Below are 72089 nucleotides of genomic sequence, written 5' to 3'. Positions count from 1 at the left end.
AGTGTTCCTCCCTCTGCTATATTTTGGAAGAGTTTGAGAAGGATAGGGGTTAGCTCTTCTCTAAATGTTTGATAGAATTCACCTGTGAAGCCATCTGGTCCTGGGCTTTTGTTTGTTGGGAGATTTTAGATTACAGTTTCAATTTCAGTGCTTGTGATCGGTCTGTTTATATTTTCTATTTCTTCCTGGTTCAGTCTCAGAAGGTTGTGCTTTTCTAAGAATTTGTCCATTTCTTCCAGGTTGTCTGTTTTATTGGCAAATAGATGCTTGTAGTAATCTCTCATGATCCTTTGTATTTCTGCAGTGTCAGTTATTACTTCTCCTTTTTCATTTCTAATTCTATTGATTTGAGTCTTCTCCCTTGTTTTCTTGATGAGGCTGGCTAATGGTTTATCGATTTTGTTTATCTTCTCAAGGAACCAGCTTTTAGTTTTATTGATGTTTGCTATCATTTCCTTCATCTATTTTTCATTTATTTCTGATCTGATCTTTATGATTTCTTTCTCTCTGCTAACTTTGGGGGTTTTTTGCTCTTCTATCTCTAATTGCTTTAGATGTAAGGTTAAGTTGTTTGAGATATTTCTTGTTTCTTGAGGTAGGATTGTATTGCTATAAACTTCCCTCTTAGAACTGCTTTTGCTGCATCCCATAGGTTTTGGGTCGTCGTGTTTTCATTGTCATTTGTTTCTAGGTATTTTTTGATTTCCTCTTTGATTTCTTCAGTGATCTCTTGGTTATTTAGTAGTGTATTGTTTAGCTTCCATGTTTTTGTATTTTCTACAGATTTTTTCCTGTAATTGATATCTAGTCTCATAGCATTGTGGCCAGAAAAGATACTTGATATGATTTCAATTTTCTTAAATTTACCAAGGCTTGATGTGTGACCCAAGATATGATCTATCCTGGAGAATGTTCCATGAGCACTTGAGAAGAAAGTGTATTCTGTTGTTTTAGTATGGAATGTCCTATAAATATCAATTAAGTCCATCTTGTTTAATGTATCATTTAACGCTTGTGTTTCCTTATTTATTTTCATTCTGGATGATCTGTCCATTGGTGAAAGTGGGGTGCTAAAGTCCCCTAGTGTGATTGTGTTACTGTCAATTTCCCCTTTTATGGCTGTTAGCATTTGCCTTATGTATTGAGGTGCTCCTTTGTTGGGTGCATAAATATTTACAATTGTTTTATCTTCTTCTTGGGTTGATCCCTTAATCATTCTGTAGTGTCCTTCTTTCCCTCTTAAAATAGTCTTTATTTTAAAGTCTATTTTGTCTGATATGGGAATTGCTACTCCAGCTTTCATTTGATTTCCATTTGCATGGAATATCTTTTTCTTCCCCTCACTTTCAATCTGTATGTGTCCCTAGCTCTGAAGTGGGTCTCTTGTAGACAGCATATATATGGGTCTTTGGATTTGTTATTGTAAGTCTTTTCCTTCTCTTGTGTTTCCTGCCTAAAGAAGTTCCTTTAGCATTTGTTGTAGAGCTGGTTTGGTGGTGCTGAATTCTCTTAGCTTTTGCTTGTCTGTAAACGTTTTAATTTCTCCGTTGAATCTGAATGAATCCTTGTTGGGTAGAGTAACCTTGGTTGTAGGTTTTTCCCTTTCATCACTTTAAATATATCCTGCCACTCCCTTCTGGCTTGCAGAGTTTCTGCTGAAAGATCAGGTATTAACCTTATGGGGATTCCCTTGTAGGTTATCTGTTGCTTTTCCCTTGCTGCTTTTAATATTATTTCTTTGTATTTTAATTTTTGATAGTTTGATTAATATGTGTCTTGGCATGTTTCTCCTTGGATTTATCCTGTATGGGACTCTCTGTGCTTCCTGAACTTGATTGACTATTTCCTTAACCATATTTGGGAAGTTTTCAACTATAATCTCTTCAAATATTTTCTCAGTCCCTTTTTTTTCTCTTCTTCTTCTGGGACCCCGATAATTTGAATGCTGGTGTGCTTAATGTTGTCCCAGAGTTCTCTGAGATGGTATTCAGTTCTTTTCATTCTTTTTTTTTATTCTGCTCTGTGGTAGTTATTTCCACTATTTTATCTTCCAGGTCACTTATCCATTCTTCTGCCTCAGTTATTCTGCCATTGATTTCTTCTAGAGAATTTTTAATTTCATTTATTGTGTTGTTCATCATTGTTTGTTTGCTCTTTAGTTCTAGGTCCTTGTTAAACGTTTCTTATAGTTTCTCCATTCTATTTCCAAGATTTTGGACCATCTTTACTATCATTATTCTGAATTCTTTTTCAGGTAGACTGCCTATTTCCTCTTCATTTGTTTGGTTTGGTGGGTTTTTACCTTGCTCCTTCATCTGCTGTGTATTTCTCTGTCTTCTCATTTTACTTAACTTACTGTGTTTGGCGTCTCCATTTCGCACGCTTCAGGTTCATAGTTCCTGGTGTTTTTGGTGTCTGCCCCCAGTGGCTAAGTTTGGTTCAGTGGGTTGTGTAGTCTTCCTGGTGGAGGGGACTGGTGCCTGTGTTCTGGTGGATGAGGATGGATCTTTTCTTTCTGGTGGGCAGGGCCACGTCCAGTGGTGTGTTTTGGGGTGTCTGTGAACTTATTATGATTTTAGGCAGTCTCTCTGCTAATAGGTGGGTTTGTGTTCCTTTCTTGCTAGTTGTTTGGCATAGGGTGTCCAGCACTGTAGCTTGCTGGTCATTGAGTGGAGGTGGGTCTTAGCATTGAGATGGAGATCTCTGGGAGAGCTTTCACCATTTGATATTATGTGGGGCCGGGAGGTTTCTGGTAGACCAATGTCTTGAACTCAGCTCTCCCACCTCAGAGGCTCACACCTGGCACCTGGCTGGAGCACCAAGACCCTGTCAGCCACACGGCTCAGAAGAAAAGGGAGAGGGAGGGAGGGAAGAAGGGAGGGAGGAAGGGAGGGAGGGAGGAAGGAAGGAAGGAAGGAAGGAAGGAAGGAAGGAAGGAAGGAGGAAAGAAGGAAAGAAGGAAAGAAAGAAAGAAAGAAACAGAGAGAGAAAGAAAGAAAGAAGAAAAAGAAAGAAAGAAAGAAAGAAAGAAAGAAAGAAAGAAAGAAAGAGAGAAAGGAAGGAAGAAAGCGAGGAAGGAAGGAAGAAAGGGAGAGAGGGAGAAAGAAAGGAAGAAAGGAAGAAAGAATAAAATAATTAAAATAGAAAAAAATATTAAAAATGAAAAAATTAAAAAGTAATAAAGAAAAGAGAGAAAGAAGAGAGCAACCAAACCAAAAACTAAATCCACCAATGATAACTAGTGCTAAAAATTATACTAAATAAAAAAGCAAAAACAACAAAGCAGACAGAACCCTAGGACAAATGGCAAAAGCAAAGCTATAAAGACAAAATCACACAAGGAAGCATATACATACACACTCAGAAAGAGAGAAAAATGAACAAAAAGAATAAATATATATATAAGTAAAATAAAAAAAGAAAGAGCAACCAAATCACTAAACAAATCTACCAGTGATAATAAGCTCTAAATACTAAACTAAGATAAACATAAAACCAGAAACAAATTAGATGCAGAAAGCAAACCCCAAGTCTACAGTTGCTCCCAGAGTCTACTGCCTCAATTTTGGGTTGATTGTCTATTCAGGTATTCCACAGATGCAGGGTACATCAAGTTGATTGTGGAGATTTAATCCGCTCCTCCTGAGGCTGCTGGGAGAGATTTCCCTTTCTCTCCTTTGTTCACACAGCTTCTGGGGTTTAGCTTTGGATTTGGCCCCCCCCTCTGCGTGTAGCTTGCCTGAGGGCATCTGTTCTTCACTCAGACAGGACGGGGTTAAAGTAGCAGCTGATTAGGGGGCTCTGGCTCACTCAGGCCGGGGGGAGGGTGGGGTACGGATGCAGGGCGAGCCTGCGGCGGCAGAGGCCAGCGTGACATTGTACCAGCCTGAGGCGTGCCGTGTGTTCTCCTGGGGAAGTTGTCCCTGCATCAAGGGACCCTGGCAGTGGCGGGCTGCACAGGCTCCTGGGAGGGGAGGTGTGGATAGTGACCTGTGCTGGCACACAGGCTTTTTGGTGGTGGCAGCATCAGCCTTAGCATCTCATGCCCGTCTCTGGTGTCCATGCTGATAGCCACAGCTTGCGCCCGTCTCTGGAGCTCGTTTAGGCGGTGCTCTGAATCCCCTCTCCTTGCACACCTCGAAACAATGGTCTTTTGCCTCTTAGGCAGGTCCAGACTTTTTCCTGGACTCCCTCCGGACTAACTGTGGTGCACTAGCCCCCTTCAGGCTGTTTTCACACAGCAAACCCCAGTCCTCTCCCTGGGATCTGACCTCCGAAGCCGGAGCCTCAGCTCCCAGCTCTGCCCGCCCCGGCGGGTGAGCAGACAAGCCTCTCAGGCTGGTGAGTGCTGGTCGGCACCGATCCTCTGTGTGGGAATCTCTCCGCTTTGCCCTCTGTACCCCTGTTGCTGCGCTCTCCTCCGTGGCTCCAAAGCCTCCCCCCCGCCCACCCGCTGTCTCCGCCCACGAAGGGGCTTCCTAGGGTGTGGAAACTTTTCGTCCTTCACAGTTCCCTCCCAGAGGTGCAGGTCCTGTCCCTATTCTTTTGTCTCTGTTTTTTCTTTTTTCTTTTGCCCTACCCAGGTACATGAGGAGTTTCTTGCCTTTTGAGAAGTCTGAGGTCTTCTGCCAGCATTCAGTAGGTGTTCTGTAGGAGTTGTTCCACATGTAGATGTAGTTTTGATGTATTTGTGGGGAGGAAGGTGATCTCCACATCTTACTCCTCCGCCATCTTGAAGGAGCCCCTCTCAGCTAGATATACTTTTAAAGCCAAGATAAAAATTAACTGTACCCTTAGTATTTCAGTCTCATTCTTTAAGATGCTAGATGACCAGTTATTCAGAAACAAATTCTGAATTCTTTCTACTCTTCTGTATACTTGAAAATGTTCATAAGACTCTGTTGAAAAATAGGTTTTTTCTCTGGCTTAAATTTGGAAACATAATTTAATGTTTAATGTTTGAAAATTTATATCAGAGAAGAGTATAAATTAGAAATGCAGATGTTGATAATGATCCTTTACTTTAAACTTGCTGCTCCTATTTGTATCATTATAGCCCTGTGCGTGTGGAAAACCACGTCTGAGATTTAAAAAAGAGAAGATGCTTCAAGTGTGATAGCCACCCTCTATATGTTAATGAAAATAATTATAAAAATTATGATCAGACAAATTATTAAATTTTAACCAAACTTAGGTGGAAACAAATAATTTGAGAAATGGAACTCATCCTACCTCTTGTTTCACAAAAGAGGGGGCAGAGCCCCAGAGAGACCCAGTGACTCCTGTGTAGGTTGGTGCCCAGAGCCCAGTGCAGTGGTTTTTCCATCACGTCATATTGCTTTGGTACTCTCTGGGAATGGAGATATCTATCAATCAGTCGATCAATATGGCATTAAAAATAAAATTAAACAATTTTTTTTTCACTGACATGGCCCTTTTCTCCTCATATTTCCTCCTGATAAGGGACAGCAACCTCATGAGACAATAACCAAGATGGCATTTTTTTTTATGAGACTGTGATATTTCATAAAGATTGACGTCTCGATTGCTTGAAGCCCAGATCCTCTCATTTGTGGTGCATGCCGACTTGCTACACCTTCTCTTTTATTTGTCCTGGTTTTATGCCTTCTCTGTGAGTCAAGCTTGCACTCACTTGATTCCCACTTATTAAGCACCTTAATGGTGCCAGAAGCTGGGGATTCATGGGAGGAATGGAACCCAGCTCCACCCTCGAGGATTCCTATCAGGTGGACAGGGAAGGAATGGTCACCTCCTTCCCTCACACTCTTGTTCCCACGGTGCTGAGAGTCTCCAACTGCAGAACAACGAATCCTGCCAGGTTGCATCTGGCTGATAATTTGGCATCCTTCAAAGTGAGATTCTTCAAATATCTTCCCCAAGTTACTTAGAGGAGCAACTAAGTACAAGAGAAAGGAAGAAAAAGATTGGCATCCCTGTTCAGTGTTGCAGCTGGGGTTGCAGGAATATCAGGCACACTTTCTACACTGAGGACAGACTAGGATGGGTGTGGAGCCACCACTAACATCTATATTTTGTCAGGCCTTTAATTCGATGAACATTTTCTCTCTGAGGGTGTGTCATGTCTGATTCTGTGATGGGCAATGTCATAACAGGGTTCTGTCCTATCTTCTCTCATTTCAATTCTTTTCCTGTTATACAGAATTCTTCCACGTCTCTAGAACTTAAATATCTTGAGCTCTTCAGATTTTGGCTTCTTTGGCATGAAGGCACCCCAAAATGAGCTAGGTCCTTGATTCTCACAGAAATCTGGCATACACTTACAGCAAGCTATTTGATCTGCTCCAAACAGGTCAAAATAAAAACGATTGATCTGTAGTCTCTTTCTAAACATTCAAATGTTTGGTCTGACGGGTGTGTTTAGGTCGTTTTGGGCCCCACAGGATGTTAGGCCTTTTTTCTTTTTACCATATTAGAGGTAATGTGTCCTCACAGGGCCCGTGACTTCCTTACCCCTCCCACATTCCCCACGCTCCCCTCCTGCTTCCTAGAGATGTAAGTGTTCTTCTTTCTGCTGCACCCAATCCCTTCCATAACACAAGGCAGATGTCTCACAAAGATCAAACTGATAAAGTACAAAAGGTTACTGAGAGAAGAAAATTCCATAAATATCTACAGGGCAATAGGACTATGAGAAATAAGCTTCATGAGCGTGTAATAACATGACTTTGTGTCTTTTGTGAAGCTCTCTGAGGGCTTTATGTACTAGTCTGTATTATTAGCCTACTTTACAGGTGGAGACCTTGACACATAGAGAGACATACACTCCCAAGGTCATACACTGAGTCAAGAGTATAGCAGCACACAGAGCAGTAAGCAGCCATCCTATAAAGCTATACTTATATCAAGTGTGCTTTGAGAAAAGAGCAAAGCTTATGAATGAAAACAGAGCTATTATATCTAGCAGCACCACCTATTTCTCCCATTCCAGACAAAGGTCTGAGAGAAAAGAGAGAAGAGGGAGAGAAAAAAGAAAGCAATGTTAGGATTTACAGTGCATGATGGGAGAGAAAGATATTTAGTCCAACATTTAGTTTTAAAACATTTTTAGTCTATAACTATGCAAATAATTCCAGGAAACAAAGTAAAAATTATATATCAATAGTTTAACATCAACTTCGCTTTTCTCCCCCAACTTAAAACCTGCACAACCCCACTGTCTCCACCAAACCCATCACACGCCAGGTATAGCACCATGCTTTGCATGTATTGATAGCTTACTTCTTTTTATAGTGCCTGGCATGTCACAGTCACTCAAAGAGCTATTGAATAGATAGAGAGATAGATATTAATACCTATCTTAATATTAATACCTTCTTAGCCATGAATGATGTCAGCAAAGAACAATTAATTTGGACAGAGTCACAAATTAGTTCATGGCAGAGCTGGGATTTTTAACCCTCCCTCCATCTCCTCAAGCTAAAGGGCTGGCTTATCAAGGTATTTCAACCACATAAGTAATCTTAGAAGAGATCCAGCAAATATAACGTTCTCTACATTGTCACATTTCCAGCAGTGTTCAACTGTCTTAGGATCTTTCTACTATCCCACACTGTCTAGGTCAACCTACAATACCTCAACTCATAAAACAATGGTTTATGTCACTAGTTTAGCAATGATATAGCATTTCATTGTGACGTCACTAGTGCTATTATTTCATTTAGTGTATTTTGTAACTTCATTTCAATTTGAGGTTCTTTGAGGGCAAAGGTGTTGTGCTATTTACATTTGTACATTACCCTCAGCATCTTACTACACAGTACTAAATAGTTAGCATTTTTAGCAAACTGATTACAATGAAAGGACATTATTGGTGCCACTCTGTGATTGGACATCAAGAGACACTGAGGAAAAACTAAAAGCTGGTTTTCTGAGATGATAAACAAAATTGATAAACCATTGGCCGGACTCATCAAGAAAAAAAGGGAGAAGACTCAAATCAATAGAATTAGAAATGAAAAAGGAGAAGTAACAACTGACACTGCAGAAATACAAAGGATCATGAGAGATTACTACAAGCAACTATATGCCAATAAAACAGACAACCTGGAAGAAATGGACAAATTCTTAGAAAAGCACAACCTTCAGAGACTGAACCAGGAAGAAACAGAAAATATAAACAGACCAATCACAAGCACTGAAATTGAAACTGTGATTTAAAATCTTCCAACAAACAAAAGCCCAGGACCAGATGGCTTCACAGGTGAATTCTATCAAACATTTAGAGAAGAGCTAACACCTATCCTTCTCAAACTCTTCCAAAATATAGCAGAGGGAGGAACACTCCGAACTCATTCTACGAGGCCACCATCACCCTGATACCAAAACCAGACAAAGATGCCACAAAAAAAGAAAACTACAGGCCAATATCACTGATGAACATAGATGCAAAAATCCTCAACAAAATACTAGCAAACAGAATCCAACAGCACATTAAAAGGATCATACACCATGATCAAGTGGGGTTTATCCCAGGAATGCAAGTATTCTTCAGTATACGCAAATCTATCAATGTGATAAACCATATTAACAAATTGAAGAATAAAAACCATATGATCATCTCAATAGATGCAGAAAAAGCTTTTGACAAAATTCAACACCCATTTATGATAAAAACCCTCCAGAAAGTAGGCAAAGAGGGAACTTACCTCAACACAATAAAGGCCATATATGACAAACCCACAGCCAACATCGTTCTCAATGGTGAAAAACTGAAACAACTTCCTCTAAGATCAGGAACAAGACAAGGTTGTCCACACTCACCACTATTCTTCAACATAATTTTTGAAGTTTTAGCCGCAGCAATCAGAGAAGAAAAAGAAATAAAAGGAATCCAAATCAGAAAAGAAGTAAAACTGTCACTGTTTGCAGATGACATGATACTACACATAGAGAATCCTAAAGACGCTACCAGAAAACTACTAGAGCTAATCAACGAATTTGGTAAAGTAGGAGGATACAAAATGAATGCACAGAAATCTCTTGCATTCCTATACACTAATGATGAAAAATCTGAAAGAGAAATTAAGGAAACACTCCCATTTACCATTGCAACAAAAAGAATAAAATACCTAGGAATAAGCCTAGCTAGGGAGACAAAAGACCTGTATGCAGAAAATTATAAGACACTGATGAAAGAAATTAAAGATGATACAAACAGATGGAGAGATATACCGTGTTCTTGGATTGGAAGAATCAACATTGTGAAAATGACTATACTACCTAAAGCACTCTACAAATTCAATGCAATCCCTATCAAACTACCAATGGCATTTTTCACAGAACTAGAACAAAAAATTTCACAATTTGTATGGAAACACAAAAGACCCCGAATAGCCAAAGCAATCTTCTTTTTTTTTTTTAATGTATTTTTTTTAAACGCATTGTTTACTTTGTTTATTTATTTATTTATTTTTGGCTGTGTTGGGTCTTCGTTTCTGTGCGAGGGCTTTCTCTAGTTGTGGCAAGCGGGGGCCACTCTTCATCACGGTGCGCAGGCCTCTCACTGTCGTGGCCTCTCTTGTTGCGGAGCACAGGCTCCAGACGCGCAGGCTCAGTAATTGTGGCTCACGGGCCTAGTTGCCCCGTGGCATGTGGGATCCTCCCAGACCAGGGCTCGAACCCGTGTGTCCTGCATTGGCAGGCAGATTCTCAACCACTGCGCCACCAGGGAAGCCCCAAAGCAATCTTGAGAAAGAAAAACGGAGCTGGAGTAATCAGGCTCCCTGACTTCAGACTGTACTACAAAGCTACAGTAATCAAGACAGTATGGTACTGGCACAAAAACAAAAATATAGATGAATGGAACAGGATAGAAAGCCCAGAGATAAACCCACGCACATATGGTCACCTTATTTTTGATAAAGGAGGCAAGGATATACAATGGAGAAAAGACAGTCTCTTCAATAAGTGGTGCTGGCAAAACTGAACAGCTACGTGTAAAAGAATGAAATTAGAACACTCCCTAACACCATACACAAAAATAAACTCCAAATGGATTAAAGACCTAAATGTAAGGCCAGACACTATCAAACTCTTAGAGGAAAACATAGGCAGAACACTCTATGACATAAATCACAGCAAGATCCTTTTTGACCCACCTCCTAGAGAAATGGAAATAAAAACAAAAATAAACAAATGGGACCTAATGAAACTTAAAATCTTTTGCAAAGCAAAGGAAACCATAAAGAAGACGAAAAGACAACCCTCAGAATGGGAGAAAATATTTGCAAATGCAGTAACTGACAAAGGATTAATTTCCAAAATTTACAAGCAGTTCATGCAGCTCAATATCAAAAAAATAAACAACCCAATCCAAAAATGGGCAGAAGTCCTAAATAGACATTTCTCCAAAGAAGATATACAGATTGCCAACAAATGCATGAAAGGATGCTCAACATCACTAATCATTTTAGAAATGCAAATCAAAACTACACTGAGGTATCACCTCACACCAGTCAGAATGGCCATCATCAAAAAATTTGCAAACAATAAATGCTGGAGAGGGTGTGGAGAAAAGCGAACTCTCTTGCACTGTTGGTGGGAGGTATGGAGGTTCCTTAAAAATCTAAAAATAGAACTACCATACGACCCAGCAATCCCACTACTGGGCATATACCCTGAGAAAACCATAATTCAAAAAGAGTCATGTACCACAATGTTCATTGCAGCTCTGTTTACTATAGCCAGGACATGGAAGCAACCCAAGTGTCCACTGACAGATGAATGGATAAAGATTATGTGGCACATATGTATAATGGAATTAGTTAGCCATAAAAAGAAACGCAATTGAGTTATTTGTAGTGAGGTGGATGGACCTAGAGTCTGTCATACAGAGTGAAGTAAGTCAGAAAGAGAAAAGCAAACACCGTATGCTAACACATATATATGGAATCTAAAAAAAGAAAAAAAAAAAGGTTAGAGGAAAGGAAGAACCTAGCGGCAGGACAGGAATAAAGACTCAGACCTAGAGAATGGACTTGAGGACACGGGGAGGGGAAAGGGTAAGCCTGGACGAACTGAGAGAGTGGCATGGACATATATACACTACCAAAGGCAAAATAGATAGCTTGTGGGAAGCAGCTGCATAGCACAGGGAGATCAGCTCGGTGCTTTGTGACCACCTAGAGGGGTGGGATAGGGAGGGTGGGAGGGAGACGCAAGAGGGAGGGGATATGGGGACATATGTATACGTATAGCTGATTCACTTTGTTATAAAGCAGAAACTAACACCCCATTGTAAAGCATTTATACTCCAATAAAGATGTTAAAAAAATAAAAAATAAAAAATAAAACAATGAAAGTAAAATTTCTTGATTAAAAACACTATTTACCCCCCCCCCAAAAAAAAGAAAGACAATGAGGAGGGTTCCTTAACTCTCAAGAGCCATCAGCTTATCACTATAAGGACCGCTGAAGTACTAATCAATGATCCAGACCTGGCCCATGAGACAGGTCCCCCAAATAAAGAAATCTGATTTATCCAGATCCTGTAGCCTCTATCCCTTGTTCCTTCTTCTTCCTCAATAAACAGTGACACACATTTGGGTTAAAATGAGATAATTCAAATATTCAATACTTTTTTGGTCCTGCTACGAATGAGAAATGTTGAGGCCTTTAGGACCATATTATATCCAAGTGGGGATTTTTTTTTTTTTTTTTTTTTTTACAGTTCATATACATTCCTTTGGTATAACCAGAAACCACACATGTGACCATTTCCCACGTCTATAACATGCTTGGCAGTTTCCACTTTGCTCAAAGTGAAGGGAAAGCATTGGTCGTACCCAAGGAGGGGCCACATAGCTCATGGGTTCCAATGGCTTAAGCACAAAGTGCGATTTACAAAAGTGTCCAGTGACTGTTCTAATCCAGGGAAGTCGGTGGGCCATGTTTGTCAAGTGTGGAACTTTCGTGCACAGGTACTGACAGCTGGTAATAAGATACAGAAACTTTCACCACATCAGTAGCCCCAGTCCTTCCTGGCCTGGAGCCGTCCCAAGACCCGTGCCCTCTGCTACCGTGTTTACGATACACAGCACGGCAGGGGCTGCTGAACATGCCCATTCTGCATTCAAGTGGTGCTCAACCATTCCTTCCACGTCTTCACTCAGGAGAAGTGATTTTCCAAATTCTTGGATGCTGGAAATGACCCAAACGTAGCTCACTAAACTAATTTCGCTCAGAATTTTAAAATGCATGTGCATTTGAGCATAAACACTATCCATATGTTTCTGATTCATTTACACTGAACTCATCAAAGGGCTGTGTTGTAAGAGTTGTTTGATGTCCAAGAATACTTGAGGGTTGTTTTTTTTTTTTTTAAATGGAATTTTATACTTTCTTTCACCATTTTCCTTAGGAAGCCAAACGCTATTGAGAGTAAACAAACTTGGACCCCCAAGGATCTGGGGTTTACCCTTATAGTCAAAGCTCAGGAGGACGTAGCTTGGCAGCTTGGCAAGAAAAGCATCCCTAGCCTTGGATGTATCTTGGCACGCTTTCCCAAAGGATAGAAAGGCCTAAGGTTGAGCAGGGAAATCCCTTTCAGGAGACCTTCTTTCATTCGGTGGTTTATTCATTCAATTCCAAAATGCCATCCCAAATACAACTCTCAGAAATGACTTGCCAGTCTCTCCCTTGCTAGTTTGAGGAGAAGGCTTTTAAACGCTGCTGTTGCAATTGCCCTTCATTTTTTGAAAGGGAACAAAAGCAGGTTTTTTAGGAAACCAGTACTTGTTCACCTGAATGCATCATATCCTACATTTATATGCTAAAGAGACAAGACAAGCAACTCTGGTTACAGCTGAGAACTAATTAAAGTTGCTCTTTTACAAACATTATGTGGTTCGTTCCATTCTTCTTTGATTAAGAACAAAAGAGAAGGAGAGTCATTTATTGCCATGAGTCACTTGAGGTACAATGGAAGGAATTCCAAGACACTGCTGAGACAAAACAAAACTGACATTATGAAAGCCATGTCTAAACACTAATTTAAACTGTCAACTTACTACCAAGGAAGACTCCTGACAGAGAATTAAAGCTTTAAAGACCTTATAAATCACTGAAGAGATTAGCACCAGCGTGAATGAGTTAAAAATACATTTCTGCCTTCAGAATGTTGGAGTGGCTCAAAGCAGTCCTCTAGGATTTGATGGGAAAATTAGTTGTAATAACTAGGAAGAGAAAAGTTCTCAAATATAGCTTCTTGGGGATTTCAGTGTGCAAGCTTCACCCACCACAGTTATTTCAGGTACTTGAGTTAATGAAATATAATATAGATGCTTTCAGAATCCAATATATAGTACAATAAAAATGACTTGAAAAATGTTAGAATTTAAAAACATTGTTTACAAATACCAAACATTTTTCCAACCCCCAAACCCACTAAAACATCGCTAAAATTTCAACCTAAATGTGTGACTCAGCAGTGGCTTCAACACCACTTTATCCATCTCCTATTTCCCATCTGTGCTTGTCTCCAAGAATGCTGTTACAGATGTATTATTCTCCAGCAAGACCCATCACCATGTCCCCCATTACAGGAAGCTTCCAATCTCTGTAGCCAACACTAAGAAGTCTTCAGAGAAAACTTTGTTAGGATTTCCATCAATTTGTATACTTAAGTATTGCCTCTTCAGGGCTTTTGAGTTAAGAATAAAAGAACCCCATACTCCCATGTGAGCATCCTCAATCCCACCTACTGCTGAAAAGGGGGAGGGCCTAAGGATCCCCAGTGGTCTGCACCTAGAGAGACTGAAACACCTCTATGAGAGAGAAGCCATTGGGAGTTGTGCAACCCTTCAAGAGAGAAGAGGCAGAGAGATGCGAACCCTTAAATCTACACTAACACTGCACTAACCCTTCTCTGCCTTCCCAAGGTTTCACTAATCATTCCTCTACGGGTTCTGTCCCAAAGACCGCATAAAATAAAACTATTTCCTAAGTCACTGGTGCACTCTAGATGATCTCTTTGACTTGGATCTTATCACATCTCTGTCTGTCTAAAAATTACTTTTGAAGCACATGTTGATCTGGTCTCTTCCTTCCCCAACTTGGAAACTTTTGCATGCAATAATTTTATTCCATTCTTTGATTTTTTCTTTTGGCTTAAATCAAAGTGATACAGAAATCCACATGGAGGAGACTGTAATTGCTACAGTCTTCAGACTGAGTCCATCCTTAGCCAGGATACAGCTGCTATGTTCTTTCCTCACAGGCCCTTTACTTCTCTCCATCTGCTCCCCTATTAGTGGCACTTGTCAGAAACAGTCGGAAGTGGATTTAAATGGCTAATATCGAACAACAACAGAAAATTTAGAGCAGCATCTCGAGGTGGAACCAGCTGATTCAACCATACACATCTAGCTGTGGGACACTCACTCCCAGGTTCCAAGACATAAAACTTAGACCTCAGCTTGGACACAGGTCTCGGGACCCCTTTAAGGATGTGGATGTGAATTGCTCCAGAAGCTTTTTGTCCAGGGTCATATCTATGTCAGTCTTTTGCCCAATGGGAATCTCAGTTTAACTTTTTAGTAGTGCTATAGAGGTTGAATTACAGTTATATTACTCTAAATTCAGTTCTTTAATACCCAAACTATTGTGCTTTATTCATTTTTTGGAAGAGAGGCAGGAAGCCTGCAATGTAATCGAGATCCCTCCTCGGGCTCCCCTTCCAGATTCCAAAATAGAACTCAGTTCAGAAACTGTAGAAGTGGTCTCAATAAACCTGTTGTCAGGAGCATCCTGCCTCTTTGAGGGCAGACTTGATAGCATGCCCATAATCCCACAGAGCCACAAACTCATCCCTAAACGACTCTTCAGCCTATTGTAAAATGAAGGATACTTAACTTCATTCCTCGCTCTGAGCAAGAAAACAACTTGCTCTGTCTCACATCGCCTTGTCTAAAGACAGGAAGAGAAACTCAACCGTGAAATCTACCCAAGTATGACCATCAGAAAGGAACATCAGTTCTACTATCATCAAGATCTACTATCTGCTTCTGAACCCTATCGTCTACTTTTACTGATCACTGGCTCTCAAGCTGAAGCTGCGTGAAAACCCCACTAACCCAGTTCAAATGGCTTGCAGTTATTCCCAGGCACTTAATTCATCATGAACTCAGAGATGTGTTCAGGCTCCTGTGGTTCCATTTAAGCATTAGTCCACAGAAGAGTATACCAGGTATTACGCAGAAACCCTGGCATCAGGAAGGGGCCAGCTTGCCAGCACTTGAAGTGCAGATGAATGATTTGATTTGGTTACACTATTTAAAGCTCTGAGTGCAGGGAACACCTTGCACAGCCAGAAACCATGCTTTCTGTTTATAGGTCAAATGACTAGTCACTTAGAGGATCATAAAGATCATATTTGGATTTGGCCATCTCTTGCTGACATTCCTCCTGTGTTTGTAAACATTGCTGACTTTGACCCTAATCTCTCACAAATCCATGACCAACACCGAACAGCCACAGAGGAGCTGCAGAACATAATGTGATTCTGTAATGCAAAACAGGATGGCTTGCTAAATGTGCAGATCTGGAGAGAATTCCTGACATAATCCTTCTTACATCTTTTATGGTAATCATTCCCATCTTCAGAACACACGCAAACAGCACTCCCTTGGACATTGCGTCAGGAGGCTGGACCGCGATCCCTTCTGCTGGGTGAACTGCATGTGACAGGGCACTGAGGCAAGGAGTATGTGAGCAGGACACAATATTTCCTGCAGATAAAAGAAGCAAAGAAAACCTAGAAACTGATTAGCTGGGGAGATGCTTCTGCTAAAGGAAAACATGCGAAAGAGCAGCCGCTCTCCCCAAAACTCGGAAATCAGCTCCAGTCATAACTTACTTATCTGTGTATGCATTTAATGGACATTTATTGAGTGCCTACTATGTGCCTGTGTGGGAAAGGACCGTTTCTGAGTGAAAGACTGTGAGTTAAAATTAATTAGTTATCTCACATTTCTAGTAGTCATGCCAAACAAAGCCAGTCTCACCTCACTAAGCATGGAAATAGAGTCTTCACAGAGGACAGGGAGTGTTTGTTTAAAATACAGTTATCATTTTTAAATAGGTAAAAACTATCGAACATTGGGAAGGCTGAAAATGGGAAGAGCCTAAGCTAATTAAGAAAACAAAGGAGAAAGAGTTGGATCCTGATTCCCACCTAGTCAGTACCGTGTAGAAATGCAGTGTAGAACCAACTCTTTCCAACTTCAGTTGTCAGGACAAGTGAAGTTGGCTTTTCCCTACGGAGTCAGCTCTGTAAAGCAAATGTATAAAGATTCTTGTATCTTTTATTAAAAACACCAGTCTCATGCAGTTGTGAGGAAACCAAGTAAGTGGGCACAAGGCCAAGGGCTTGAGTTATATACCTTGAATCCTATAAAGTCTGATGGACTTTAAGGAGAATTTTGCCCTTGGGTCATTTATACAATCTTGCAAAATACCTTGAGAAAAGCAAAGGAGCATAGATCTCTCCCCAAAAGAGTCTCTTTAGGACTAGTATAGAATTACGGGCACATTTTTTAATACAATTGTCACTATTTGTACCTCAGGGATGAGAATATTTCAAATCCTGAAGAACTTATAACCGCTCAAATAAATAACCATTTCTTGAATTTGTTGGTGAGTCATAATAGTAGTAAGTATAGTCTAGAACAATAGAGAGGAGGAAAAAGTGGAGGCTTCAAACCTAAGAAAGTATATGATAAAACATGATAATAAATGCCCATTTCTGCAGAACACCCTACTGTATGCAGTGGGTTTTTTTTTATCATACACTATTTTACTTTTTTCCGTATAGCAATCTTGTGAGCTAGACTTTATTATTCCTTTTGGTAGATAGGAAAAGAGATTGATGGATATCAAAACTTGCCTAAAATCCCACAGATCCCACTCTTTTTTTTTTTTTAACATCTTTATTGGAGTATAACTGCTTTACAATGGTGTGTTAATTTCTGCTTTATAACAAAGTGAATCAGCTATACATATACATATCTCCCCATATCTCCTCCCTCTTGCTTCTCTCTCCAATTCTCCTTATCCCACCTCCCTATGTGGTCACAAAGCACTGAGCTGATCTCCCTGTGCTATGCAGCTGCTTCCCACTAGCTATCTATTTTACATTTGGTTGTGTATATATGTCCATGCCACTCTCTCACTTCGTCCCAGCTTACCCTCCACCCTCCCCGTGTCCTTAAGTCCATTCTCTACATCTGCGTCTTTATTCCTGTCCTGCCCCTAGATTCTTCAAAACCATTTTTTTTCTTTTTTTAGATTCCATAGATATGTGTTAGCATACGGTGTTTGTTTTTCTCTTTCTGACTTACTTCACTCTGTATGACAGTCTCTAGGTCCATCCACCGTGCTACAAATAACTCAATTTCGTTTCTTTTTACAGCTGAGTAATATTCCATTGTATATATGTGCCACATCTTCTTTATCCATTCAACAGATCCCACTGTTAAAGTCAAGCTTCTGATTCTAAGACCTGTACTCTTTCCTTTATAATGGATTGTTAAAGGTGTATTTGGGCACTTCGCACAGTAAAATATTGATATCAATTCAGGGGAATATGTAATGTGGAAATAATATTTTTACCTTTACATAGCTGTAATAATACTTAATCCTGATTTGTACAGGGATTTTTAAGACACAGTGAAAATTGCCCAAGAACAGCAGTACATCTGCAAACTAGTATTTTGCCACTCTATTGTGAGATATTTTCTCAAGAGGGAAATCTTAACATGAATATATCTGAGTGACTGTGCAACCTGTAGAAGGTTCAGAGAAAACTCACTCCCCAGGAGTCAGGAAACCTAATCTAATCCAAGATTTAGACTATTGATGCTTTGCTCAAACTTCTCATCTGTAGCTTTGTGTGTGTGTCTGAAGTGTTAAATATTACCTTAGAAACTTCACACACTTACTTTTTTCATGGCAACTACTATGTCCTGGATGTTAGAAAGAAGAAAATTGAAGTTGTTGCCTTAGTATGGAAATGCAACCTTAAGACATTCATGGTATGAAACCTATCAAACAATGAATCATTAGGCTTTGCAGATGATATCTTTCCACTTCCTTCATTGGTAATTTACTGAAGCTATTTTACACAAGGAGAAAACAAAGGTCCAAGCAGGATAATGATTTTAGGTGAGAAATTTGTGACAGAAGTGTTGGCTGAAAAAAACCCTGCAGATAATATTCTATTATCAACATATCTTTTCAGAACACTAGATTCAGAAAGTTATATAGCTAAAAAGAAAGACATGCACTTGAGAGTAACCAGCTAATTTAATTTTTTGTTTTCATCAGAGGAAGTCCTAAAATTAAATGTGATGATTTTGTGAAAAAGAAAAACCTAACCATGAGTTGAACCTGAAGTAAGAAAACTCTTGGGATGAGAAGCTTCCTCAACGTTCTTACAAATAGTACATCCCAAGGCTGCTAAAATGGGTAATTAAAATTCAGTTCAAGTTAGCAAATTCATAGTAAATAGGGGCCATGTCCAAGGAATTGTGCTAGGTACCAAGTAAATGGATGAAATGATACAAAATTTAAGATTCTTGTATTGCCTTTGAGTAATTTATAATCTATACAAAAGTGACTATCTTCTTTTTGCTATTCTCCTCTCTTCTAGTAAAAACATGAAATAACACATCATCATACCAATTTTGACCAGTTCATCTGGCACAAAATGGAGGTAAAACTTAACGGGTAAAGTCAGAATAAATGATGTGCTGAACTGGAAGTACTGAATTTTTCTCCAGTTTCCAGGTAAAAATCAATTACAACGGTTAAGGCTTATGTTTAACTAGGATAAACCTTTTAAATTTCTGCTTCCCACTTTCCATCTTTAAGGTGTTGCAAATAACATATGCCAGATCTTTCCTCACATAAGGAAAGAGCTAAAAATTTTAAGCTTGTTGTTCAAGTAGAAACTTTAGTCGATCAAATGTAATTTAATCATCAATCAAATAATAATGGCACAATTAAAAGACAGAGGCAAGGAAGAGAGATATAGGCATCCACCAAGTTAATGTATTGCTAAGACTGTCTAGATGACCTAATAATGATTAAATGGCTCTTCTCAGCTTGTAATTCAGCTATCAAGATTGATTCCTATTTATATAAAATTACATCATCACAAATGCTCTCTTCAGATTTAGAGCTTGTCTTAAAATACTTAGAATTTCACTCTGGTTAAAGAAAGGAAAAATATGTAACCAATGCCAACTGGTTAATGTATTATTTGAGGTGAAATGTGGAATTAAAATTTGAATAAAATCCAACAATAATAGCAATATTGGATCAGAAGCTAAGTTGTAATGACAACCAAGACAAGGAAGGTTAAAAACGCTCTGAGAAAATCTATACCCACCCACAGAATTATAGATACCATTCAGGAAAAACAGCATGGGGCTGGGAGTAGAGGGGAAGCACCAAATTGGAAGCTAAGGGGAATGGCAAAGACTTAGGAGACAAGATTCCTCCTCTCAAGGAGTTTACCATATATTTGAGAACAAAAGATACAAATGTGAAACTACCAAAGGACATCTGTGCAGAGTGAAGGTGATGGAGGGAGGGGAAAAGTGGTGGAAAAATATAATCAGTGACTTCTGTCTTCTCTCTCCTTGAAGATTATCAATGAACCTCCACAACTGGGGACCAGTGGTGGAAATTTTGAGAAGGAAAAGAGTTCAAAATCTGCAAGTGTACATGCATTCTCCTGTGGAACCCTGGAATAGCTTATCATAATAGTAAGCACTAAATAAATGGATATCTACTATTACCACTATTATTATTGTTATTAGAAATTGGTTTTTAGGTTGATATATATTAGTTATAGAGAGTAACTTCATAGAGCTCCACTAATGTTCTCTAATTTGTATAAGTAGTTGCTGAAGATAGTGGTAGGTCATAGGTAGGGTAACCCCATGCCCAGTTGGCTGAGACAGTCTGGGTTTGCACACATTGTCTCAGATTAGTTGCAATTGAGTCCTCTTTCATTCTCATAAGTATCATGATTTGGATGATAAATTAACATGGTAACTTAGTTATAGGGCAGATTAAGAAGTCTCCAGTTGGCAAAGGGAACCCTCTTGCACTGTTGGTGGGAATGTAAATTGATACAGCCACTATGGAGAAGAGTATGGAGGTTCCTTAAAAATCTAAAAATAGAACTACCATATGACCCAGGAATCCCACTACTGGGCATATACCCTGAGAAAACCATAATTCAAAAAGAGTCATGTACCAAAATGTTCATTGCAGCTCTATTTACAATAGCCAGGACATGGAAGCAACCTAAGTGTCCATCGACAGATGAATGGATAAAGAAGATGTGGCACACATATACAATGGAATATTACTCAGCCATAAAAAGGAACGAAACTGAGTTATTTGTAGTGAGGTGGATGGACCTAGAGATTGTCATACAGAGTGAAGTAAGTCAGAAAGAGAAAAACAAATACCGTATGCTAACACATATTTATGGAATCTAAAAAAAAAAAAAAAAAAAGGATCTGAAGAACCTAAGGGCAGGACAGGAATAAAGACACAGACTTAGAGAATGGACTATGAGGACACGGGGAGGGGGAAGGGTAAGCTGGACGAAGTGAGAGAGTGGCATGGACATATATACACTACCAAATGTAAAATAGATAGCTAGCAGGAAGCAGCCGCATAGCACAGGGAGATCAGCTCGGTGCTTTGTGACCACCTAGAGGGGTGGGATAGGGAGGGTGGGAGGGAGACGCAAGAGGGAGGAGATATGGGGATATATGTGTACGTATAGCTGATTCACTTTGTTATAAAGCAGAAACTAACGCACCATTGTAAAGCAGTTATACTCCAATAATGATGTTAAAAAAAAAAAAAAAGTCTCCAGTTGGAACTCACTTTATCCCTACTAATGAATAGCTTTTCCAAAGCAGAACCATGAGGAGGTCCAAGGGCAAGGGCAAGGGCAAGGGCAGCCTTTCCAGAACACAACCTTAGAGGCAGAGTTCCTCCTAGGCTCAAACTCTCTGCAATCCAGGAGGCATGAGTATCCAAAAGAAGGCACATAAAACACCATCTATAATTGAAGCAGAGGACAGGCAAATTTAGATATTAAGAGAAAAAACCACACACCCTAGGTCAATCCATAATTCTGGCTCTCTTCTCACTCCCTTAAGTCTACTGAATCACTGAACTGGTGGTATGACAACCAGAACCTCAGCTTAAGATATGAGAGAAGAATCCAAAAAGCAGCCCAGTATTACTGAGAGAATCCAGGAAGACCTCACCAGTACTCTTTGGAGGCAAATTGCAAATTTGGATGACATCTTATCCTAGAATTGTTAACCTCAAACCAACTTTTAAAAATATATAAAATAAGATGTTGTGAAGAGCTAAGAGTTTAAAATAACTACAAATAAATCAAGTCAATTTAAAGTAGCATCTGCTTTGTATTCTCAAGGAAATCCAGGAATATATGAAATCTGTGAAACAAGAGATAAAACGAGAAGACAAATGACTGAAATGAAAAAGAAGGGGGTTAGGAGGCATGGAAAAATATTTTTAAATCTACATGAGAAATAGAAGATTTTAAGTAAACAAAAATAAATTTAGTATTAGCTTTAAAATGAACATGGAAGAAGTAAAAATCAGAATTAAGCCTGAAAAAGTAAAATCAGCGATATAGAAAGCAGGATTATGACACTCTCTCTACAAATGGAAAGAAAAGGACAAGAAAATCATATCAACGAGAGTGAAGATTATGGATAGGAAAATTGACAAAGGAGATCTAACTGTGCATAACAAGACAAACGGAACAGATTGAATCATCGAAAATATAAAAGAGGAAAATTTTACTGAAATGAGAAAGGTCTAATTATACAAATTAAAATGCCACACCATGAGTCAGATAAATTTAAAGAAAAGAAAAGAAACCTAGACTTTGGTGAAAATTACAAATTTTAAGGAAAAAATAAACAATTCTAACATCATTAAAACAGAAAATATTTATCTATAAAAAATTACACTTTCTCCATGACATTAAATGCTAGAAGACCATGGCGTGGCAACATTTGAAAAAAAGGGTTCTGACCAAGATTTTGCATTTAGCAACATAAAAAGCTTCTGAGATATATACCAATTTACAATTATGCCATTCACATTGTATATTTTCTCTTTTAAATTTATACCAAAAAATGAAAAAGACTAAGGAATCAGAATAGTTATTAAACTACTTTTGGTGACAGAGAAAGCATTTACACATAAAGCTAATTTAAAGTATATATGTCATACTAAAAGCAATAGTTTAACAATAATTAACATGATCAAATGGTTTCAACCATAAATTGAATAAAACTAAAAGATGGGATAAAAGATATTTAAATCAATTAAAATTACTTATTTTCCTCATTATTTTTATATAAACAATCATGTGTGTTATTTGATTCTTTTTTTTTTCCACACACACACACACACTGTATTTTATTTTTACAAGAGATAAATAGACTGACACCAAGCATTGTACATGGATGACCACAACAAAAGCAACAATGATTGCAATTACCAAACATGAAACACACTCATACTATGTCATAATATTGACATTCAGTCCAGTAATCCTCCACTGTAACAGCTCCTTTACTTTGCAGTGAAAATTGATTTGTATATTCTTTGCCTCTGAGTCCTTGTGGGATTTTTTTTTTTTTTTATTTCAGACAGAAAGTCACAAAAATTATACTCATCCTCATCAGTTCACTCAGTCCCATGTAATTAATTTTTTTTTTGATTGTTAAATTCTAAATGAATTAAAATAGGACATAAAACTTTAAATTATTAAAAAAAAATGAAGTCGGTATGGAAAAATATTGATAACAAAGGAAAAATAAGGGAACAGCAAAAAGAAGTATAAAATAAAGTAACAGAAGAAAGAATAAATATAGTTATGGCAATAATGGTTAAACTATTATAACCATGGTTATAATAGTTATAAACTATTATAACCATGGTTATAATAGTTGTAAACTATTATAACCATGGTTATAATAGTTTATAACTATTATAAAAATAATACCCAGAATGGGACAAAATTCCAACATTACAGTTTATAAAGTCTAAAGAGAAATATACATAACTGAGAAATTTTTAAAGTAATTGGATGAAGATATACACATCTACTGCAAACTAAAATGTAACAGATCACAATATTTACATCAGAGGAAGTTAATTTCAAATCAAAACACTTTTAAGACAGCAAATTAGGTCATTCTGTATTAATAAAGGGTACATTTTTCAATAAATATGTCATTAGTATTAATATGCTAAATAATACATAAGAAAAACATAAGGGTAATACATAAATCTGTCTAATTAACAGACTTCTTGATGGATAAACTAGGCAAAAATAAATAAGAATGTAAACAATCTGAATTATATAATTTAAAAGTTTTCTTTAGGAAATATTTACCAAACTTAATACTCTATTAAAACTCACTTCCTTTTCAAGTGTCCAGATAATGTTTACAAAACGCTGAGCTGGTAGCATGTCAGAAAGAAAACCTTAATTCCTAAAAGGATAAATTACATTTTACATTGTTTGACCACAATGAAATAAAATCAAAATTATTAATAATGCATAAACAAATAAAAATGCTAAAATCCTTCTTTTTAACCTAAAATTCTACACCAAGTCAAACCATAAATTACAAATAAGGGCGAAATATAGATATTTTCAGATACATGAAAAAGAAGGAAGATCCCAAGGAGGTATATAAGAACATTGTCCAGAAAACTGAGAGTTAACATAAGAAGACAGCTTGAAATCCAAGGAAACCAATAAAGAGAAATCCAGAATGACTGTTGGACAACAGACCTTGAAAGCAATTATTTTAAATTAGAACAGTTGGCTCCAAATAAACAGGAAATTATAAACCCCAAATATTTTGATTCAGTCCTGTTTAAAATTACCGGTGAAACCCTATGTCATGAGGCAAAATGGTATTTAAACTAGAACCATGAAAGCAAAAAAGATTGTTGACACAACCCTTTGTTTTACAGATGAAGAAGAAGCTTGAAAATTTTACATAGAGGAACAAAGAGCTGTAGCCAAGTGGATGAAGTTTCTGCATAATTTAATTTATACTTACTTGTATCTTGTCAACAAGGAATTCAGTTTTTATCTAGTTTACCAAGAGGGAAAAAGAGTTTCCAATAATTTTCAAATAATCATCTCCCATGGACTGTAATCTGTGACCTTGGGACTGTGTATTGTTATTGGAAACTGCACTTGTTGGAAAGTTTTATCCTTAAAAATTGAATTTGCTCACCAGTCTTATGATAATTAATCCACCAACTATGTCCTCATGAATCTTGTTATAATTAATCTAACTAGTGTAAAAACTGTAGACACTCTTGCAAATTAAAAAACACATTTTAAGATTTTCTTACAAGACATTTTGCCAATAAAATAGATTTTATAGCAAATCCATTTTTAAAATACAAAATGAATCTTTTACAGCCCCCCAAAATTTATTGTCAAGAAGGAGGAATGGATTCCAAACAAAAGACAGGATAACAAAGGAGCTGAATAAAATTAGTGCATAGTGAAGAAAACATGTTCCTTCTCCCAAAAGAGAAAAAAATGGCACGTAGAAATTTAAGGAAAAACACAACTGTATAAGAAGCCCTGATTCCACAGACGTAGAGAACAAACATATGGATACCAAGCGGAAAAGGGGGGTGGATGAATTGGGAGATTGGGATTGACATATATACACTACTATGTATAAAATAGATAACTAATGAGAACCTACTGTATAGCACAAGGAACTCTACTCGGTGCTCTGTGGTGACCTAAATGCGAAGGAAATTCAAAGAGGGAATATATGTATACGTATGGCTGATTCACTTTTCTGTACAGCAGAAACTGACACAGCAGGTAAAGCAACTATACTCCTATTTAAAAAAAAGGAGCAAGCACTGTCAGTAATATTAAGAAATTGTAAGCAAGTTAAATAAATGAAATAAGATAGGTAAAGTGCTAGTGTACACTTAGAATATCATTAGCACTCAATAAATGTCCTAACACAGGGGGATTGGTTAATCAAGTAGTAGTTCAACTCAGAAGAGAAAAAAAAATAATGAAATATTTAATAAATAGTACTAGCATCCTGGAATGGAAAACAACACGAGTTGTAAAAATGACAGTGCAGATCGATATTCATGCCATAGAAAGACATTAACAAAGCACAAGATATTATTAAAGGGGAAATGAAGTTGTAAAAAAAAGAAAAAAAAAAGCCCTGGTTCAATTACAAAGCAAACTAAAATGTGAACTAGTTGTGAACATTCACTAGAATGCAAAAACAGGTCAAAATTTGGACTTGGGTATTTGTAATTTGGTGAGATGGATATAACTTTGGTCACATAGAGAGGGAAATAAAATACTAGTACACTCCTTGGCTCCATGGTGAACAATATTTACATGGTTATAATATTATATATAAACACATAAATCTTAGGTTCAAATTATAGAATAAACTGATAAGGAAATTACTCCAAAGTTAAGTGTAGTTACAGACCAAATTTCGAATTTAATTTTAATGTAAAATTAAAGATATAACTGATAAAGTATGGGAAATGAAAAGAAAGAAGAGCAGGGACTATTATTGTGCCTATTCCAACTTAGGAGCCAAGACGTATAAATTTAAGTATAATGTTTAAAGGTATAATACAAACCGAAAAATAATAAAAAGAGCTATCAAAAATTGGAATAAAATCCTCAGTCCAACAGTTTGGTCCTCCAGTATAATGACCATTGACCCTCCCTACACCAAGGTAGAGCCTGCTGGTTGATAAGCTCCATCCACAGCCACAGAACTCCCAGACATCCTTTCTAAGCTCATTCATAGGTGTACATGGACAACCAAGACTCACTAGAAATTTGAGGAAAATCTGCATCATCAAAGAGAAAGGCCAACAGGAAGAAATAGAAGTGAACTTTGGAGAAATGGAAAAATCTAGATAAACAGAGAACTCTAATTTTAATTAGTTCCTTAGAGTCAAAATAATATTTTATTCTTAAAATTTTTAAATACACAAATAATCACAATCAGAGAAAATAGAGACCTTTTAAAGTTTAACAAGGTGAATGCTGAGATAAAATAACTTAATTTAAAGTTAAAAGATAAACTTGAATAAATCTCCTGAAAGCAGAACTAAAAAATACAAATGCAGAAAATATGGGAAGAGGGGGGTGGAAGGAAGCTAAGATGCATAAACGTTCAATCCAGATACACAGAAAATCAACCCAGAAAGGGAGACAAAGAAACTCAAAGGAGAGGAATTTATAGAAGAATTAATGTTACTAAACTTCTCAGAGTTAAAGGGTAACTTATCATCAAAGTAGGGTGATTTACCAAGTTCTGAGTAAGATAAAACAAGAGAGATCTACATTGAAGTATTTCATTATGCATTTTCAAAATACCAAGGTTAAAAGCAATATCCTGAAAACTTCCAGAGAGAAATAAGAAAGACTGTCTACAGAAAAAAACAAACAAACAAAAAACTTGATGCTAGCTAGCAATATTCTCCCTTGAGAGGCATACAGTCATGACACTGGAAAACCACCAAGAAAAAAATTCAGTCATCCCATAATACTGGCTCTCTGGTGAAACTTACATACAAATAACTTATCTGAAATTGTGGTTTTCAATAAAGCATAGAAGACAATCATGCTTACAGAGTAGAATGTAATTATCTGCCATGATAATGTCAAAGTATAGTGGAGAGAAGCTGGAAGGTGGAATGTGGAAGGGATATGCAGGGCAGGGTAAGGATGACAACATCCCCTTTGTACAACATGGGAGTCAAGAGAGATTGTCAATAATAGATGGAACAAGAAACAAAGACTGAAGTAAAAATTAAAAATAAGGAATTAAAAATTGTGATATGGCTATTATCAGGAGAGAGAAGGGGAAGATGGGGTTAAGTATAAAAGAACCAAATCCATATCTATTAGAGAGGGGAGTCAAGAGATGATGTCTAAAGTTGACAAGTCAAGAAACAGAGATACAAATATATTATTTAGAAGAATGGAGGTTACCACTGAAGAAATTAAAATAATTAAAATAGTGGCTTCTGCAGAGCAGGACAGAAAGCAGGGAACTGTGGCTTAGCTAGACTTTTTTTAGACCAACAGATAATGTTCTATCTTGATTCATCAAGGGACAGTGGTATAATAATTATTTAGGTTTAAAGGAAATCCTTTGAAGAACAGGCTGAGTAGTTATTTTGCCAGGTGTAAGATAGGGAAAGAACTACTGGAAGGAAATAGGCAGGACAACTCCTGGGGTTCACACAGAGATGAAAATAGCTACTGAGGAAAGACCATGTCATACTTGGGCATCAGGTAGAATGCCTGATCAGGAGAATGCCTCAGAAGGCTTATGGGGCTTAATTAGCCCTCCATTAAAGGCTTCTCTGCGCTCAACCTAACAGTTCCTCAATTACCAAGGGGGAAAGCCTGGGGGAAGGGATAAATTGGTAGATTGGGATTGATATACACACACTACTATATGTAAAATAGATAACTTAATAAGAACCTACTGTATAGCACAGGGAACTCTACTCAATACTCTGTAATGGCCTATATGGGAAAAGAATCTAAAATAGAGTGGCTATATGTATATGTATAACTGAATCACTTTGCTGTACACCTGAAACTAACACAGCATTGTAAATCAACTATACTCTAATGAAAATTAATTTAAAAAAAAAAAAGGTTCACAATGATTCAAGTAATTTCAAGTAGTTCATTTGAACTTCTATACTTTTATCTCCATGGGCATGTATGACATGGGTTTAAAAAAATTGTTAAGGGGAAAGAAAATTAAACTTTTACCAGATTAACTTGGATCACACCTTAATGTGGTCAATATGATTTGTGTTTTATCTCAGGGATAAAACTGATAACTTTAAAATATTACAAAAGAAACCCAAAAAACAATGTAAAAGTCCCCTTCACATAGGCAAAACAACTTTCACGAAAAGCTCTTCTTGAGGTCAGTGAGAGAAGACTACACAAATGTTGAGATGTGCAGTTACAAGAAGTCACAAATTGCTTTTTTTTTTAAATTTACAATATAATCCTAAAGTTCTTCTGGAAAAGTAAATATGCCAAGAATGCCTGAGTAAATGATTTCTGCTTCACAGAGCAAGGATGATACATATTTTAAAAATCATTCAAAACTCTCTTTGATTTAATATCATGCCCTGGTTTAGTGGATTTGTATATGTTTATAGCATTCCCCAGCTAAGTGATCTTGGTTTACAATAGATTCTTAGGAGGCAATACTGACTTATACTGAGCAAGAGTCTTCAAAATTCATACTCTCATTACAACATGAGATGTAGATAAACTGCACTTACTTAATGGGCTCAGATTTTAAATATTTAGTTTGTGAACTAGATTCCTGCAAAAAGGTCAACTTACACGTTCTGGAGGGTAGAGAAGGCCTTGTTTGAACAAACCTAGAACGTGCAAATTTGTTTGTCAATATACCCCAAATCTCCTCCAAATAATGGGAGTTTAAGAGCTTATGAATCAACCTGAACAGCTTGCTGATGATCATTTGACAGACTGTGTGGGAAATTGAGTTTACTTCAAATTTATGAACTGATGGAGCTATTCCTTATAATGATTAACAATGAGTCATAGAAGAAACCAAGGGTCATTCTCAGGCACATGTGCCTAATATCAGGTGTGGAGAGAGTGAGAACAGTTGTAGAAGAAGGAAAGGTCTCATGACAATCTGTTAGCTAATTTTCATTTTTAAAGTGAAGACATAGATTGGAAAAATTTTAAGGCAAACTTAGTACCTAAAGCATCTCCAAAATGGGTGCTTTGTGAAAAGTCTAGGTCACAATCCCCAAAAGATTATTATTAATATAAGAAAGCAATAACTCAGAGGAAGCTGTAATAATATCACAATACGTTTACTTAGTTTGGGGACTTGGAATAGAACATAAGTGCAGGGAGCATAGGGTAGTTGCACACATTGCTCTGATAACTGATGTTTTTACCTGAAAAACACATCATATATACATTCCAAGACCCAGATGTGAAACACTTAGAAAAATATATAAATAGTAACTGAAGCAAATGTAATAATAGATGGTTAAATAGAAAAAAGACACAGAACCAATCTTCCAAAAATGATTTTCTAATGCAATGTTAATCATGTTTAAAAAGAGGAATTCATAGAATGAACAATACTTACTCAAAGTTCTTTCAACAATTATTTGTCCAACAAATATTGATTGACCATCTGCCATGTGCAGAGACTGTGTTAAGCACCTTAGAAGCATTATCTCATTCCAACAACACAAGAATCCCATGAGAGAGGTTAAGTATTGTTATTTTTCGTATTTTACAGATAAGGAAACCAAACATATAAAGTGTAAAAACCTGTCCAACTTCACACAGCCAACTGGTGGAACTGGGTTTCAAACCCATGTATTGGGACTAAGAACAGAAGGGTTGACTGCTAAGCTGGAAAAAAAAAAAATCAGGTAAAGTTCAGTCTATTCACTGATTAAAAGTTTTAAAAATTGAAATAAATATAAAAATTTCTATTTCAAAAATTCTATTTTTTAAACAAAAAATAAATTTTTATTTTAAAATTTTCTATTAATAAACATTCTGGGTTAATTCCACCTGTACTAGAAAATGACCAATGTTCCTTCTTCCCCTTACTACAAAGAGATATACTTGGACTTCCCTGGTTGGGGCAGTGGTTAAGAATCCGCCTGCCAATGCAGGGGACACAGGTTCGAGCCCTGGTCTGGGAAGATCCCACATGCCGTGGAGCAACTAACCCCGTGCGCCACAACTACTGAGCCTGCGCTCTAGAGTCTGCGAGCCACAACTACTGAGCCCGCGTGCCACAACTACTGAAGCCTGCATGCCTAGAGCCTGTGCTCCACAACAAAGAGGAGCCACCGCAATGAAAAGCCCACGCACCACGACGAAGAGTAGCCCCTGATCACCGCAACTAGAGAAAGCCCATGCACAGCAACAAAAACCCAATGCAGCCAAAAATAAATAAATAAATAATTTTTTTTTAAAAACAGAGATATACTTAAGAAATATCCATCTGACCATAACTACTAAGTTACTATTTCTGCATTTCTGTACCTATCAAGCATACAGTGTTTAGCCCTAAAATCAGACACTACAGAGGAGAAATATACACATAGAAGAAGTCTATAATCTAAAATAAAAGACTAATATATATGAAATGAGTAGAAATTACATCAGGAATAATTGTCTAAATGATTCTGTCTAAACAATTGGTGGATGCTCTGGATATGAACTGCTCTTGGTATAAAACAGCAATTCCCAAAGTGTGGTCCAAGAAAACCTGGGGATCCCCAGGACCATTTCAAGAGGCCCTTGAGATCAGAACCATTTTTATAATGGTGTTTTATCTCATTCTGTCGTGACTGTACATAGGCATTTTCCACTATCATGCGCTTGCAATGTAAACTCCTAACTTTTCCCACTCCAGGAAAATGCTAACTCCCAGGGAAAAACCTAGGTGGCCTGAGACCACACGACAGAATTTCAAAGTTCATGAAAATGTCCCTACACAGCTCTGCACACAGACCTTCCAAATCTGAGATGGTAAATGCTCCTACCTTCTATACCAGTAGTTCTCCAATTTGAGCATCCATCAGGATCACCGGGAGGGCTTGCTGAAACACACATTGCTGGGCCCACCCCCAGATATCCTAGTTCTGTAGGTTTGGGGTGAGTCCTGAGAATCACTGTTCTCAGCTGTAGACTCTGACCCCTGTCCCGCTGGCTGGGTTTCTGATGGTAAAACTGAGTGTGTGACATACTCTACCCTTTCCAACTGCCTGTGGTTTGTCCTCATACCTTGCTCTTCAAAGACTCTCTACCTGGATAAACTGCTCTCAGATAAGTACTTGTGAAAAAGCTTTCAAACATTTGGCATTAAAGGTTCTCTCTAGATATTCACGCATTGTAAATGTCAGTTGAAGTTGGGAATTTTAGTCTCAAAATGATTCATTGGAACTGCACAGTTATGCAGGTGGAGCCCTTGGAGCACAGGCAAATATCTGGGAGCCTCCCTCAATACTCTTTCAGTCAGTAAAAGAAGTTAAGTGTTTAAATAAAAATATTATCCGTAATTGCTAGGAACATGCCTTTCAAGATACTCTAAGGTGTGCACTGCACCCGCTAGAATTCCATGAGGCGGGGGAGTCTTTGAGGACCTGTTGTCCTAACAGAATGCTTGCCAGTATCCTGACAGAACTAGGAAGCCCTCCTTGAGCTGCCCTCCAGACACGAGCACACACAAAGGAAGGCTTCATCTGAAATCCTAAGCAAATAAAAGTCAAGTGAGGAAAGTGGAACACTAAATTTTAGAATTGGCAAGTAGTAGCAAGATTTTGCAACCTTGAAGATATTAATTAACTAAGAATTGGAATTACATAAAACTGCAAATTTGACAACTAAATGCCCCCCAAATGTGAAGATTTCACCAGGAAAAAGATCTAAAATGCACTTGCTTAGGTTAATCGGCAGGCACTAAAGTCACATATGACCAAATCCTGGAGGTGGGTGTGTCGGGGGGGAGAAATAATCTGCAGAAAAGAGGGAAAAGAGAGAATTTACTTTGGTAGGGGGACACTTTAACACTCCTTTAGATGGGCTGTAGTTAAGAGCCATCTCCCTCGTGTCTCTCCTTAGGTATTTAGCATTTCTATCCAGAGAGCTTCCTTCCCTAAAGAATATCAGGCTTCTGTGAAGCTGTTAGGATTGATGCAAAGACATTTTATCTGCTCCCTTTATATGTATCTTTTCTCATATCTGGAATTCTCAACTGTTTCTAAACCAAGAACTTCACAAGGATTTCAAAGCCACTCATGCCTTGTCCATTCAATTCATGCAAGCTTATCCAACAGGAGACTGTAGGGTGCCTGTTCCATATAACATACTGCATTAGATGCTTTGGCAAAAGGGAAAGATAAGTCTGACATGGAATCTGCGCCCAAAGCGCCTTACATATGGTGTGGCTGAAGAAATAAAGTTACCTACATTTATTACTATGAAATAGAGGTGACAGGGATAATTGTCAAGAGAGGCAAATATAAGGTGCAAGGAGAGTTGAGCAGTGGAGTGGAGGTCAGGAAAGGCTTTGAAGAAGACGGGCTATGTACACTGAGCTTTGAGGAATAGGTAGAATTTGGACACAAAAGGTCAGGGAGAGCGGCTTTATTAAATCTGTCTGCACGACAGTATGTATGTGCATAGCAAACACAGCTCAATACCCAGAATCAACTCTCTGTGAATCAGATCATCTCATTCACACAGAAATCCCCCCAAAGAAATATCTTTTTGGAGTTCCAGCAACATCCTTGTCTAGACATATGTTTAGAGTTGTTTTCTCCTCCCTGGATATTCAGTTTCCTAGTGTGCAGCCCAATGCTCCAGAGCACACACACGTGTTTGTTCTTTGTCTGGAGTCAATTCTTGAAAAGAGCCTTGCTGAGATTTATGTTGTTTGCATACAAGTGATGCATTTGAGATGGGAAAGATGCTACAGATCTGGCTGCCTCTAGACTCTTTTTGGAGAATAACAGAGAAATCATCCCAGTGTAAATTTCATATCCTCAGGTGTGTCCCAGCAATGCATTTCCAGTTGAATGGTATGAACTTCTCAGTCATAGAGGAAAGACAGTTGAATTAAAAAGACAGGGACAGATCTTTTTAAAAGGAGAGGAAGAAAGAGAAGAAAGGAGAAAAAAGCCCAAATGCAACAAAATGAAGGAGGAAGTTGTCTGGAAATGAGGAAATATGAAAGGGGGCAAGGGGAGAGATGGAGAAGGGGAGATAGGGTTGGGTGACAAGGAGCCTTTTTAAAACAATCAAGCCCTTCCGCCCGTCCCTGCTGTGGAAAGTGCCATGGAGCTTGCTCCCCATGGGCACGCCCATTATCAGGATTCCGAAGCGTCTGTCTGGCCCAGCCTTTGGCATTCCCGTCCTTGTGGGACAGAAGAAAGACAGACAGAATGCATGGGCTGGAGGAGGCGATGCATGCCAGAGAGGCCTGCAAGGACTGGAGGAAACAGACCACGCTGCCCCCAGAGCCAGACACCTGTGTAAACTGCAGGAAGCTGAGAGGAGCCCAGCTGAGCTGATGGAGACTCCACATGCACGCGGCAGCAGGAGGCAAAGCCACACGGAGACAAAAGGCAGGCAGGGGTGCGTGCGTATGCGCATGCGCGCGCACACACACACGCACTCACTCAATCGGGGAAATGAACAGAGGCAGACTGATCCCGGAAGGCAGCAGTGAAAGATTGAGAGGGAAAAAGAAATATTACGAAGTGGAAAACTACCCCCCCCCGAAAGTGTCTAAAGGAATATGACTGACTAGTTCTAAATGCCCTTACATTACATTATTATAGAAATTTATTTGCCAAAAAGTGTAAATAACACCTTTCTGTGAGTTAAGAGTACCCAATTAATTTAACTTAATAAGTTGTCAAATACCTCGACAGAGACGAGTTCACACGCAAAGCACACGTAAAAGCTTTGTAAAATCCATGTGCCCGGGCCCCACCACACCCCTACTGAATCAGAATTTCCAGGCCTGAGGGCTAAATCGTAGGGGTACTTAATGCCCACCCCTGCCTAAGAGGACCTGAGAGGTGGGGAGTGGTTCGCCTTCCACTGCGAGGAACACAGAGCCTGTCTCTGGGAAATGAAACTATTCACCTGCTCTGTGTTTTCAAGGGAACACCTCCAATGCACACCCAAACATAGAGAGGGAAACAGTGATAAAGATCTTGAAATCTGAATTCTTAGGAAAACAATATACAGTAAAAGTTAACAACAAGGACATTCAAAAATGCTCTAAATCTAATATCATTAAGGTGTAGTACTTCTCACTTACTTAAGCATATTTATTCTCACATTTTTGGTACCCTTGAGCATAGTGCAAGCTAGAGTTTCCCAAAGTATGTTCCCAGGAATGCTAATCCCCCAGAAGGCTTTTTGGAGAAAAAAGTTCAAGGAGATTGAGAACTAATACGTATTTCCCCCCAGCATCCCCACATATACACCAACCACCACAATCCAATGAATATTAGTATTTTTTTAACTTATTTTAACTTATATTAAAAAGTGTTTCCCAAACTGATGTGACCACAAAACCAATTTTCAATATAATGCCAATGAGTATCATGAGAAACTAGTCATACAAGGAACCCACTTTTAAAAAGCACTAGAATCTTGTATAAAGTACCTGGTCACCAATCACAACTTCATTTTTTCCTTTTTCTCAAAGAGGCAAAGCCAGCGATTTGCAAAATTATTAAAGCACAGCAGCAACACAAGCCTATGTTAAAAGCACACATACTGACTGGCATTCAGTATTTTCCATGCTCTAAGTTTCTAAATACTTTAGGTGAATATCAAACTAAATTATTTTCTGATACACAAAAAAAAAAAAAAAAAAAAAAGCAGAAACAAACAAACAAAAAACCTTATTGAGGAATTTGGGCTCAACTCAGCAGTTCATAGGCCTATCAGACAGGAGAATACTTCTGGCTAATCTATAATCTACAGAAGTAATAAGCTGCATGAGCCTCTTCTCAGCTGGCCAGGACGCCCTGACATTCGGCTGCAATATAGAGCAGGATCTGGTTCCATATGGTCCCAACCCCTTCACTTCGCAGCTTGTCTCTGTCCCTTACAGAGAGCCAGCACACGAGGAGGATGACTAGAAATAGATGAAATTAGCTATTGGTGAAAACACAGGGTTGATTCATAACTGCATAATTCACCAGCTCATACACGTATGTTACACAAGCAAAGCTAGCTTGATAGAAAGGCCTTCAGAGAGCCCTGGAAGGCGGGGCAAATCTGGTTTCAGAAAGGAACACAGGATGTGAGACAAAAAGTCTCATGAGGGGAATTGGGAAGATGGAAAGTTAACAATAAAGGTAAGAATATACAAACTTTGATTTCTAGACCTAATGAGCCAAGAGAAAGAAAACTCCACAAGACATTTCTGAGTGGTATACATAATTGGTACTGTAAAATGAGGAAGTAAAATAAGTTTTTAAAAGGCAGGCTTTTTGTCATGGAGGGTGGCTTTTAGGCATGGTTTTGGAGCAGATCGTTGCTAGGAAATAAGACAGAATGAGGAAACAGAATGTAAGTGACATCTGGGATGTGTGCACGATAGGGTGGGGTGGGCAAGGTGATCTAATGTAACTAAATATGGTCTTGTCTGTGGTTGATTTGGCATCAGTTTTAAGTCTTTATTTTGAAATTTCCAAAGCACACCTCTCTAACTTGGTTTTAGAATGTGAAACCTGATAGGTATTCTTTTAAAACACAGTGTCCACACGGTGGTTGACGGTGGCAAGAGAGAACAAGTCAGCAAGAAAATAACGAAAAATTCCGTTAGGTGGTTTAGCAGGTCAGGATTTTGTTCATTAAGTCTCAGTTTCCTTCTTAATAGAAACAGGTGTGGTTTTATTCTGAAGTAAAAATTTCAAATCATCTTCTAAGAGTGACAAAGCTATGTACCGTTGCTTGTTGATTCCCACTGCCCTCTTTTCCCAAACCTCTCCCCTGTCCCACCCCTGAACATTTCAGCATAGCACGAAGCCAGTAGCTGGGGGAATCAGAGCAAAGCAGCTGGCTCCTCTGGGTGAAGCAAAATAACAACCACACCACTACCATCGCTTCAGTGATGGAAATGAAATGCTGGTTTTTGAGGCATCCTCTGTGTGAAATGCGCCAGAGACATGGACCTACATGAAATTCTCCTGTGTGACTTCATTGAGTCTCAGTAGGGTCCTTGCTAAAGAGAAAAGAATGTTATTATTACTTTTGAATTGATTAAGTTACTCTCTTAGAAGAGTGAGAGTACATATTGGATAAACGTATGTATTGATTCGGGTAGTTGTTTGGGAAATGTTATTAATTGTAAAAAGCAGAGCCTAAAGAAGTATGTATAGGATGACCCTGTTTTGTTAAAACAAATATTCTTTTTTTCATGAGAAACATATTGTAGGTAACAGGCTGCTAAAATGATGGTCTCAGTGTATTAGTTTGAGTCAGGCATCAATAGGACAGATTCAGAATGAGTACGAGACAGGCCTCCATAATTTCTGATTTTAGAAATGAAATAGTCAAGTACCAGGTTTACAATTCTAGGTCATTTGCCAAAGGACCCTTCATTCACGTTGAGAACATGAAGGGGTCAGGATAGTGAAGGGGGTTTTCAGGAAGATGCCACTGTAAAGAGCTGCTGCTGTGCTCCCCTCCCCCAAAGCAGGAGAGTTAGGAAGTGCCACTCCGTCACCTCCAGTCTTGTGAGGATGGGCTTCCATGGGCTCACTCAGAGACCTCTGAATATATTCTTTATCTTTGGGGAACACAGAGGACTGGTCACTAGCACACACTAAGAGTGTTAAAACACCCTGTAGCAATGGGATGGAGATAGCTGCCTTGGAATTAGTCTGTAGTCCTAGAGTTTGTTAGGGAAAAAGATGCATGAGTATTTCTTAGGGACTAGAGGTGAATCACATGTGAGAGCAGGCTAACAAAGGGTTGCCTTGGGTCCCTTAAAATAAAAGTATCTAGAGGGACAGAGGGACTGAGCACCAAAAAACTGAAGACAGACAGTTGGATTCCTAGAAGCTGCGGAAGTAGTTGTGAATAACCATCCCAAATAGAATTACACGTGGTCCTCAGTGGTGGGAATCTCCAAAGAACTAGCAAAAGGGTCAAAAAAACGAGTCAGATTTACTTAGGGTGACCAAACTAGAACATTTTTGAGAGTGAAAATGGAAGCTATTAATATTTATTCTGGGACAATAAATATAAGCCAACATTGACCCAAGCAAACTGTAGAGGATTGTTATCCTAATTTGTATTATCTGTCACTCAGACAGTCTCATGTCAATGATAACAGCACTTGCTATTTAAGACTGTGCTCTTTCCCCCTTGGCTAGACCATGTAGGGATGAGAAATCTTGTAAGGAAAGGATAAACTACAAGCAGGAAGAGAGAAAAGGACTACATTCCCCTTTCCCAAAAGTTAGTTTTCTGTTATTTACTTTTGAAACTTAAGGGGGTTTTAAGCTAGTCTATTGTTGGTAATTTTTCATTGTACTGCAGTGTATTTTGAGGAAATAGTCTGTATGATATTGATTTATTGAGGCTTTTCAATGGTTTAATACAAAGTTTACTTCTGTAAATGCTACATGTATGCTTGAAAACAAGTAGTATTCTCCATTTGCTAGGATAGAATTCCATATATATATAATATATAATATAATACAATATAATATAATATATATAGTAGCTCACACTTACTAATTGTATTTTTTTTTTTTGGCCTTCAAAAAGCTGTGCTTATATTTTATCTGCCTTGATCTATCATTTCCTGAAAAGTATATATTAAAACTTCCAGCTAAAAATGCTCATTGGCTTCTCTCTGGAGTTCTGTCATTTGTTGCTTGGTATACTTTGAGACTATATTGTTAGGCACATAGATATTAATGATAGCTCTATCATACAAGAAGTCTTAAAAGTAGCCAGGGAAAAGCACCAAGTTCTTTCAAAGAAATAATTAATAGACTGACAAATAACTTCTCAACAGGAATGGAAGTCATAAATTGAATATATTCAAAATACTGAAAAAATAAATTTCAACTAAAAATTTTATTTCCAGTGAAATTATCTTTCAAGATGAGGATAAAATAAATGAATAGTCAAAGATTAAAACTGAGAGAGTTTGATACCAACATTCCCTAATTAGAGGAATTTCTAAAGATGTATCCCAAACAGAATGACAATACTCCTAGACAGAAGGCTTTAGGTGCAAGAAAAAATAAATAGCAAAGAAAGTCTTAAATATATGTGTAAACTGAAACAAACATTGGGAATATAAAAAAATAGAAATAGTATCATGCACGTTATAAAAAAGATGGCACTAAAGTATAGTATTACAATAGTATTTATTGTTGGAAGATAAAATATCACCAGAGATAAAGTATTACAAGATTCTTGTATTATTCAGAAGGATAATAAAGGCATTGACTAAATTAAGTCTTTCATAAGTTAAAAGTAAAGGTTAAAAATTTCTGGGGTAGTTGATTAAAGGATAGAAATACAAAATATCTTCTCCAAATTAGTAAAGAGAAAGGGATTGAGAAAAAATATTCAGTCATCTAAAAGAAAGCAAAGCAAAAGAGGTGAAAAAAATTAAAAGGGAAAAGGACAGTAGAGAGCAAAAAATATGACAACAGAAATTTGAGAGGCATTGAAGTTTAAGAAGGAGGAAATTAGAAGGATAACAAAAGAAATCAATGAAATTGAAAGAAGAAAAACAATGGTGAAAAATCAGTAAATCAAAGAGCTGTTTCTTTGAAAAGATAATAAAATAGATAAACCACTAGTAAGATTGACAAAGAAAAAACAAAACAGGGAGAGAGAAGACATATTTACAAAGCTCAGAAATGAAATAGAAGTCATCACTATAGACACTGATAAGGGAATACTATTAACAACTCTATACAAAAAAATTTAGATAAAATGTGCCAATTGCTAGAAAACTACAAAGTATCATAACTTGCCAACAGGAAATAGATAATTTGAATAAACCTACAACTTTTAAAGAAATTGAGTTCATAATTTTAAAACTCCCAAAAAGGAAATCTCCAGGTCCAGAGGGTTTCACAGAATTCTACTCAATGTGTAAATAATAGTTAATATCAATTCTACACAATTTCTTCCAGAAAATAAAAGAAGAGGAGCTCTTCTGAATTCATTCAATGAATTCTGTATTAGCTTGGTTCCAAAACCAGACAAAGATGGTCCAGAAACAAAAACAAAACTACAGACCAATATCCCTCCTGAGTATAGATGCCAAAGTTCTTAAAATATTAGCAAAGAGAATTGAACAACATATGAAAAGAATTATACACCAACACCAAATGGGATTTATCCAGGAATGCAAGGCTGGTTCAATGTTTGAAAATCAATCAGTATAATCCGTCATGTTAACAGGCTAAAGAAGGAAACTCCCATGATAATATCAGTCAATGCAGAAAAAGCATTTGACAAATTCAAGTTCACCTATTCATGATAAAATTTTTCAGAAAAATAAGAATAGAGGGAACATCCCAATTTGAGAAAGAGCATCTACCAAAAACCTACAGCTATTAATACATTATACTTAATGGTGCAAGACTGAATGCTTTCCTTCTAAGACTGGGAATGACGGAAGGATGTCTGCTCTAATGACTCTTATTCAACATAGTGCTAGAAGTTCTTTCCCGTGCAATAGGCAATAAAAAGAAATAACAGGCACACAGATCTAAAAGGGAAAAATAATACTGCTCTTATTTCCAGAAGACAAGATTGTCTACATAGAAAATTCAAAAGAAGATTTTTAAAAATATACTCCTATGACTAATGAGTAAGTTCAAAAAGGAGGCAAGATACAAGATAAACAAATATTAATTCTATATATCAGCAATGGACACCAAAATTAAAAATATAACACCATTTGTAAACACTCAAAATAAAGAAATCTCTAGGTTTCTAAATCTAACAGAGTAGGTATAAGACTTATACACTGAAAACTATAAAATGGTGATGAGAGAAATCGAAGAAGATCTAAATAATTGGAGAAACATTCCTTGTTTGTGGATTGGAAAAATCAATATAGTAAAGATGTCAATTCTCCCCAAGTTAATATAGAGGTTTAATGCAATTACTATGCAAATCCCAGCCAAAACAATTATTGATATAGACAATATTATTCTGAAATTTATATAGAAAGGCAAAGGAACTTAATAGCTAAAACGATTTTGCAAAAGAAGAATAAAGAGAAAAGAATCATTTTACCCGATTTCAAGACTTATTATGTAACTATAATAATCAACACTATGTGGTATTGAAAGAAGGACAGACACATAGGTCAATGGAACGGAACAAAGAATCCAGAAATAGACTTCTATAATACCCAACTGATTTTTGACAACGGTGTAAAAGCAATTCAATGAAGGAATGACCATCATTTCAAAAAATGGTGCTAGGGCAATTGAATATCTCTAGGCAAAGAAATGATTATTGACCTAAACCTCAAACATTACATGAAAATTAACTCAAAATCGATCACAGATTTAAACATAAAACTAAAACATTTTTCGAAGATAACAGGAAAAAAATCTTCTTGACCAAGGATTTGATGAAGAGTTCTTAGACATAATACCAACAGCATGATCATTTAAAGAAAAAAATCAGTAAATTTGACTTCATCAAAACTGAAATATTTGTTCTCCAAAAGACCCTGTTAAGAAGATAAAAAGACAAGCTACAGACTAGGGGGAAATATGCAAATAATATATCTCACAGACGATTAGAATATAAGAAGAATTCCCAAACTCAATAATATAAAAACAATCCAATTAGATAATGCACAAAAGTCATAAAGAGACATTTAACCAAATAGGATACAGGAATGGTGAGTACATACATGAAAAATGTTCATTACTGGCCATTAGGGAAATAAAAATTAAGCTCATGATGAGCTATCATTACACATCTATTAGAACAGCTAAAATTAAAAATAATGACAATGCCAAATGTTGGCAAGGATGTAGAGAAAGTAGATCTCCCATACATTTCTGGTGGGAAATAGTTTGGAAATTTCTTTAAAAATTAAACATATACTTCCCATATAAGTCAGAAATTTCACTCCTGAGCATTTATTCCAGAGAAATAAAAACTTAACGTCTGTACCAAAATCTATATATGATTGTTCATAGCATATTTACTTGTAATAGTCAAAATATCCTCCAATAGGTGGAGGGTTAAACAAACTGTAATACATCTCCACCATGGAGAATGGAATACTATTCAGTAATAAAAAGGAACAAACTACTGATACGTGCAACAACATGGATGGATCTCAAGGTCATCATGCTGAGTGAAAAAAGACAATCTCAAAAGATTACATATTATATGATTCTATGTATATAACATTCTCAAAATGACAAAATTATAGAGATGGAAAAACAATTAGTGGTGGTCTGGGTTAGGGATGGTAGAGGGAAAGGAGGAAAGTGGATGTGATGAGATCTCTATTATGGTGTAATAGCTGATTGTGGTGGTAGTTATACAAATCTACGCATGGGATAAAATGCCCAGAACCAAACTTACATGTATCAGTGCCAAATTCCTGTTTCTGATATTGTGCTATACAATACAGGGGTACAGGGGAACTCTCTGTACTATCTTTGCAATTTCTTGTGACCCTATAATTATTCCATGATAAAAAGTTTTTTAAAAGTCATGAGGAAGACAAACTCTAAAATAACAACCTTATAAACTGTAAATAGACTTTGATACCAGATCTAAGAAGAGTATGGAAAATACGAAGTAAAGAAGAAAACATCAGTGAAAAATGAGTTATTCCAATCATATATTTTTCCCCACTGGTAAAATTTTTTAAAAGAATGCTTTAAGAAGATAATTCCTTGGGACTTCCCTGATGGCACAGTGGTTAAGAATCCGCCTGCCAATGCAGGGGACACTGGTTCAAGCCCTGGTCCAGGAAGATCCCACATGCCACGGAGCAAGTAAGCCCATGCGCCCAGAGCCCGTGCTCCGCGCAACTATTGAGCCCATGCTCTAGAGCCCACGAACCACAACTACTGAAGCCCACGCGCCCAGAGCCCGTGCTCCGCGCAACAAGAGAAGCCACCGCGATGAGAAGCCCGCGCATCGCAACGAAGAGTAGCCCCCGCTTGCCGCAACTGGCGAAAGCCCATGTGCGGCAACGAAGACCTAATGCAGCCAAAAATAAATAAATAAATAAATATATTAAAAAATAATAATAATTCCTTACTTTTTGACTCTCTGGATGCTATCTTTATAAGTAAAACTATTTTTGAAATAATTTACTAATCATTTTTCAAGGTTTTTTTCAAGTCATAATCAGTTTTACTGCCAAAGGACCCTGTACACATTTATCAATTCTAGTACCTTAACAGCTACCCAACAAGTCACCAACAAACAGAGGAACATGCATCATGAGAAGCAAGAAATATCACCATCCCTTCTGGTGTTAGCAACTTGTCACTCCTAAGTAGTGCTCACATCACTCCTAAGTAGCGCTCACATCACTGAGGTCTGTGAACACTTTTTGCATTCATCCTGTGTGAAAGATGGAATAACTTCAGTACAAATGCAACACATTATAAGCAATTTCTTACAAAAAAGTCACAAATTAAACCAAAGTATTTTACAGAATGCAAACACCATGAAAAAAAAAATGCCTTCACTTAAGCTCTCTCTCCCCACATCCAGCGAGCCAGCTGGATGTCTTTGGGCCTGATGGTGATTCTCTTAGCATGGATGGCACACAGATTAGGACCTTCAAGTAAGCCCACCAGGTATGCTTCACTAGCTTCCTGAAGCACGCCAGTGGCAGCACTCTGAAACCTCCAGTCAGTTTTGAAATCCTGGGCAATCTCCCTTATCCACCTCTGGAAAATCAGCTTCCAGATCAGAAGCTCAGTTGATTTCTGGTAACTGATCTGGGCCTGTCGCGGTGAGGTTTTCTCACCCCGCCGACAGAGGGGGCTCTTTTCCAGCAGTCTTAGTGGCCAGGTCCTTGCAGGCGCTTTCCTGCCCGAGGATCTGCAAGCAGTCCTCTTGGTTAGCATCCAACACCGAAGTCTTAGGCCACTTTGACCACCACACGGCTTCTGCTGCCCAACGAAGAGCCGCAGTTGTGAGCCAAGGAAAGAAGCTCCTTCAAAGAACAACCAAACCGCTCTGTGCTCTACTAACCATTTTTAATAGCTGAAGGTAACAGAATATTGAGATTTACCCAAATTATGCATTCTAGGAAATAGTTATTTATAGAAAACAAGTTATTGGGGAAAAAGTTTGTATAGCATGCTTCTGTGCACAAAAAAGTTAGTAATATTAATAAATGTGACACTTTTGTATAATTTTGTTTATCAGTTTTAGGACATGCAGACAGTACCACAAGTCTTTTTTTAAGTGTGACAGACCCGGAGATTAATGATGAATTCAACTCCGCATCTGCTTTACTTGGCTGCCAAGAGATTTCTGGGTGTCACACAGCAAACTTAGTGAATCTGATTGAAGAAATATTTATAGGGTGAAACAATCAGTTGAGAAAAAGATCATGTAATTATCTCTGACACTGAAACAAACATGGTGAAAGCTATGAGTGATTTAGGAAGGAATCCCAAGCATATGATGTTATGTTTTCACCCTTTATTTGTGTCCAGTTTTTGGTTGCTTCAGGGAGGACAGTAAAACTAGTCCCTGATATTCCATCTTGACTGAAAGGGGATGGCCCCAGATTTGCTTTTAAACATACTATTTCATGTAATAGAAACTTTAGTAGAATTTCAGGAATTGTGATGTGGAATTCAGAAATAGGATAGAAAAATTGGTCCTTAAGGTAGAAGATATTTTCTGTTAGTGCTTAAGAGTCTTTCTGTATATTAATTTCTATATCTTTGTTTGTTCTCCACTTTTAAGCCTAAGAGCATCATAAACATTTAACATTTATATTTACAAACGAATTGCATGGGGAAAGGCAGAGGGGCATAGACAGAAGCAGTCCTTAGTGAGTGTGTAAACTCTAAATTAGTAACAGCCCTTAACCTATTACAGAAAGTTGATGTTTTCTACGGCAGTGTTTTAAAGTGGGGCACATTTACTCAATCAGGATGGCTTAATGGACAGAAGATTGGCAAGAGATTCTACTTGTTTATTCTACTGGAGCCTACTGCAGGGTCTACCCCTAAACCAGCCATGTGACCCTGTACCTCATGTAATTCCTTTAAACTTCAGGGTTTTTTTCACCTGTGAAATGATGTGGCTACATAACATCAATATAAAATTGCCCAGGGGGGCTTCCCTGGTGGCGCAGTGGTTGAGAATCTGCCTGCCAATGCAGGGGACACGGGTTCGAGCCCTGGTCTGGGAGGATCCCACATGCCACGGAGCAACTGGGCCCGTGAGCCACAATTACTGAGCCTGCGCGTCTGGAGCCTGTGCTCCGCAACAAGAGAGGCCGCGATGGTGAGAGGCCCGCGCACCGCGATGAAGAGTGGTCCCCACTTGCCGCAACTAGAGAAAGCCCTCGCACAGAAACGAAGACTCAACACAGTCATAGATAAATAAATAAATAAATAAAAGAACATGAATTTCTTTAAAAAAAAATAATAATAATAATAAAAGGAACAAGAGTTCATTTAAAAAAAAAAATTGCCCAGGGTCATTTACTCAAATATTTAAATCACAGAGGGTTATTATTCAAACTTAAAACACAATATGGCAGTGGGGATGGGAATAGAAATTCTGAGGAAAGTAATGAAAGTCTGGATTAGCCCCTATGGAGAAAGGAAGAGTAAGCCGAACAACGACATGTAAAAGGATAGACCTGGGGTGCTTAGGGGCCAGCCGAGAGTGGGATTCTTTGGTCTCCATCTTCACAAAGGTGTGGCTTTTCTGCAAAAGCTCTCGGCAAGTAATTTTCTTACATGACATGTCTACTGTGTTTTAGTGGCCAGAGAGCCAATACTAGATGAATGAATGAATGAATGAGTGAATGAAGAGATCATTAGAAGCGGGTTGAGAGCTTGGACTTATTACCTCTCAAGTACGTTTCAACCTAGGATCCTATATTACCGTGACACACAAGAATGCAGATGAAAAGGGTTAAGGGAACAGAGATAAAGATGAAATTAATTTTACATCAGAAGAATCAAGGAGGCTTGATGAAGGCAGGAGCTGAGCCTTGATGGTGCATGCCATTTGATGGACCCATCTGACTGTGTGTATCACAATCCAGAGACCAAGAAATAATCTCAGAAACATGATAACCAACTCTTGGAGAACAGCATGTATCTTTACTGTAGCTTTTCTTAGATGGTGGGGCTGGAGGTTTCACAAAGTTCTTCACAGATAAGCTTCTGAAACTCCTGTTTCAGAAGTCTGACACAGAATTTTCTCTCTAAACCTTCCACTCACAACAGCTACAAGAACTTTTCTCCATCTTTCATCCGCACACTACTCTCTCCACGCCACCATTCTCGTGCCCTGCCGTCCAGGCGGAAAGGACCAGCGTGACCTCTCCTACCTTGCAGCTGTGCAGGTCCCTCCAGGAGCACCCGGGCATCCAAAGTCCTTGCCTGGTCCTCTGTTTTTCCCACAGGGAAAGTGCACAGAGCTCCTGGGACATGGGCTTTGTTTCTCACTCTGACCACTTTTCTCCTGAAATTTTTTTTTTTAACATATTTATTGGAGTATAATTGCTTTACAATGGTGTGTTAGTTTCTGCTTTATAACAAAGTGAATCAGCTATACGTATACATATATCCCCATATCTCCTTCCTCTTGCTTCTCCCTCCCCGCCTCCCTAGCCCACCCCTCTAGGTGGACACAAAGCACGGAGCTTATCTCCCTGTGCTATGCGGCTGCTTCCCACTAGCTACCTATTTTACATTTGGTAGTGTATATATGTCCATGCCACTCTCTCACTTCGTCCCAGCTTACCCTTCCTCCTCCCTGTGTCTTCATGTCCATTCTCTATGTCTGCGTCTTTATTCCTGTCCTGACCCTAGGTTCCCCAGAACCATTTTTTTTTTTTTTTTTAGATTCCATATATATGTGTTAACATACGGTATTTGTTTTTCTCTTTCTGACTTACTTCACTGTGTATGACAGTCTCTAGGTCCATCCACCTCACTACAAATAACTCAATTTCATTTCTTCTTATGGCTGAGTAATATTCCATTGTATATATGTGCCACATCTTCTTTATCCATTCATCTGTCGATGGACACTTAGGTTGCTTCCATGACCTGGCTATTGTAAATAGAGCTGAAATGAACATTGTGGTACATGACTCTTTTTGAATTATGGTTTTCTCAGGGTATATGCCTGAAATATTCTTAAGAAGAATTTCTGGTGAAAAAACTCTCCATTGCAATACAGTTAAAAGTCTTCAAAGAGTCAAATAAATGCAGTTGCTTAAAACTAAAATTAAATATAAACTGTATATAAAAATATACATAATCTGTTGGTAATTTGGTAGAGGGGATGGTTGGATAGAGACTCCTGTAGTTTCCCCTTCTCTGTTGGCTGTGAGTCCTGTTTCCCCTAACTTAGTACAGCAGATGGACTGTCTTGTTGTTCTGAATATGTTACACATGTTCTATACCACATCATTCTAGACATGAAAATACCACCCTTCATCTTTCTCCCTAAACATTTGTGCACATAGCGACCTCTCTGAACATTTAAGAATAACAAGAAAGGGCCCACACCACAGATAATTTAACACTTAATACTCGACTTCACTGTTCTCAGAAGCCCCATGACTATTTCCTACAAGTCAGCACAGATCCCCTTAGAAGGCAAAAGAGACCAGATGAAGAAAGATTTAAAAGGACCAGGAATACAGTCATTTAGCCTAAAAGACCCTACGAGCAAGAAGCCAGATGAGGATTGATCTTATATTGAAATCTTCAATCAAATCAACTGGTTTTCCTTTCCTTATCCTATACATTTCAAACTGTTCAGAGAAAAATATAGTGGGAACTTATAGATTATTTCTTTGAACTATATTGTGTACTTGTAAATCCATTGTTTTCAGTAGTAGAATTACAGTGTGAAATTTAAGGTCATTGGCTTTCACACTGCTTTAGGAAATACGATGCAAAAAATAGAGAAAAATATTTCACAAATATGCATAAAATCTAAAAGTACCTTTATTTTAGATTTTAATACATATCCATCTAATTTTCACTAGTTTTCTTTTTCTCTTTCAATCTAAGTAAATATATATACACACATATACATATATATGATATTGTTATTGTTATTATGCAGTAAGAACGTAGATCAATTACTATTTCAAATAAGCCTCACTGTACCCATGGAGCTTAGGAAGAAACAAGAGTGGTGGTTCCTATTTTGAGATTATGGAAACTGAAGCACAGAGGGGTTAAATGCCTTCCTTACCACAAGGTCACAGAGAGAAGCTATGCCGGGGAGAGAGAGAGGGGGCCTTTCCTTCATTGCATACTGTTTTATATGTTAACCATCAGGCACATGCTAAGTCAATGGATGCTGGCACTTTACATAAATATATGATGATGCAGTGCTATATGTAATAAAAATCTGAAGCATGAAATGTGGAAGCAATTCAAGAAAACAGATCTCACATTTTTGCCTTTGTCAGAGTCAGAATCTGACATGCTCTGATTAAAATTCAACATCTGCAGGCATTTAAAATTAAAATATACAGGTATTCATGTTTTCCTCCTTCCAGTGTTTCGTTGCTGCTTTTTTCATCTTAAATATTAAAAACATTACATTATTTTATTTCATATGTCGAACTTCATGTCTCAGTATATTACACATTGCCCTTTCACCCCTGAGCTCTGGTTCAAATCCATCTCTTAGCTAGGGAAATAAAAAACATCTGAAAATATTTAGTAGACTCATCTCAGGCCTAATGGACTACAGTTTACATTAACTTGACAAACACAACAAACAAACAGATTTGCCACAAATTAAAATGTTTTCATGAAAACATTCAGGAATGAACAGTATATAAAGCCCTCTCAGACAGACCTGAAAGCTGTGCCTTTATTTCACAGAGGATTTGATACAAGGACAGAGAAAAATCTGGGCTGCACCTGTCCTACCCAAAACAGGTGAATGAAAAGATCCAGGTCATAGGAATCCTCCTCTGCCATTTTGTGGTGGGGAAAACTGCAGTTTAGAAGGGCTCAGGGGATGGGAGGATTAAGAGAAAACAGTCCTAAACTCAATCGTCAGCTGTATCACATTACTCTTTTGTTCATGCAAAAATTATTTATCGAGGCATGCACTGCACAAAAACACTTTGCTAGGTACTTTTTCATTGGTGCCTTCCAGCAAGTTGGGAAAACAAAGGTAACTTTGGCTTAAAGACAAATCAAAGAAAAAAGCCTGTTATTCTCTTGAGGGCCAACTTTTATGAACAAGTTTATATTTCATGATTTAAAGACAAGGAGACCATAGGCCAGTTAATGTTAAATCTTCACACCCCCCCCCCCCCCACTAGTTGATGATCAAGTGCCTTCAGAGGCAAGTGGTGAGCAGGCAGGGATGGGGCTGCTGGGCACTGGAGAAGGCATGCCCTCACACAAAGGCATTCCTGCTTTTTAAAATATTAAGTGCCATGTAGTCCAAATAAAATATACATGCAGGCCACCAGTGTGGAATCTCTTCCCTACAGCCCCTCTCGAAGCCCTACATTTGATGACCACGGTCACCATTCTGATGGGTCTAGTCTGTCCCTTCCTCCACCACCCTCTCACCCCTCCCCCGTTGCCTCATCTTCAGAAGCATGGGAAACAATTGCAACTACAAGGGGAACAGGTAATTCAAGTCCCTAAGACAGGAGTTCCGAGTGTATCAAAATCCCTTGGGGAATCTGTGAAAATGTATGTTCCCAGGCCTACTCCCAGAGATACTGATTCTGAGGATTTGGCCTAGGGCCTGGAAATATGCATTTTAAAGTCTTTTCAGGTGATGCTGATGCAGGTCGTTCAAGGGCCACGTTTTGGGGAACACTGTCTATGCTGTAGCGTGGACCTGCCTCCTGTTCTCAATGGATTTATCAAAGACCAGCACAGTGGAAACACCCACCCCCGTCACTGTCATTGCTTCCTTTCCACTGCCTTTACGGCAGCAAGGACTAGGATTATCCTTACAGAGGATCTGATACAGATGAGGAGAAAATGGAGCATTTCAGCTGATGGGGGCCATCCCAAGCCTCCCTGAGGGGCCAGCTCACACCCTTGCTCAGCTCCCTTTTGCATGTACTCTACTGGCAGAAGGTCCTTCCTCACAGCCCGCCTGCGGAGTGCAGACCTGAAATGTGGAGCCATTTTTGCTTTTAATTCTCCACTCAACAGCAACAGGAAGCCTCGGGCACCATCCTCGGACAGTAGAGAACCACGTACACGGTGTTAAGTGACACACTGAGAAAGGCCATGGTAAGGGAAATGCCGAATTCAAGTGGGCTCTGAATCAAGATTTTATAGTAATTCTTCATTGATTTGAATTCCAATTTATGATCGGTTTGAAAGGTCTTCCACAGGTCCTTTCAGCTTCTCAGTAGCGCAACTCAGAGATCCTTTATTCTCTCATACCTCGTATGTGAAGTTTCTGCTAAGCTTTAAATGGCCTTTTTTTTTTTCCTTGACAAATACTCAAAGACAGAGCTGCACTCAAGCATTCAAATTTGGTAGCATTAACTCCAGTAACATAACTGACATTCCACTTAAGGAAAGAGGGAAAAAAATCATAAAAACCTTCTGCTTCACTTAAAGTTTGACAAGTCCCTTACAGAATCACTGAGATGCTCTCACCAAGCCTTTTCAGTCCTGCCTTCACCACATCTGTCCCTGGAATGTGTTCATAAACATCTTACGGCATAATAAATCCTTCTGTCCTGACACCCAGCCCCCAAACAAGGAATTTGTTGGACAGACGGCATTAATCACTGAATGCTGATCTGGTTCCTGGGCAGATATCTCGGTGATGGGAGAATGGTATGGTTCACTTTGCACTGTCTTCACCATAAGCTGCCTTTTAGTCAAGGCTGGTCAGATGAGAAAAAAAATATTCCCCTCTATTTAGGAATTTAATGAGAACCACCCAAATTCAGTTAATGAACTCAACTCAGTCACAGGTGATTATAACTAGACAAGAGTGACAGAGGATGGATTTCTGTAGTGGAGACTGTAATGGGGTCAATTGTGGGGTTTTTTTCCCCCGTCTATTATGCGTTATGGTAAGCACTTCAAAAATTGGAAAATCGGTATTTTTCTTATGTTGGGCATTGCTATTTGGGCCGGTCACAATATGCAGAGGCATTTCACCCTCTCTTTGAAGGGTTTTGTTATTAGAAATACCACAAGGGGGGTCAAAGGGACACTCTCTCAAAGAGTAGCTTTCAAGAATAAGATAAAAACAATTTTCATTGATAAAAGTTAACTCACATTTACTTACTTAACTGACAAGCCAACCAACAATCATTTATCAAGGCTCTGTTACAGTCATAGTACTGTACTCTATATTAATAACAGTATAACACAAAATAAGACCTGCCCGTACTTTCCCAAAGTATAAAATCTGTGTAAACAGGCAAGACTTACTTAAGATGAGGAAACGATTATAACTCTGACGTCCAGCACTGTGTATGTCTGGCCCATAATAGATATTTCATCTTTTTTTATATGCACAATAAATGAATGTTAAATTTTGAGGTACAGATTATAAATTCTATAGATCCAATAAGAGATGGTATTTAAGTGTAAGAGATATTTTTTGAGCTCCTTTTGACCATGGAGCCCAGCTTTCAGGAAGCTCTTCGGGGAACTGTGTCCTACAGAACTCGCTTTGGGAACTCGAGCTCAGACACACTTCATGGGAGACGCAGAATTCCTACTGGGTGTTGCAAGGAGCAAAGAATTAAATGAGTGGAAATGAGGGGGAAATCCAGGCAGGCAGAATAACAGGGGAAAAAAAGGCAGAGGTTAAAATTAACCTAGAACGTGGGGAGGTCAGGGAAGTTTACCTAAGTGGTTATAACTTAAATTGCTAGAGAATTAAACTTGTTTTTTATAATATTCTGTTTGGCCAAATGGCACCTGTTTTAACTGAAATAGTCAGTGAAAGCCTGAGGTAAACTTGTAACAGGATTGTAAGCACTTGGATTTACAGTCTCTTGGAAAACTAGCAATCCATTAGACCATATCTGGGGTCCCGAGCACAGACCACCAAGCCTAATAGTTTCCCAGTTCTATCAGAAGCATCTATAGATACCGTGTGTAGGAGGAGGAGGGTGGCAGAGGAATATGAGGGAAAGGGGGCAAGTCTTATACTTTTCTTCGAAGTAAGATCTACCAGTACAACATTGGTGGTTCTAGATGTTTTTGTTTCTTCGCTGATTTTTCTACGTCTCATAAATACACAACCATTTCTTACATCTCCTTTACTTTTTTTTTTCTTCTAAATGAACCTTTGGGAAAAAATTAAGGTTGTGACAGGATTTTGATAGCTACCCTTTCTGTTCCATCTTGGGTGGGCAATTAATTCATCGTGTCTGAGGAGTGAATCACCTGAATTCTTTATTTCAGTTCCTCTTTTGCAATAAAGGGAGTGAACTCGAAGATGGCCTTTAGAAATCTACTTACCCTTCCTACTAAGAGAGCTACTTTTGATGCTGAGACAGCTCCTGTCAGGTGAAGGAAATCCATATCCACATAAGCCCTCTGCTGAGGACACTACAGCCTGGAGGTAGCCCTTTTCCAGGACTTGTGCCCTTTCTACACAGCACCATCACCACCGCCAATCTCTCTAAATTCCTCTCATGTTTTTACAGGTCTGTCTTTTCTACCAGAATGTGAAATGCTTGATTTAGGGGCCAAATGTTTTTCATCTTTGCTTACTTAATCCTATTTCTGGAGGCAACACCCAGAGGCAGTACGGCATGGTGGTTAAGAACACAGGCTTTGGCCCCGAGTGAGATGGAATCTTGGCTCGGCCAAGTTACAGGTGCTATGGCCCTTGGACAATTGCTCATGCTCTCTCTATGCCTCTGTTTCTTCACTTATAAAAACATGATTAAAATAACAGTTATTCCTTTGTGATAGGATAAACAAGCATGAAGTGTAACACTTAGAACAACGATAAAAAATATTAGGTTATTTTCAGGAACCAACACATACTAGATGTTCAGCAAAAGAATGTCTGTCAGAACCGGGGGTTATATGGGAATAGATTGATTATTAAAATACATATATAGAATCTCTGGGGAAAACAAAGTTAAATAAGACAGTCCATGCCAGTTTGAAAATTACAGTCTAGAAGGAAAATTAAGACATGAACACGAGCAGTTATAATACTAGACAGAAGAGTGTGGTAAATGCTCGGTAAGAAGAAACAAAGTGTAGCAGGAGTTCAGAGGAGAGGAGAGATGATTTCCAACAGAGGGGATCAGTAGAGGTTGCGTGGCTGAGTTGATATCTCTTTCAACAGAACAGAGCTGTGTTTACACAGCATCTGCTCCACCATCTCCCCCAGCCTTCTTCCCCCTGGAGATTAGTAGATTAAAAGGGAAAAATCCTTCTTTACAATACATAGAAATTGAGACTTAGAGAGTCAAATTTGCATCTTGTTTTGGGCTAATAACTTAAATTCCAAGTTATGTTTTTGAACAACAAGGACAGAAGATGGGTATTCCCAAAAGGTTGTCTGCCGTTTTGTGCAACCAGAAAACTTTTTCTGCCAAGCACCAGAGGCATATGCATGAGCGTAACACCAGGAGAGCAGCCAAGGCCCCACTCGGGCTGCTTTTATTGTTTGTCTAAAGTGGACGTTTTTCCAAGCAAACTGCATTGTGTTCCAAAAGGAGATCCATCATACTTGTCTTTGTGGTTACAGAGCAGGAATCAAAATGATGGGCTGAGGGGTGCCTGGGCCAAAGGAAAAGATGCCCCAGATCAGAGGTCCCTCCCTTTGCCTGGTCCTTTTCAAGAACAAGAAAATCTTTGAAATGAAAATGCAGCGACTGACCTTGAAGGAACCCATGCCCAGGGTTTGACATTCAGGGAGTTTTGGACGCTTGGGAAACCCAACCCTGCCACTGGGAACTTTCACCCAAACTACACGGAGGGCAGAACCAGTTTACATTTGTCCAGCGATGTAAAGACTTCTCGAATTCTGGAGTGTTAAGTCACATTTTGAAAATTTGGGTGCTTCTGGGGTATACAGCCCAGATTCCTGACCCCAGCAAATATACGCACTCCTAACTGCATCAAGGTTATTGTTGAGTGTTTTCTGAAAGTTAAAACCATAAATTCCTAGAGATTTGAGCCAAAATACATATCTATCCTTAAAAGTTCATGTGGTTTTTTTTTTGTGGCTTTTCAAATAGGCCTATATTTGAAATTATGATCCTTGCTTTTCAATGTCTCAACACACTAGACTGGTTTCAAATTACCAAATCTGAGTCAAGTGCAGAATTTTAAGACACTAGCCTAGCACAACTCCCTAAAAAATATATCCAGGGTCTTTGGAGCACCCGAGCCCCATTGGTTCTTCGCCAAAGCCTCATCCTGTCCCACTCCAAGCTCCCTCCCAGAGATCAATCCCAAGCACCATCTCCCCCAGCTGCTCCTGCTACCGTTTCAACAGAGTACTTATCCCACCTCTTTCCTTTTCTTCCCTGCAGTTCTGGAAGGCCACGATGCCTACATCTCCAGAAACATTGATCTCCATTGCTACTCAAGTTGTGAGTTTCTTCCCTTCTCCCTAAAAGGAGACCTGCCTCTGAGTCCTATAGCCTCTCCCTGGCAGCAACTTTTCCAGCTCTGTCTCCTTGGACCTAGAACATATATTCATGTCTACTTCTTAAAAGGCTATATAACTGTATCATCATTATCATCCTCATTTTCATCATCTATCATTTATTGGTGACTATGTGCCAGGCACTGTGCTAAGAACTTTGTGTATTATTCAATAAATCCTCACAATAATAAATATTTCTGACCTTGCAAAGTAACCTTCAGAGCTCACCTGGGATGGGTAGTCTAGTTCTATAGTTTGGTTACTTTGTCCATTCCTCTTTGTTTACCATGATTCACTTTCTGTTTTCATATCACTCTCCTAAAATCATTCCCATAAATATCTGCAGATAAAGTTGATGCCCCCCAAATGTACCCCCTTATCCCTGCAGATCCTGGGACCATTTCACATTCCAATAACCCACTTCTCCTTGATTACTACCTTGGAAATCCATGCAAAGTTTATTTACAGAGCCCTTTCTTCTATATGACTCTGTTGGGATGTTTACATGCTCCACTAATTTAGTTCTCAGTCCTAAAAGACTATCTCAAGTTTCTCTCCAACCTAAGATGCTATTTTCCAAAGGCTGTATACAAATATCTTTAACATTATGTTTATATCCATGAATTTTAGGAATGCATGTAAATTGTGCATCAAATTTAAGATTCTATGGATATTGCTGCTTAGGAACTATATATTTAGGATTAAAAAAAGATTGATCAAACAAATATTAAATTAATAAGAGTACAGATGGTATGCAGATATGGAAAAAATTATGAAGATGATATTCAAATTATGAAAACTGTTATAAAACATCTTGTTCTGTTGTCAAAATAGGATATGCCCCCCCCCAAATTCCTACTTACCTTTTCCTCTTTCTCTATATTCTCTATATTCTTTTACCTTACCTATTACATTCAGTGATATCCTCTAACTTCTCAGTCCTCCAAAATTATAATTTGAAATAGTCGTGCACGTCCCTATTTTTTTTCATTCTTTATATCTAGTCTGCCTACAAGTTTTGTCAAACCTTCTGCAGTCTTATTTTTGTCTCTTTGTTTTTAATCCCAAAACCAAAACCCCAGTCAGTAGGTTATTCAAATAACCTCCTAACCTGTGTTCCAGCAAAAGTTCTTCAAGAACCATTTTAAATCACATGTCCAGTAAAAGCAAAAATTTGTAACAACATACACAACTATTGTTCCCTCCCCCATTTGCTGTGCCTTAGAAATCAGGAGAATGCCTTTTATAGAAAGGCTTAATAGCTAAGGAGTTCAGTTCGCAGAATAAGGCTGTCTCAGGACTTCCGACAGTAATAGCAGGACAAGTCACATTGCCACTCTTTCCCAAAGGAATACCCTCAGCTAGTTTGCCAACCCCTGCCTCTCTCACACCTGTAATCCATACCTATCTGTGGGGGACCTTTCATCGCCACCTCCTCCTTCACCATTAGTTGTATAAAGCTTAGGCTGACACCTCCTCTTGCCAGTTCCTCCATACCCAACTTTCTACCAAACTTGGTCATCACATCCTGTGGGCTCCTCCTACTCCACTGGCTGTTCACTTTTCTAAAGTTGTTTCCTGGGCTTCCCTGGTGGTGCAGTGGTTAAGAATCCGCCTGCCAATGCAGGGGACACGGGTTCGAGCCCTGGTCTGGGAAGATCCCACATGCCGCAGAGCAGCTAAGCCCGTGCGCCACAACTACTGAGCCTGCGCTCTAGAGCCAGCGAGCCACAACCACTGAAGCCCGCACGCCTAGAGCCCGTGCTCCGCAACAAGAGAAGCCACCGCAATGAGAAGCCCGTGCACCGCAACGAAGAGTAGTCCCCGCTCGCCGCAACTAGAGAAAGCCCGCGCACAGCGACAAAGACCCAACGCAGCCAAAAATAAATAAATTTATTTAAAAAAATAATAAAGTTGTTTCCTTTATCTCATGCTGATTTCTTTAGCTGACGTCATTTCTCCCACAGTTCTCAGATGAGGCTGCTTCTACTTGTAGCCTAGTCTACCTCTCTCCATCTCTGTGTCTAGAGCTTCAGACCATGATTTGGTTCCACAATCACTTAGCAAACTCTCTTATTGAAGTATACCCTAACCACTTATACCATCTCTTTCATTAATTTAAGATTTCCACCCATCTCCCAATAGGTTCTCATCCTCCTAAGTGCTGCTAGCACTTGGCTAAGTTTTCCTCTTCACCTTATTCAAGGCCATTGCCCTTGATGACTTCAGTATCGAGCACCCTGGACTTTTCTCATTCTTCTTAACCCTTCTGTCACTCGACATAGCTGACTCAAACCTCCTTAAATCAAGTCCCTGTTTGCTCACATGGCACTCAAAATACTGCCCTTTCTTCTCTATCTCCTTCTATAGCTCCTCTTTCTTCTCTGTTCCCCAAACTGACACGTCCTCCAAGATCCAGTTCTTGTTTCCTTTTTCATTTTCACACTCTAGAAATCTCATCTACTCCTTAACTCTACATGGATAAATCTATAATTCTGACACATTTACAAAGCTTAATGGTCATATTCATCTGCTTAGTGGCCCACTTCCACCCATATGTATTTTTGGCATCTCAACGTGTCATCAAGTCCTCCCTTCCCTCCTGATTTCTCTACTTCTGTTAGTTTTTCAAACATTTTCCCAGTCATACAAGTCTAAAACCTAAGAATCATTACTTTTCCCTCCCTGGCCAAATATACGAATTCCTGTCAGCTGTTTTCTCATTTTACCTTTCAACTAGTCTCTTTTCTTTTATTTGTGTCCTTGTAAGGTGACTATCATTATCTCTATTTTATGGGTACATGTTTGAGGTTAAATATTTCCCAGTGTTACAAATCCGGTAAGTTTTAGAGACAGGGTTAAAATTCAAGTCAGTCTTAGGCCAGAATCTGGGCTTTTCCTCTCATCAAACCACTTCTCTGAAAGTAGATAACACTGTTACATAAAATAATATAAAACATGTGCAATTAAAAATAAATGTTTCCAATTTTATAATTTCTTCATCCTCTCTAAAAGCTCATATTAATTAATTGAGCTCTTATTTTAAAAAGTCAATTCATATATACACAAATAAATGACAGAAGCAACTTAGGTTCTGAGGTTGGAGAATATCAACTTTGGAATGAACTGGGTTCCACTTCCCAGTTCCACACACTAGCAGTGTACACTTAGGCAAGTTGCCTAACTTCTCCGTGCCTTGATTTCCTTATCTGTAATAGTAGTGGTCAACTTCTGCAGTTGTGAGTCATACGTGAAACCTAATGTGGACAAAGTTTTTGGTATATCTAAGTGCTCAGAATAGGTGAGGCAACACGAATCATACATTTAACTAGGTTTGAGTGAGTGGGATAAGAAGGTGGGCTGCATCCTTCAGGACTTTCATAGGTGGAAGATGCCTACTGGGCAGGGAAGCACCCTAGAAGATACACCAATGTGGAAAATCCAAGTGCAGAGAACAGGAAATCACCTAAACATTTTAATCGGCAACATCAATAATTGACTCCCACATGTGATATTTGGGTTGGTTTATTCACTGTATAGAGCCAAGCATACAGTTAGGTTTAACAAGCATTCATTAACTATATCCTAAATGCCTTTTGACTAATGAAATGATTAACAGCTGATGTCTGACTACATTCTATGACTTGAGCATCTAATCTCCAAAGTATTTACAAATAAATAAACCTAATACAAATAAACCTAGTTATATGCAAGTATGTGAGAGGTATAACCTAATTTCATAATCTAAATACCACTCATATCCATGTCTTCTATCCTTTTCCCTAAACCTCAGGGGAAAGCCTTAGTCTGAATCCTTGACATCCTATGGCATCATCTCTTTCCAAGTGGGATGACTGTTCTCTACTCTCCAATGAGCTTCGGGTCTTCTCCAGCACTCACCTTCCATCAGCATCACATTCTACTGTAATAGCCATCCTTCTTCTTAACTATCATCATAAATCTACTTCCCTTTCTTTTCTGAGCCAATAAATCTTCCCATTTTCTTCTCCGTTAGGTTGAAGTGCCTACCAACCACCGACCCCAATGTATCAGTTTCTTTCTTCTTCTCCCCACAGCCTCTGATTTGTTTTAATCAGCCTCCTTGTTAATCCATTTGAACTTTCCCTTAACCATTCAAAAATACTGCCTCCTATGGACCTACTCTACAATAATTTACCCAGTCTCACTTCTCAAATCAAAGACCTAAAAATTCCTCTTCCTCCTCAAAGTCCTCCAGGGTTAAATCCAAAAGGAGATAATGCTTCTCTCTCACTCTAATAACCTACTCAGACATCGATCTACCCAAAACCAGGAACACTTCACTGAGTGATTCATCTAAATATTGGTTTTTTAGATTAGTAGGCTTACCACTGTCTTCTCACATCATTGCTTATTTGTTGCCCTCTACATCTGTCCTGTTCTGAAATTATCTGAGGACACTATAATTTATCTTAGACAGTGAGCATCTAAAGCATCGTTTCTTCACCAGTACCTCCTAACTCTCTGAGGCGTGAAATCATCCTCAGAGAGAAATATTTCTTTCTGCTAATTTTTGAGTAGGGACTTGGGGTGTAGACATGATGGTAGACGTGGCAGGAAGAAGAGGTGGCATAAGGAAAGGTAATACCTGAGTATACTGAATATGCCTGATTATTAGGCAAATTTTCCCCCCAAATATTACCTCTTTAAAAGAGTCACCTTATATGGAATATTTGCCAAGTGTCATACCATGGGGATGCTTTCTCAATTACTTTATTCTGAACAAAAAATACCACTGGATGGAGACTCATTAGGCTGAAACAGGCTTCAATCAGTGCTAGTTTTGGAAGCTTGTAGAAGTCATCTGATATGAGCGTTTTAAAAAGAAAAAAATTACCACAGATTTAGTCATTATTCCTGGATGTTTGACAATTCCACATATTGGCTCTCATGTTAATGAGAGTTTCAAGGTTCACTTAAGTGGTTCTATTGTGGGGACCACAGGGTGATTTTTTTTCAAATTCTAATACTATGCAAATGGGTACATGTGGCTGGGATAAAATTTGCAGTACTGTATTACACACTCAGATTCAAAACATGAAATAAAAATGATGGCAACAAACTCTAGGAAACTGTATTAGGCAATGTGAAAAACAGCTCTACTGATGACAAAGGCTCTGCTACATCTTGGCTGTCTCCGAGGTACATGTGAAGAGTTCAAATAAAAATTATGTCAGATGTGAACTCAAAAAATTGGTTTTAAAATAACACATCTTTATATATGTGATTGCAAGTATATATGGGAAATTAAATTAATAAATCAAATATCGTTAAGTAAACATTTAATTCAATAATATCCATTTCCCTAGTCAAAAGGCTTATTTGGGGATTGCAGCAGGAGAAGAATTGTGTCTCATCATCTACTGAGGCTGGCCTTAATCAGGCGTCATGGGGTGCATGACTGTGTATAATGTGGGTGGAAGTAGAAGATTTGGATGGACAGACAGCTGGCTAAGGGACTGGCTCAGGAAGAAAGAACAGTGATACATTTTCTTACTATTTCACAGCAAGGTCACAAGTGTATCCTGTACTAAGAAAGATTGGGACACTCCAGTCTGAGGGACAAAAACGGATTCACTTTAGCTCACTTTGTTCTATTCCCAGAACTGCGAGTGCTCACTGAGGATTATTCATTGACCGTTAGGATGTGCCATGAGGCTGTTTACTGCAGCATCTTTCTAATTTGTTACATAACACGAAAGAATGGAAGCTGAAAAAGACAAAAAGTGGAGAAACGTTCAGCATAAGACAGTCACGCGTGATCCATCTTTAACCCTCTCTGTAAGTTCCCGTAGTTATTTGTTTAGACCCACTGTCGGACTTTTGCTAGCTAAAAGGCCTCCTTTTGTTGAGCGATTTCAATGTATAGTCACATTTTGAACTGTTGCCGGCTAACATTCTTGCATTAGGCTCCGTGGCTGTCTGTTCCACCAAGACAAATAAGAACTGGCCCAACCCCTCATTGGAGCACATTGTTCATGGTGCTGAGCAGTGACTTTCCATATCTGCCTGTCTCTGCGTTCACCCCAGGAGGAAGGGTGAGCCTGGTTTATGGAGTTCTCATTTCTCACAAAGCGGCAACATCTGGAGGGCTGAGCAGTCTGTTGGCAGGTCCAGCCCGAAGGAATTCAGCTATGGTTCCGATTGGCTCTTATCAGTAGGTGTCACTAAAGACAGCTTCAGAGACAGAAAAATAAATAGGCCAATTAAGCAATGCCAAGAACGGACTATTTTATGGCCATCTCTCCTTTTTTTTTCATTGCTATTCCAACTGTAGAAGTTTCAAGATTCAAATTATTCTCTGGCTTTTTTTTTTTTTTTTTTCCTGTTGCTCATGAACATTTTTCCATTTTCCAAGTGCCTTCCTTCAGAGAGTGGGACATTTAATTAATAAATTTAGTTTTTCGTGCCTGATGTGGTGGATTAGCAAAATGAAAACAGATGAAGGAGATTAACTCTAACACTTTATTGCAGTGAAGCCGCAGCCGCTGTTCTACTGCACACAGGCTGATGGACGCTTCATCAGCTCCTTTCTCTCTGCAACACGAGACATTCGGCACATGGAGAGAGCAGCTCAGCCCACCCCAGCCATGTCTGTGTGTCCCCAAAGGATGCAAGCACGGGAATGCCGGTGTGAGACCACACATTTCTGAGCAAGTCAGGAGGAGAACTCCCAGGCCTCTTTCCTGGAGAGGAGCCAGACTTGTTCACAGTGGCCACCATGCTCACTGGCTTCACTGGTGACTGAGGCTTTCCCGCCTGCAAAGATATAAGCCCAGTGGGGATCTCTAAATCCAAGCAACATCATATATATAGAGAGAGAACAGTTTTCTGACATTTGCGTTAGCAGATACCTCATATATATTCTTCCATAGTTATCTGAGAAAAACAAGTCCATTCAAATGGATGGATTTTGTTTGCAAAACGGACGGTGAACAATACCAGGGCATGGATCCCAGGGCCAGCACAATGTCTAGCACATGTCAGGTACCCAGGCAATGTTGGTTAAATGAATAAGGTATCTGCTAACTCGGGATATCGGTAAACTGTTCTAGTGGATCTCACATACAATCTTTGCCACCCACTACTTATGCTGAATTTGCATACATTTTGGTGGCTGTGTTCATTCTTTCTGGTTTCAGGAACAGCCCTACATAAGGTAGGTAGGTCCTTAGGTTTGAAGACCAAGCCAGCTGACTTTTAATTCCAAATTACTAACAATTACAAATGTAAAGATAAATAATAGCTAATAATAATTATAGCAGCTGTCACTTATTGAGTACTCTGTCAGGCTAAATTCTATATGTTATTTCATGTAATCCCACCATAATTTAATAAGATAGATGTGATTATTATCCCTATTTCACATGAGGAAACTGGGACCTAACCTTGTTAGGTTATTTGCTTAAGGGGACACAGTTAAAAAATTGCACAGCCAGGTTTAAAACAGGTTTGCTTGACTCTAACCTGTTCTCTTAATCAAATACTTTACAGCCCTCTCTTCTAACATGGAATTACTATGAGTAAATCTTAGTAAAGGGAATGGAGTATATACTTGGGAGAGGAGAAAAATGGAGAGTAAAAGAAAATGAGTGAAGGTTAAATCTACACTGTGGGATTTATTACTAGGATGTTGGTGTTTAATATATGCTGGGCAAAAAAAAAAAAAAAAAAAGGTATTGCATGTTTCCATGGCTGGGAATTATTTATATTCACAGCACTGTCATCTAGTCTCCAAGCTCAACAATGAATGACTAGTGGCCCTAATTTTCACCATGAACATTCTTCCCTGGCATCTTTTTGCAATTTTATACTCCCAAGTCCAAGTTACATGATGTCATTTTCATTTATTGGATATAATTACTAAATTATACAGGCCATAAATCCACATTCTTGTAGAATGATCTCCAAGAAAAATGGTTCTGTGAATTGAAAGTAACATACCAGAACTAGAACCCAGTGGCCCAGGATGCTCCCATATCCACAGTTCCTCTGTATAAAACCCTCTGAGACCTATGCAACAAGAATGTCAAAAGCCAACCTTATACTTCTATTTCAGCTTAAAAGTTTCAAATCTAAAGGAACACATACCCATCTTGAAAAAACCTGACAAAGGTATTACACATTTTAACAGATTTCATTTTGTATAAACTATTGGAATACTTAGTTTTTTTAATGGGACCTTTTTCAGAAATATTTCATCCTCTACCAAGCCACAACATATCCATAATAAACAGACATACTCCATCAAATTTCAAAGAATATGCTTATCCATTATCACAGCTGAGGAACCGCCTTGTGGGATTTTATATACAATAGACTTATGCTCGGAAAACCAGTTTGGAAGTTAATTCTCCCACCTTGAAAATTCATCCTGATGGCAAGTGAGAGAAGAGCATTTAGTGGGTGGTTATCACCCTTTCTGTCAAGATCAGTATGTGTTTTATCCAGATGAATCAATAGGGGAGGATTCAGTAAGAGTGTACCTGTCAGGCATAACACAGCAATTTAGATCAAGCTTTGCTAGGACACTTGATCCTTGAAGATTCACTTACAAAACTCAACTCTACAAGTACTCAAGACCTATTATGAATAGGTCTGCTGCAAAGAAGGTAAGAACAAATAACATTTTATTAGCCTTCCTGATTGGCACACAATTAAAATAAAAGGCAAGATGTGTGTCATCAAAGATTTGATTTTGAAGGAATAAAAGATGACCTCCATTAGGAAAATGAGGAAAGGATATTTTAAAGAGGCCGCATTTGAGATGGGCCCTCTGTTGAGAAGTAGGTGCAATGGAACAACACTGAGGAGGGGTCAAACAGAAACTGCAGATCATATGGGGGATGCAGAGAGTTTAGTAAGAAATGTAGCTGGAGACCGGGCTGAAAAAATATTCAGGCACCATTTTATGGTGAGTCTTGAAGGCAGGCTGAGGATTTTGTATGTAAATCAGTAGGCAGAGGGGAGGTGCTGAAGTGCGTAGGGGAAAAGTACAGTAAAATCAATCCCAAACTTCAAGATAAATCTGGCAGCAATGTCTAAGATGACATGCCCAGAAAAGAAAGAAGACTGATGGCTGTGGACCTGGTAGTAGTAGCAGCAATACAGATATTGGGGTCTGAAAATTATAAAATTTAGTGAGCCCTGAAAGAAGGAGAAACAGAGGTCGAAAAGGAGGAAACAAAGGATTTGAAATGATGACAGAAAAGATGATGTTTCTCTTATTAGAAATAAGAAACTCAGGAGGAGAGATTGCTTGTCCATGGGTGGAAGTCACAGTTTGATCTGGGACACAGTGAGTTCAGTTGCCACCGGTACAGGCACAGGCATTCTGAATGGGTCTAGAATATGGCCCTGGGGTTGTAAATTTGGGATCCTTCACTCCAGCAATAGTAACAGAATCCACGGAAGTTGGTCGATCACCAGGAAACAGGGTACAGAGATGATAACCTTGTACAGGCAAGTGGGCAAAATGCTAGAGGATGGTGACGGAGTATGGAAGAAAAACACGTAGGTGCTTTAGGGTCACACAGACCTGGATTCAAACACAGAGCCCATCTCTTAATAGCTGTGTGAACTTCAAGAGTATTTTTTGAGAATTAAATGAGATATGTACGTGAAGCAACTAGCACCATGCCTGCTCCAAACTAAGTATCAAAAATATGAGTTAATTCCTAAAAGCATTTCTAGTACCTATGCCTTCTGATTACTTTCTATTATATTTGAAAGTTCATATTTCCAGAAACTCACTTTCCAAAATGATAGGTATACATACTTTAATATCAATAGGAAAGAAATACCTGTTTTGAAAAGAAATTGATAAAAATCAATGATTGTTCAGAAAGGCCTTTACTTAGTGATCAACTATAACCATCTGAAAAGGCATAGCTTCAAATAACTCATGAGGAATGGTAGGGCTCAGGGTTCCACTTCCCAGTAGACCACCCTCTGACATACTTCTCCATATGTGTAACTAAAATAAAATGCATTTAAATGCATGCATTTAAAATGCATTTTTGGGCAGTTACACAAAAATTATGAATCTACATGAAGCTGCAAAGTTGTCCCAGTCTTCCGTCTCCTCAGTTGCCTGATCTGAACAACAGAGATTATTATTGCTTATCCACTACAAGTTGTAAGTGGTCTGAAACAGTAGGCAAGTAGCTTCTTTAGTCGCTGAGACTTGAAACTCACCTATAAGAGTAATTTGTCCCCGTTAATAAAAACCAGTAATTTATAAGAGGAATTATTATTGTGTTAGAAATCAAGACATTCTCAGATGAAAGAAAACTAAGAGACTCTGTTGCCAGCACACCTAAGCTAACTTAATGACTGAAGAAAGTTCTCTACATGGAAAGGAAATGATAAAAATAGGAACCTTACAACATTAAGAAGGAAGAAAGAACAAAGTAAACAAAAATATGGGTTAAATATAATAAACTTTCCTTTTCTTCTTGAGTTTTCTAAATCGTGTTCAATAATGAGAGCAAAAATTACAACACTGGCTGATGTGGTTCTAAATTTATAAAGAGGAAATACTTAAGGCAATTATATTATAAATAGAGTAGGGTAAAGGGAGGAGATGTTTTCTGTACTTTACTCAAACTTGTAAAATGTCAACAGCAGTAGGCTTTGACAATAAGTTATGCATATAACTTATAAACTATACAAACTATAGCTTTATAAACCTCAAAACTTTTAGGAAAAAAATAGGAAAAATCTTCAGAACATAGGGCAGGCAAAGCATGCTTACACTTGACATTAAAAGCATAATCTGTGAAAGGAAAAATAGATAAATTGGACCTCATCAAAAGTAAAAACTTTTGCTCTCCTTGAGACCCTATTAAGAGAAGGAAAAGACAAGCTACGAACTGGGAGGAAATATTTGCAAATCACATATCCAACAAAGGATTAGTATCTAGAAAATGTAAAGAACTCTCAAAATTCAACAGTAAAAAAAAATCTAATTACAAACTGGGCAAAAGATATTAATAGACAAAGAGAATATACAGATGGCAAATAAGACCAAAAAAAGGTGTTCAACTTCATTAGCCATTAGGGAAATACATATTAAAACCACAATGAGATATCACAGCACATCTATCAGAATCGCTAATAAAAGAAATAGTGACAACATCCAACACAGACAGGCTGTATAACTTAATGTTATTGCTGACGGGAATGGTCAACGGTACAGACACTCTAGAAAACAGTTTGGCCATTTCTTTTCTTACAAAGCTAAACATGCAACTACCATATGACTTGGAAGTTGTACTCCTGAGTATTTATCCCAGAAAAACAAAAAGTTATGTTCACATAAAAACCTGTACACGGGGCTTCCCTGGTGGCTCAGTGGTTAAGAATCTGCCTGCCAATGCAGGGGACATGGGTTCGATCCCTGGCCCGGGAAGATCCCACATGCCCCGGAGCAATTAAGCCCGTGCACCACAACTACTGAGCCTGCACTCTAGAGCCCGTGCTCTGCAGCAAGAGAAGCCACGACAATGAGAAGCCTGCACACCGCAGAAGGGTAGCCCCTGCTTGCCTCAACTAGAGAAAGCCCATGTGCAGCAATGAAGACCCAACACAGCCAAAAAAAAAAAACCTGTACACGAATGTTCACAGCAGCTTTAGTCATAAAAAACTGGAAACAGCCCAGACATCCTTCACTCGGTGAATGTCTAGACAAACTATTGTATATCTGTACCATGGAATATTACTCAGCAATAAAAACAACAGACTACTCATACATCAAATAACTTGGATCAATATCCAGAAAATTATGCTCAGTGAAAAAAAGCTAATCCCCCCAAATTATGTATTGTGTGTCCATTTACATAACATTCTCAAAAGGACAAAATTGGCAGCCCAGCACAGCACAGCGATGGGCTAGGAGCATCCCCACACAGCCCGGCACCCCCCGGTGTCCCCAGGGCCAGATGCTCACTGCAGCCCTTTCTCTGGATGCAAAGCAAAACACAGGCCCCCCTGCCTGTCACTCACTCCTCATTTTTCCTGGTGGATAAGGTTGCCTGAAGATCCAGGCAGGGCCTTATGGGCTGCTTGGTTGGAACAATGAAAAGTTTCTGTTGCTCCACATCCTCACCAGCATTTGGTATTATCAGTGTTCTGGACTTCGGTCATTCTTACAGAAGCTTATGGACCAGCCCCTCCTGCCAGGAAGCCTGCACAAACTTCTAGACCAGCCTCACCCACCAGGGGGCAGACACCAGAAGCAAGGAAACTATGATCCTGCAGCCTGCAGAACTGAGTCTGCAAACACAGGTCAGAACCTACCCTGGGACCTGCTAGTCCCTGGCCCTTGGGTGATGAGAGGGGAGTGCACTGCTGGGACACACAGGACATCCCCTACAGAGGGCCACTTCTCCAAGGTTGAGAAACATAACTAAGCTACTACATACCTAAAAATACAAATAGAAATTTAAACAAAGTGAGAAAGCAAAGGAATATGTTCCAGATGAAGGCACAAGATAAAACCCCAGAAGAACTAAGTGAAGTGGAAATGGCCAATCTACCTGAGAAAGACTTGAGTAATGATTGTGAAGATGATCCCAGAGCTTGGGAAAAGAATGGATGCACACAGCAAGAAGTTACAAGAAGTTTTTAGCCAAGAGTTAGAAAACATAAAGAACAACCAGAGTTGAAGAATACAATAACTGAAATGAAAAATACACTAGAAGGAATCAATAGCAGAATAAATGAGGCAGAAGAATGAATCAGTGATCTGGAAGACAGAGTGGTGGAAATCACTGCTGCAGAACAGAATAAAAAAAAAAAGGATGAAAAGAAATGAAGACTGTTTAAGAGACCTCTGGGACAACATCAAACACACCAACATTCACATTATAAGGGTCACAGAAGAATAAGAGGGAGAGAAAGGGCCTGAGAAATATCTGAAGAGATAATATCTGAAAATTTCTCTAACATGGGAAAGGAAACAGTCACTCATGTCCAGGAAGTGCAGAGAGTACAGCATAAACTCAAGGAGGAACACACCAAGACACAGAGTAATCAAATTGATAAAAATTAAAGACAAAGAGAAAATATTAAAAGCAACAAGGGAAAAACAACAAATAACATACAAAGGAATCCCCATAAGATGATCAGCTGATTTTTCAGCAGAAACTCTGCAGGCCAGAAGGGAGTGGCACAATATATTTAAAGTGATGAAAGGGAAAAACCTACAACCAAGAATACTGTACCCAGCAAGGCTCTCATTCAGATTTGACAGAGAAATCAAAAGCATTACAGACAAGCAAAAGCTAAGAAAATTCAGCACCCCAAACCAGCTTTACAATAATGCTAAAGGAACTTCTCTAAGTGGAAAAGAAAAGGTCACAACTAGAAACAAGAAAAATTACAAATGGGAAAGCTCACCAGTAACGGCAAACATAAAGGTAGGAAATCATCCACACACAAATATGATATCAAAACCAGTAATCATAAGAGGACAAGAGTACAAGTGCAGGATATTTGAAATGCATTTGAAATTAAGAGACCAGCAACTCAAAAGAAAAAAATTATAGAAATCAATTCATGGTTGCCAGTAGTTAAGGAGGAAGTTGAGGTGGGAGGATAGTGGGTTATAGCTATAAAAGGGCAAAATGAGGGATTTTCATAATGATGGAAATGTTCTGTATCTTGACTGTATAAATGTCAAAATCTTGGTTATGATATTGTACTATACTTTTGCAAGATGTTTCTATTGGAGAAGCTGGATAAAGTGTACAAGGGATTTCTCTGCACTATTATTTATAACTGATTGTGAATCTACAATTATTTCAAAATAAAAAGTTTAGTTAAAAAAACTAGCCTCAGTTATTCCTCCAGATTTAGATGAGATTCAGTAGAGAATCACTATACATTAATAGGTTATTTGGAAGAGGGGAGAAGGAGAGAGGAAGGAAGGAAAGAAGGGAGGGAGGGAGGGAGGGAAGGAAGGAATGGGGGAGGGAGGGAGGGAAGAAGGGAGGGAAGAAGGGCGGGAGGGGAGAGGCAGGAGGAAGGTTGGGACAGGAGAGACAGGAGAGAGAAAAGATAAAAAATAGAAATAGACCTTGCAAAAGATCACCTGGCCATTCCTCAGAATAGTCTGGGGAAAACAGGGGCAGGAAGAACTGCTAAGAGGGTTCTAGAAGATGAAATATGATATCTTTGATAACAGAGGAAACTGCTCCCTTCTCAATATAAAGCATGAACTTACTCACTGTAAGAATTCCTCTTGGCATGGAGTGCCACAAGAATTCTTCTTGGCATGAAGTCCCTGGAGTGTCCAAGAAAAACTGATGGCCCACAAGGCATAATTTTGCAAATTTAGAAGTTAAAATGAAATCTCCTATCTGTTCCAGCACATGTGTGTCCTTGCAACATGATATTTATGATGTGAATTGGGCTGATTAAATCCATTTTAGGGTTCAGGGATTTGCACAACCTAAATATCCCGGTTCTCAGGGAATGAAGAGCTTCATGTTTCCTTTGCATATTTAGTCTCACTGACATCAATAGGAAGCTGTTAGTGATAAGGAGAACTTGGCACTGGGGGCATGGGGGTGGCGGATTTAGCTGTGCAGTTAAGTGTCAGCTTGAATATGGGACTCCTCAGCCATGATTTCATGAAACCTCTTTACAAGCCCCCACCTGGGACTTTCATGCACAGATGGTATATATGAGAAAGTTTGACAGGAGAGGTTTCCCAAAGTTAGTAAACACAAAAATGAGGTATGCTAAAGATAGGGTAAACCTCCTCATGGAATCTGGGGGAAGGCAACATTCCTGCTAAAGACTAAAAAAGAAATGGTAAATGAACCAGTGAATTAGACTTGATGCTGAAACCTAAGATTAACTCATAACCAAACTTTACAAAGTAAAACACAATAGGAAAAATTATTATCCTCCTGCAAATTCAGTTCTTGCAGACCCTATATCACATAATGGCAAGAACATAGTACTCAAAAACCAAACAAGTCAATTTTAAAAGAAGACAAAGAAAAGTCCATGTTCACTCTGGGCAACTCCAATTGGACAGGTTCTGAATTCTCTACAGACCTAGAAAATCTTTGGGTGAGAAATCTCCAACAAAGCTGGACTTGTCAGACTGCTTACCCTTTATTAATATCAGACTGGAATTACAGAATCAGGCCAAATAATGATGTAAAACCCAAAAGGAGGAATGCTGCTAATTGCCAAATTTGTTATGGAATTATCACATTTTCTGTTTCAGTGCTAAGCTCTGGGAGACCCACTGAATGAAAGCTCTAATGAAACCGTAGATCAATGTCAGACACAAAGGTTGAGGTAGAAAATATTCGGAAAGCAAGCCTGTAAACTTGGGCATTAGACCCTTCAAAATAGACACCTCAGAGGGGAACAATCAATATAAACATGTTGGGGATAATAATAAACTAATTTCTGCATGTAAACTCGAAGGTGTAATGTATATAGAGATGGCAAAAAAAAATCTGGTTCTTCTCTAAAGATTTAGGCAAGTCTTTTATTAAGATTCATTTCCATCTTGACCTTCAACCTGCCACTGCTTCCTTTCTGCCTTTCATGTTCTCTCACCTTGATGCAAGTCAAAATACTGTCTTGCTATATTGCTGACATTTTATTTTGGGTAACTGTATAGTTTAACTTTGCTCACCACCATGCTTAACATATGGAAGCAATTAATTCATTTTCTTTGCCATCATTAGGATAGGAATCCTAGATACTTTAAATGTAACTTCATCATAGACTTCCCTTAACTAATTACATAATATCTAACCCATTTTCTCGAAAATAAAACTTGCTAGTTAAGAAATAAAGAACAGCATTGCTTAGAATAAACTCTGCATGCCACACTGTAATTTAAACTGTACTGTTATGTATGGTGAAGGACTGAAAGTTTAGAGTTACTCCCCTTGGCAAACATTTTTTTTAAGGATTGCTTAAATAAGCAGTACAGAAACCAGATGTCATTTGGTAAGAGTATCTGAATGACCAAAAATTTGCTGTCTGGGTATTTTTTTCCTTTATAAAAACAAGAAAAATTCTTTGGATTTATATCATATTTAGCAGCTGTGAAACAGTGCAAACATCTGTTTGTACCTATGGGGAGCTGACCCGCGGGGTCCTCATCTCTTAATCACCAAGCATCAAGCCAGTCTCACATGAACAGTTTACTGTTTTCTTTGCCGTTTCCTCCCGCACTTCAAAGTTTTCTTACGCTCATGTTCTATTGGCAGAATGGAGGAACTAATCCATTCATTATAAGACCAGATGATTAGAATTTTTTGAGACATGATCACAGCATTCCCTCCACCCGGCCTGTGCACAGAAACACATGCACATTTGCCTCTAAATTCATTTTGGAGTGTCTACACTTACTCCAAATAATGCAAGATTTATGAGCCTCAAGCAAGATTATAGTAGCACATATACTAGACTGCACCAGGCCTGCAGTCACCATTTGGGGCCACAATCTTTAAAAAGTCATTTTAAAATAACGTGTTCCCTTTTTTATAAGCATAAAAACATTGTATTAGCTCTTATTTGGAGTTTTTCTCTTAGAATATTGCTACATTTTTTTTTAAAAGAGTGATAATAATAACAACAACAGAAAGAAAAAAAAACAAAAAGCCTTACCCACACTTGCTCACCCAGGGAATATCAGTTTCTAAAGGCCAACATTTTTACTGCACTTTATAAATAGGGAAAGTACGCCGAATGGAATCGAAGCTTGCCAGGTCAAATCAGCTGCTTTATTTATATATTCTTTTTTTATATATAAAGTCTGCCAAATTAAGCATTCCTACTGCAAAAGAAGTAAGAATCAGCCTCATTTTTATATATTAAAAAGTATTAATTAAAACAGTCTCATTACGATGATTTTCATTACACAAAAGATGTATTCTATATAACAATGTTATTTCCGAGGATTACCCATCATAAAAAAGGCTCTATTTGTAGGGTGGTAATAAATTCTCTGTATCTGACTCTTGATCAATGAATTGCCTCTGGTGGCTGCTATTCCCATAACAAACCCTCTCTACACTGTGTGCTATTCGCACTGCACTTTGGAAACAAAGACGAGGCCACATTATAACTTTACTCTCACCATGTGGGAATTATACTTTGCTGATTTCTCTTTTGCAAACATTCAAACTGTCCCCACAGGGTGTGGTGGGAGGAGGATGTACCCAACAACTTAAAGCTGTAGGAATATCCATGAACTTCAAGAAAGACCCTAAGGTAAAAACCACATGCACAACACCTCCCTTTATACCCTGCTGGGTTCAAAGCACTTCTTGTAACTCGATGACACACTAAAGAGAGACTAGACCTTGGATTTGTCTCATCTTTATAAGCAGTATGGTCTAAAGTACATATTCTGAATCTGGGATCCATAAAGCAGACTAATTCCCAAGGTACCAATAGGTGTTGCTGGGAAAAGAAGGTTCCATGGTCAATTAAATTTGGGAAATACTCATAGAATGCCCCCTTTTTTGGATAAAGGCAAGGCCTATTAGCAAATTAAAGACTTTGAGAACTACTGCCGTAAATGCATCTTATACTGTTATTTGTGAAAACGCTAGGAAAAACTTAAGACATAAAAAGGTGTAAAGAACAATATAACAAACCCATGTACTTACCTAGAAGTTTAAGAAAGAAATATTACAAATACAGTGGAAGCCTCTGTGTGTCTTTCCCTCATCATACCCCTTCCATCTCTCAGAAGTAACAAAATTCCAAATGTAGATTATTTCTATGAATTTATTAACATCTTTATTTTATTTCCATATATTCCTAAACAATGAGTAGTTCTGTTTTTTATGTTTTCAGCCTTCTCTAAAAGTGGTATAATATTCTAGGCATTATTTTGCTTATTCTTTTGGGGGAGCTTCATATTATTTTTATGAGACTTTAACATATATAACTCTGATTTGTTTATTTTCACTGTTAAATAATGTTTAATTATGAATATATCACAATTTATTCATCTAGCCTCCTGCTGAACATTTAGACCATTTTTCTTTTTTTTTTTTTTGCAATTACAAACAGTATTGGTATTGGTGTACAAGTAGACAGAGTAACAAAATGGAACAAAATAGAGAGGTCAGAAACAGATTCACATATATAGAGAAATTTCACACATGGTGGAAGTAGTTCCTGAAGATCAGTTTTCAAATGGTGCAGGGACAATTATTTACTCACGCAGAAAAAAATTTTAATCCTTACCTCACACCATATTCCCAGTTCCAGATCTATTATCAGTTCTAGGTATATTATAGACAAAAATGTAAAAAACAAAAACATTGAATTTCTAGTAGAAAATACATGAGAATATATGAGAATGGGAAGGAATCCCTAAAACCAAATCTCAAAAGATTAAACGATGATAAATTAGTCTACAGTTTAAGTTAAAACTTCTATTCATCAAAAGATACTGTAACAAAATAAAAAGACAAGGCCCAGAATGAGA

The 72089-nt window shown here is 38.4% G+C and overlaps 1 pseudogene across 1 annotated transcript; it reads right to left on the bottom strand.

Annotated features, from left to right (window-relative positions):
• Positions 1-42286: 42286 nt before the first annotated feature.
• LOC309654757 (histone H3.3A pseudogene) lies at positions 42287-67509 on the bottom strand (annotated as a pseudogene). Its single transcript has one exon. The product of its transcript is annotated as a histone H3.3A pseudogene (transcript).
• Positions 67510-72089: the final 4580 nt, after the last annotated feature.

This window comes from Balaenoptera physalus (genome assembly GCF_965194825.1).
Source record: "Balaenoptera physalus genome assembly, chromosome: 2".
NCBI classification, from domain to species: Eukaryota; Metazoa; Chordata; class Mammalia; order Artiodactyla; family Balaenopteridae; genus Balaenoptera; species Balaenoptera physalus.
Note: the sequence above shows the minus strand (reverse complement) of the source record. Positions and strands in the feature narration are given on the sequence as shown.